Source organism: Malus domestica, chromosome 05 (genome assembly GCF_042453785.1).
Source record: "Malus domestica chromosome 05, GDT2T_hap1".
In the NCBI taxonomy this organism is placed as follows: domain Eukaryota; kingdom Viridiplantae; phylum Streptophyta; class Magnoliopsida; order Rosales; family Rosaceae; genus Malus; species Malus domestica.
The window spans coordinates 16,458,707-16,530,490 of NC_091665.1; the positions used below are offsets into that span (position 1 = coordinate 16,458,707).

At 37.7% G+C, this 71,784-nt stretch overlaps 4 protein-coding genes, 2 long non-coding RNA genes and 1 pseudogene across 6 annotated transcripts; 4 read left to right on the plus strand and 3 right to left on the minus strand.

The window, feature by feature from the left end:
- Positions 1-2,561: 2,561 nt before the first annotated feature.
- On the plus strand, positions 2,562-11,345 carry LOC103436511 (presequence protease 1, chloroplastic/mitochondrial-like). The gene is made up of 19 exons (XM_070822311.1): positions 2,562-2,746; positions 2,858-3,041; positions 3,142-3,316; positions 3,433-3,565; positions 3,692-3,768; positions 4,367-4,450; positions 4,942-5,032; positions 5,518-6,011; positions 6,130-6,294; positions 6,369-6,587; positions 6,701-6,828; positions 7,339-7,528; positions 8,403-8,480; positions 8,583-8,680; positions 9,094-9,361; positions 9,460-9,619; positions 9,691-9,868; positions 10,375-10,449; positions 10,866-11,345. The coding sequence occupies exons 3-19, from the start codon at positions 3,272-3,274 to the stop codon at positions 11,017-11,019; spliced, it is 2,637 nt and encodes an 878-aa protein (XP_070678412.1). The 5' UTR covers positions 2,562-2,746; positions 2,858-3,041; positions 3,142-3,271; the 3' UTR covers positions 11,020-11,345.
- A 3,137-nt stretch (positions 11,346-14,482) lies between these two features.
- Positions 14,483-17,162, minus strand: LOC103436512 (uncharacterized). The gene is made up of 5 exons (XR_011581300.1): positions 16,668-17,162; positions 16,337-16,529; positions 15,440-15,508; positions 14,890-15,129; positions 14,483-14,796 (listed from the first exon to the last, which is right to left on the minus strand). It is a non-coding gene; the product is annotated as an uncharacterized lncRNA (long non-coding RNA).
- A 6,179-nt stretch (positions 17,163-23,341) lies between these two features.
- Positions 23,342-26,155, minus strand: LOC108173443 (uncharacterized). Its single transcript, XR_011580977.1, has 4 exons — positions 25,920-26,155; positions 25,751-25,816; positions 24,296-24,359; positions 23,342-23,542 (listed from the first exon to the last, which is right to left on the minus strand). It is a non-coding gene; the product is annotated as an uncharacterized lncRNA (long non-coding RNA).
- A 544-nt stretch (positions 26,156-26,699) lies between these two features.
- LOC114819225 (presequence protease 1, chloroplastic/mitochondrial-like) lies at positions 26,700-29,083 on the plus strand. The gene is made up of 7 exons (XM_070822310.1): positions 26,700-26,955; positions 27,050-27,224; positions 27,338-27,469; positions 27,638-27,714; positions 28,063-28,146; positions 28,399-28,489; positions 28,992-29,083. Exons 1-4 carry the CDS (start codon positions 26,897-26,899, stop codon positions 27,656-27,658), a joined length of 387 nt encoding a protein of 128 aa, XP_070678411.1. The 5' UTR covers positions 26,700-26,896; the 3' UTR covers positions 27,659-27,714; positions 28,063-28,146; positions 28,399-28,489; positions 28,992-29,083.
- LOC103436530 (presequence protease 1, chloroplastic/mitochondrial-like) lies at positions 27,950-34,676 on the plus strand (annotated as a pseudogene).
- Positions 34,677-41,892: 7,216 nt separating this feature from the next.
- On the minus strand, positions 41,893-44,420 carry LOC114825078 (receptor-like protein 3). The gene is made up of 2 exons (XM_029103416.1): positions 44,184-44,420; positions 41,893-42,957 (listed from the first exon to the last, which is right to left on the minus strand). The coding sequence occupies exons 1-2, from the start codon at positions 44,418-44,420 to the stop codon at positions 41,893-41,895; spliced, it is 1,302 nt and encodes a 433-aa protein (XP_028959249.1).
- Positions 44,421-46,573: 2,153 nt separating this feature from the next.
- Positions 46,574-48,080, plus strand: LOC103409361 (probable carboxylesterase 12). The gene has a single exon (XM_008348168.3). The coding sequence runs from the start codon at positions 46,737-46,739 to the stop codon at positions 47,733-47,735; it is 999 nt and encodes a 332-aa protein (XP_008346390.1). The 5' UTR covers positions 46,574-46,736; the 3' UTR covers positions 47,736-48,080.
- The last annotated feature ends 23,704 nt before the right edge of the window (positions 48,081-71,784 follow it).

Below are 71,784 nucleotides of genomic sequence, written 5' to 3' on the forward strand. Positions count from 1 at the left end.
GACAAATTTAGGCCAGAATTCTCCTGGGTTAGTGAGTTGGTCTATTATAAATGTGTATTTTTTATTAGTTTTATATTTATAAATTTATTGAAGTCAACGGCTAAAATCTAATATGATCAATCTTACGGTAAAATATATATCGGCCCAAATTTAAATGAAACGGTTAAAATAATTAGATTATTATTTTTTTATGTATTTCATATTTTTTTCATAGTGTTTCACGAGTTTTACGATGTCGGTATAGTAATTTTTCAATATTTATCGAAATTAAATTAAGATAGTTTACATAATTTTTTTAAAAGTTACTTTAAGAAAAAAATATTCTAAATTCATTATTTAATAATCTTGGGCTAAAATTTAACCCAGAAGGGTTGAAGTAAACAAATGTTCTGGATTTCTAGAATAAAAATTTTAGGTTTTAACCCAGTGGTTGGAAATGGGTCTGGGTAAACCTTTGAACTGCAAACGGGGGTTGGTTGGGTCAGTCAGTTTGAATACCTCACTCTGCATATTTGATTCTAACTCGCCATCAATGAGGATTGAACATAAACTCTTCATTTACAAGTAAAAATAAATATATCATTAGACCGTTGTAACATCTCATATCGTCCAGGGGAGTGATTCTTATATGTATATTCCCATCCCTACCTAGCACGAGGCCTTTTGGGAGCTCACTGGCTTCGGGTTCCATCGGAACTCCGAAGTTCAGCGAGTAGCGCGCGAGAACAATCCCATGATGAGTGACCCACTGGGAAGTTCTCGTGTGAGTTCCCAAAAACAAAACCGTGAAGGCGTAGTCAGGGCTCAAAGCGTGTGGAGCGGGGCTGGGATGTGGTGGACCCCAGGCCGGGATGTGACAATTTGGTATCAGAGCCTAACCCTGACCGTGGTGTGCCGACGAGGACGTCGGGCTCCTAAGGGGGTGGATTGTAACATCCCACATCGTCCAGGGGAGTGATCCTTATATGTATATTCTCATCCCTACCTAGCACGAGGCCTTTTGGGAGCTCAATGGCTTCGGGTTCCATCGGAACTTCGAAGTTAAGCGAGTAGCGCCCGAGAACAATCCCATGATGGGTGACCCACTAGGAAGTTCTCGTGTGAGTTCCCAAAAACAAAACCGTGAGGGCATAGTCGGGGCTCAAAGCGGACAATATCGTGCTATGGTGGTGGAGCGGGCCTGGGATGTGGTGGACCCTAAGCCGGGATGTGACAACCGTAATATCAAAAGATTTGTAAAAAGAATTTTTAATTGTGATTTAGCAAATGAACGGTCCTGATAATGTTGGCTATACCGTAGGTAAAGATTTGCTGCACCTAATTAGAGTTGAGCCTCTTGGACACGTGGAGCTGATTTAGGGTTTTCTTGGAGCCAAAGTAATATTATTATTTGAATTCTGGTAGCTATCTCTGTCTTTCCGTATTTTCTGTGCGTTTTGGACATCAGACATTTATTTACATGAAAACTTTTTCTCTGTCAATAGTCTGCACTGCACTCTCTTTATATGGAAGAGGATCCTCTTCGGAACCATTTTGTAAGGATTTTAAAGATCTCTACATTCTAATCGTTTATTGTAAAACGTGCTATTAGTTTTCGTCAGATGCTATTTATATTTACTGGAGTAATTACTCATTTTTTTGTATTTTATATTTTGTTTAACCCTTTGGAAAAATTAAAACATACAAAGTTCATTTTTCATATTTAATTTAGTTAGTTATCAGTCACTTAATAATACGGTCTAGTGGTATTTCTCATCATATATAAGTGAGAGTTGAACTACATTATTATGGCTAGCTTATTATAATACTTAGCCCACTTCCACCTACTTAGTATAGATAATATCACTCGTCCAAAAAACAAAAAATTAGTTAGCTATCACATAATCATTTACACTTGCCGCAGCTCAAGTATCAAGGACGAAGGCATCCTATTGTAAATTGATATTATATAATTATAGTTAGTTAGGTTCGCTTGTTAGAGTTTTAAGTCAACCGAAATGTTATACGCTGATATGGATTCACTATGTTGTCTTTTTTAATAGTTTAAGGCTTGAGCGTCATATGTTTTTAATTTATTTTTTAATATATGGATCTCACTACCAATCCATAGGATGAAAATTAAAGTCATTTAGTTATTTATCGATAGTTTTTTTTTAAATTTTTTTGCCCAGTTATTTATTGATAGTTAATGTAACATGAGATGCAATATATTATAAAATAAATATTTGACACATTTAGTGGATGAGAAGAAGATTTAATGTTCATATTCAATTGCTACATCCACCATCAAATTAAATTTTGACAATAATTATTCTCTTATTATTATTTCAATTAAAAAAAAATTAATTGAACTTGATTAAGCACCATGATTACTCGGCGGCTTGAGTTGGCTTGGCTTGTTTTGGTTCGGCTTCTTCCTACTAGGAGTTGTAATTATTTCCCTCCCAAAGCACCGCCCCACTAATACGCTAAACTTGGCCGTACGGTCAGCTCTGCAATCAAAGTACGGTCAGCCGGTCACGCTTCCCCATAAACCCTCTCTCTCTCTCTCCACTTCATTTACCTCTTTCATCATATTTTCTCACATATTTTTCCTCTCCATTTCAACTTCTCCTCTGAGAAATTGAACCACCGTCGCCACCGCAACTGTCCCATTTCCCAGTCCCACCGCGCCTCCTCTCTCCGCCGTCTCTCTTCTCAAGTGCCGTCGGCATGTCCTCGGCTCAGTTACATCTCCCAACCGACAGTTACATCTGCCTCTCAAAACCCCAATCCAAGCTCTACTCTTTTTGTAAGTTTTCCATTTATGAAGTATTTTTTTCTTCATTATTTCCTTTGTTGGTGTGTGTCTGTGCAGAGCTTCCTGGTGTGCCAGACGACGTTGCGGAGAAGCTCGGTTTCGAGAAGATATCCGAAGAATTCATCGGAGACTGCGACTCCAACGCTGTGCTCTTCCGGCACAAAAAGACCGGCGCCCAAGTCATGTCTCTGTCCAATGGCGCCAGGCAAAAGGTCTTCGGCATTGCTTTTCAAACGATACCGTGAGTTGTCTTCCAAAAATCTCTGCCTTTTCATGTAATGCATTTGCCCTTTTCGGCTTTTCGCCTATTTGTTTGTTAATTTATTCAACTGTTGATGAAGGACCGATTCGACTGGAGTCGCCAGCATACTGCATCACAGTGTGTTATGTGGGTCGAGATAGTACCCGGTGAAAAAACCATTTGATGAGTTGGAAAATGGGAGCTTCAGTACTATTCTGGATTCACAAGCAATGGCTGATAAGACCTACTACTCTGGTGCTTGCACAACTACAAAGGTGAATATGAGAGGCGAAACTGGAAAAGAAATTACAATGTGGGTCTATTCTATGTTGTTTGTATCTAGCTAATCTGTATTAATTCCAAACTTGCATGGTTTTTGTGATTGAACCAGGAATTGTATAATCTCATTGATGTAATCCTGGATGCCGTCTTCTTTCCTAAATGTGTGGAGGACGTCCAGATTTTCCAGGAGCAGGGTTGGCATTACGAGCTCAACGACCCTTCTGGAGATATATCTTATCAAGGTTGGACATTTGATACATATGCCCAGTTCTCTTGTGTTTCTGTAAATTGGTTATAAGTTTCATTGTTTCCAAGTATGAAACTAATGTGCCATTTCCTCTTAAAATGTTTATTGTTCATAATTTCAGGCGTTGTCTTCAATAAGATGAAAGAGTTCTATTCTCGGCCTGGGCCTGATAATGTACTGAGGCAGGCTGCTTGGCAGGCAAGTCTTGTCTAATTGTACATTCTGTATGTTTGTGACATTTTTGCTGGTTTGCATATAACTTTATCCAATCTCTCTCAATTCATTTCCGTGGGAAGTCTTATTGTTTAGTACACCCCAAATGATTATGATTTGAGCCCCCAAATAGTCTTCCGCAATTGTGATTTTCTCTTTGCTGATGGATATCATACCAAGCATTTCCGTCTCTCCCCGCTCCCTCCCTCCCCCCCCTTCCCTACATCATCTCCTTATTCATAGAAATCATTACCTTATGCATAACTACATAATATTAGGCTAAAGGTTTAAAAATGAGTTGTATACCTACTTTACTAAACATAATAGCTTCTGGCAATATATCAGATACTCGTGTGCTTACTACAATGGTAGAGTTTTCTGAGGTCATTTGTTCTGTTTATATACCTGCAATCCCTTTTTCTCACGTATTAAGCTACACAGTCATCTGTTATCAACTGACCGTTGCTGACTAGAGAGCTACCAGTTTGGTTATTAATATTATGCTTGCTTACTGTCATATTTTCTGTTTTTAATTTCTTTCAGTATATTTCTAATATCATACATCTGGTTTCCATTTCTACAGGGCCTTTTTCCAGACAGTACCTACGGGTTTGACTGTGCAGGGGATCCAAACATTATTCCCCAACTGACATTTGAGAACTTCAAGGTTTGCTGTGATCACTGAAGAGGAAGATTAGTTCTTTGTTATATCAGATACCATGATAAACTTTAAAACTGTGGTTGTTCGTGTGTTATGAGTCTTTTGGCGTTAGGATGTATTTTTTTATGGTTTGGTCATCGGTCCAATAGACTTTTTGTTTCCTTCATTTTCAGAAGGATAACTTCTTTTTGTTAGACTTCAGAATCTAATTTTTTGAGGAATGCCCTGGAGAATCCTCTGCATGTTGCCTTCAAAGGCAGCCGAACACTCATCTGAATTTCTGAACCATTTGTAGTAGCATAATAGTATTAAAAATTCTTTTTGATATCTAATAGCCTGATTAATTTCTTTCTATGGGACCATCTTCTGTCAAATTATCTAACTCTGAATTCACACATGCACGTGCACACACACATATATGCGAATTGTTCCTTAAATACTATTTTAGTGCTATAGTGCTTTTCTTTCTGAAATCTGAATTGAGAATAAAATTACAGGAGTTCCACTGGAAAAACTACCATCCGAGCAACGCAAAGATATGGTTTTATGGAGATGACGATCCAACTGAACGCCTGCACATTTTAAGTGGTATTTAAACAAATCTATTTCTGTGTACATACATGTGAATGAATTGTGTTTTCCTGGAAACTTCTTTTGTTGCATGACTATTTGGTCTTTTCTCTAAAATAGTGGGCGAATTCCCAAAAGAAAATCGATGAGAAGCTGTAGTTCAAGAAAGAAACTATTGAGGATACTAATCTGGCATTTAAAAGCATGAATAGAAAATGCCTCTTACACTATCTATTACGACATTTTTTCCCTTTTAGTGACGTACTTTGAACAGTTGTATATTATACAAGTTTGTCATGTCCATCATTTCAGTTTATACCCAATTTGTTTTGCAGAATTAAAATAAACGTTATCTAAAAATAAGAAAACCAATGCGCAGCTGTTAGAGCAATAATTGGTCACTAACATCTTGATTTATGTAATTGTTTTTCCCTTTATTGATTGTGAAGGACAATATAATTTTAAAACTAATCTCTCTCTCTCTCTCTCTCTCTCTCTCTCAGAGTACTTAGACATGTATGATGCAAGTTCAGCTCCAAATGTATCAAGGGTTAAACCACAAAGGCTATTTTCAGAGTCAGTTAGGATTTTAAAGAACTATCCTTCTGATAAATCCGGTGATTTAGAGAAGGAAAATGTGGTATGCCTCAGTTGGATGCTCTGTGATAAGCCCTTAGACACAGAAACTGAGCAAACAATTGATGTTTTGGTTTATTTCATGATGGGAAACTTGACACGAATCTTGCAGGAATATGGTTATCATGTTTATATCGAGATTGTTCATCTCCTTCAACCTGTATTTCGCATTGCGGTGTTTAATGTTTCTTGCGATGACATTTTAAAGGTAGAACTATTTGTCACAAGTATACTTGTAGTATTTGTCGAGGAAGGCTTTGATACACATTATGTAGAAGCATCCATAACTGCAATGGAGTTGTTCATTCTCAGAGGAGGCCTTAAAAAATCTCGAGGCTTGACCTTAATGCTTCTGTCCCTAGTAAGATAAACCCCTCTTTAATTTGTTTTTTCTTTGTTTTTGTTTTCTTTCATAAAACTTTCCGGGCATTATAGCCGTTTATTATTGATCATGATCTTAATATATTAATTTTCTATAGGATAAATGGATACATGAGATGAAACCCTTTGAGCCTTTGAAGTTTGGAAAATCTTTAATGGAACTGAATGCCAGAATACAAAAGGAAGGATCTAAGGCTGTCCTCTCTCCTGTAATTGAGAAATTCATATTGAAGAATCCTCATAAAGTTGTGGTAGCAATGCGGGTAATCAATCGAATAATTTTGTGCCAAACTTTGTGGCACTGTTTATTACTCCTAACATTTAACTTCTTTTGCAGCCTGATCCACAAAAGGTTTCTTCTGATGAAAAAGCTGAGAAAGAAATATTGAGGAAAGTTAAAGGTGGTATGAGAGAAGAAGATCTTGCTGAGCTGGCACGTGCTACCCAGGAGCTGCAACTGAAGCAGAAAACTCCTGACCCACCAGAAGCTTTGAGAAGTGTTCCAAGCCTATCTCTGCTAGACCTTCCAAAGGAACCTATTCATGTTCCCACAGAGGTTATAATCACCTTAAATTTCTGATTTGTTGTGTTTATGATTAATACGAGTTTATTTATGGTGTAGTTCCTGCAAGAACAAATAATAACAAGCTTTCTATCTGTTGTATGTAGGTTGCGTATGTCAATGGAGTTAAAGTATTGCAGCATGAACTCTTCACGAATGATGTCCTTTACACTGAAATTGTGTTCAATATGGGTTCACTAAAGCAAGAGCTTCTTCCTTTGGTACCTATTTTCTGGTAAGATGTTTTAAACCCTACCATGAATTATGAAATTAAGAAGGTTGAGTTTCATCCTCATAAATGACCACCTCCCTCAGATTACTTGATATGAAACTTAAAAAAAAAAAACAGATTATTTGATATGCGAGAGCCCCTTTTTGATTGAATATTTTTATGTTTTCTCTAACTTTGAGAAATCTATGCTCAGGTCAGCCTTAAACGCAATTTTGTAATATTTGTAGAACCCCCGAGTTTCATTGATAACTTTCTTGTCCGATACTTATGTACACAAAACATGGTCTCCAATTTCTGACACTCTTGTGGTGACATAGAAAAGGTATCAGCTTCAGTTACTTGGGAACTATGCAGAATTATATAACTGCGGGTATCTTTAAGAAGAAACTTGTGATTAAATTTTTCTTTTAATGAACTGTTTCTTACTTGAAGAACAGTCATTTTTTAAAAACAAAAATTCTTTTAAGCCAAATTTGATCTTAATTTTTTAGTATATTGTGATGCTCTTGACAGTTTCACGTTACTGAAGATGGATACAAAAGACATGAGTTCTGATGAACTTCGTCACTTGATTTCAAGAAAAACGGGAGGACTAACAATCGATCCAATGATTTTGTCGGTACGGTGCAAGAAAGATCCATGCGGCCATGTAGTTGTTGGAGGGAAAGTCATGGCAGGACGTGCTGAAGACCTATTTGAACTGGTATTGTTTTGCTTTTTTTTTCAGAGCCAGCAAATGAGCATTTTCAGTTTACTTTGTTTTTTTTCTGATCAATGGTGAAGGGAAATTCGAACTTGGGTGAACTAGGTTTCACATTCTTGGGTGTGTTTATATAATTTATTTCGCTATGAGTCCTTATCGGTTGCATCTCTTAACAAAGACATGTGATGATTTATTTTTGTGTACTACTTCCTTGCACCAGTTGACAATAGTTTGTCCAGACTTATGCGTATAGGTTACATCAGAGCAATACCTGAGTGCGGAATGAATCCATTTTCCTACACATTATAATCGTTATTTTGTTCATGTAATGAAGCAATTCTATATATTTTTGGCGAAACAATAATTTTAGTGAAAAACAGAAATGAAATGAAGCAGTTCATCCAGCAATCCAAAATATAAAAATAAAAAATTTAAGGAAATTAAATAATCTCTTAGGTTAGGCCATTTGCCAAGTCACAGTGAGACACCTCAGAATCTTTTCTTCGTCTCACGTTACATGTTAGGGCTGTAAAACGTATGGAGTAAATATCTTGATGCATTCTATGGATAACTGGATTTGAAATGTCCCATGCAAAATTGACAATGATTTTCATTAGTAAATTGATATAAGTTTTGAAGTGGTTTGCCTTTCTTTATAAAAGTCCCTTCACTAAGAAACTGATCTTATAATTTGACACTTTCAATTACTTTTGCACAGGGGAAGGTTTCTGGGCATGCACTTGGTGTGCCATTACCCACTAAATTTTTTATCATTTTCTTCTATATTGATTTGAATTTTTTGTTTGTTTCTCAAATAGTTGTTTTGGTAGACAATAAATCAAGGTTTTCATGCATTCATTTCATGTTATTGCAGATCAAGATTGTTCTTCAAGAAGTACAGTTTACAGACAAGAGGCGGTTTAAGAAGATAGTTTCCCAGTTTATAGTGAAGGTATTATTGACTTTATTCAGAAAAGCTCAATGTTAACAACTTAAGATTGCTGATCTTTAACAATTAACTATCTAATCTTGCGTTTATATTATGTCATTTCAGTACGAAGAGACTGCTAATTATCATGAAATTGCTGCTGCGAGGATGGAAGCAAAGCTAAATATTTCTGGGTGGATTCGTGAACAACTTTTTGGTATCAGGTTGGATTAAGCTTTTCAAGTTATTTGTCTTCTGGCCTAATCTATGCATCCTTACTTTTCCTGTGTCTGTTCCTCTTGTGTGAAGTGTATTTTTAGAAAACCTGGAATCATTTATAATTTCCGGTTTGCAATGACATAAAAGTTAACCACTTCTTTCTTGTTGTTTAATATACATCTTACTGAAGGATTTAAAAATTTAGGTCTATTGACGTTGCCATTTTAAATATTTGCACTATCCTGTGCATCCCTCTTTGAGATGAGGAATAACTTGTGTAGGTTCAATATGAATAATCAGAAAGCTTTCAAGTCTTGCACAAATAGTTTCTTTTAGTATGGATAATTCAGCATTGAATTATGAGAAGTAATGGGATTGATGTAGTTTCTCATACAGTTTGTATATTCTCTGTACCTAGTCAATTGGAGTTTCTGCAAGTGCTTGGAGAGAAAGTTGATCAAGATTGGGATGGCATTTCTTCATCCCTAGAGGAGATTCGGAAGTCCATAATTTGTAGAAAAGGTTGCCTCATAAATATGATTTCTGAAAGGAAGAATCTTACCAAATCTGAGAAGTTTATTAAGAAATTTCTGGATTTGCTGCCTCATAAGTCTCCATTTGCAAGAAGAACTACATGGAAAGGTAGACTACCTTCCGAAAATGAGGCCATCATAATGCCTATTAAGGTTCGAATATAATCCTTTTTTCTGCGCGGTTCCTTTTTGTATATGGGCTTTTGGGTTTTGGTTTCATATTAATTGTTCTTAATTCTTGCTTTATACAGGTTAATTATGTTGGAAAGTCTGTTAACATTCATGACACTGGTTATCAGCTTAATGGAAGTACACATGTTATCTCCAAATTTATTGATGATGCATGGTTGTGTGATCGGGTAGGAATTAGCGGTGGAGCATCTGCTTCATGTTACTTTGATATTTACACAGGTAAAAATTTTCCATGTTATAAATTTGCATGGACTTGCTGTTTGAAAACCTCACTGACAATTGTTTTGTAGGAGTATTCTCTTTCTTGTCTGATGGGGACCCCAAGTTGTTAAAGACGCTTGACGTATATGATGGAACTGGAGATCTTCTACGACAACTAGAAATAGATGATAATACTCTTAGAAGGGCCATCATTCAGGCACTCAGAGATGATTCGTGCCCGCTTCGTGATGGAAAAAGTTGTAGTAGGTATGTGGACATCACTTCTTGTTTTGTAAATGATAAACCCTCAATCAACCTTAACTCAAGAAGCCATGAGAGAGAGAGAGAGAGAGAGAGAGAGAAAGACAAAAGGAATTCAGTATTATTCTCAACTGTTTTCTGTTTTCTTACAAACCTCACTATATGGTTTCTGTTCTCTAACTATTCTTATCCAATTACAACTATACCAATAACCTCCTAACAACCTTATTACACTAATACCACTCAATTACTCAATTGATGCCGATCACAACCCCACTTAGCTACTAGTAAATCTCATCAGAATCGTAACAGTAAATAGTGTGAACTGACACCAACGGCTAATTGTTAATATGACTGCTGATGGGAACGACAAAGTGTATGAACCCCATAATTCCACATTTGAATCTAATGCACACAACCTTCCGCAAGAGCTGGGTGATGATCATTTCACAAGTTTTTCTGAGTTTACTCCTAATTTTTCTCCCCATTCCTTTTGTTTTGTTTTGCTGCAGTTTCCTGGAGGACTATTTAATGGGAGTCACAGAAGAAGAAAGGCAAAAGAGACATAAAGAGATATTGTCAACCAGGTAAAGAGGGACAGGATTTGTTTTAGCTGATATTAACTATTGCATTCGAGGGATTTCACTGTACTAAGGCTGTCATCTTTACAAAATTTTTATGAAGTTTTAAGCAGTACTACTGCTATAACTAGATTCGGATGACAAAGAGAAGGGAATTTGAAGCCGTACATGTTGATCTGACATTAGTTGATGAAAATTTACTACTTACATTTGTCCAAGTGAAAGCATCATCATTTTCATTGAATCATTGCAGTTCCATTTCATTTCTGGCGGCCATGGACGGCTCACATGATGCATGTAACAGAAGCTAATATTTGATTCGTATTTAGATTTTCTTACGACAACATAAGGCGCATACATGTTAAGATTTACATTGATGACACAACATGTTTACATTGTTATTCCTTCACCCTTGATCACAGCTTGAAGGATTTCAAGAAATTTGCAGATGCACTCGACGCAGTTAAATATAAGGGGGTTGTGGTTGCAGTGGGATCGCCATTGGATATCAAAGCAGCAGTAAAGAAGCGACCTAAACTCTTCAAACAATTGATAGCACCTCTCTTCACTCGATGAGACCTCTCAGAAAAAGCAGCAAATTAACAGTGGCTATTTTCGGAACACTTGAATTTCACCTTGTTTAGGATATGGGCTTCTTCTGTCATGGAATGCAAATAATTAAACATGTTACTGCAGAGCAGGGGCCGCAAGCAGATATTAGCGTTTACCGTTGTGGATTTCCGTAGCTATGAAGGAACCTTTGACAGTAACTATCTACTGAACAATTCCTGGGTAACCTTTACTTAGGTAAAAGTTTCCTCATGCCTTTTACAACTTTTTGTCTGAAGGGAAACACCTAACTTGTATTTGCAGTTTCCAATATAAAATATTTTGCTAGGAAATTGTTTTCTTCGTACTACCTACAGAAGCGACCTAAACTCTTTGAATTGTTGATGTGGTTGGGCTAGATGACAGAGGCAGTATGCTCGCCCTTCGCACTCAAATCTAAATACTCTCCGTAAATTAGACTAGTTTAGATTTCACACTTTCTAACGACTCGGCCTAGCCTATCATAAACCTAAAGAAGCGACCTAAACCTAAAGTCTTGAAATTAAAGATAGAAATAGAACCCCTCTTCAAGGATAGCACTACACCATAAATTGAAGGACTAGTTCAGAAATTGCTGCAACATTGACTCCCACCTTCTGTCTTGGCTTTCAAGTAACTAGACTTGAAAGCCAATGACATGTATATGCCATATTGTGAAGATTCATTAATTAGTTAGTTTTGATGATGACATGTATATGGTGAAAGTTCGATAATTATTACAGGAGAATTTATCATATATGGCCAAAAGTAGTTGGTCTCTAATTTCACAAATGTCAGTTTTTTTTTTTTACTCCCAAACCCAAATTTTGGGTAGGATTTTAACTGTCTCTTACCTCTTCCTTGCACTATCATCTCTCTGCCTTTTTTTTTCTGATTTTTATTTTTTTATATAATAGACTTGTGTGATGTCGCTTGTATTGTTATATGTGTGCTCATTGTGCTTTTCATCCTCTATTATATATATATATATATATATATATATATATATATATATATATATATATATATAATATATGTGTGTGCTCAGGGTGATTATTGATTAAAAATATTTTTTTAATGTAATATATGTGTACGCTTAGTGTATATATTAAAAAATTTAGGTCCTGTGAGGCTTCGCCTCACGCCTAGGCTGGGCTATCCCTCGGATGCCTCGCCCACGCCTCACGCTTTTAATACATAGGTTTCTGTTGTTTTTTAAGTTTGAGGGTATTTGAGTCTATTCACTTGTGGTTTTGGCTATGTTTGAATTTGTTTTTATAAAAACTACCATTTATGAAATTGGGGATTAAATTTAGGCCATCCATGATAAAAACTCTTAGGTGCACCTCAGTAGAGTCTAGCCGCCTCTTGAACACGAGCTTCTTCAGGACAAGAACTTAGACCATCTCCAACCGAACGAGGGCCAGATGGCTCGTTTTAGCCCTTTGGCCCTCCAAGATATTAATATTTTAATGAACAGTACAGGGCCATATGTGCCTACATCTCCAACCGATGACCAAAGGGTCATAGGGCTCGTTTTAGCCCAGCTACAAAAAACCGTCTCCAACTGAAGGCCAAAGGGCCATAGGGTCAAACATAATTTATTATTTAAATTTAAAAACTACAACAACTTAAATTTAAAAACTACAACAACTTAAATTTGTAGGAAAAAAATGAGAATTCAAAAATGCTGTTTAAGTTTCATGTTGTTAAACGTTTTTTTTTTTTATGTTGTATAATTTTTATGTTGGTTAATGTTATTTAATGTTGTTTCATATTGTTTAATGTTGTATAATGGCTTAGGAAGTTATAGGAAAAAATAGAATTTAAAAAAAAATGAAACAAATGTTGTGAAATAGAAGTTACTAGCAGGAATGCCCGCGCTTTGCTGCGGGTTTTCAAACTATAATCGACAACCTACATCAATAATATCCACACAAAAATTAATTGAAATTGTTGTAGCAATACAATCGAATTCTTAAATGTAGCAATTTAGATAATGCACGTTTTACCTAAGTAATGCTCACAAAACCACAAACAATCCCAGAAAAGATACTAACATAGAATCAATTCAAGTATATTAGGAGCACGTTTGCACTCAATAGAGGGAACCAGTTGAAAGGAAATCCGTAGCTCTTCTAACGTTATTGTTTGGCCTAAAGAGAATTTGTGGGCAATAACCCTTAAAAGATGTCGAACAAAAAATAAAACAAAATTCACAAATTATCAAAATAAAATTCAGCAACAAATTGCAAATAAAAAGCAAACAGTACACAGTTCATAAACAATCAAAATTAAAAGCAGGAAAGAGTGAGAGTAGTGTATCAGGCTGATGTCTGACTCGTTATGGAGAGCTTCAATCACTGATTGTGGCAACTCAGCTGAAAGAGTTTTGAGAGAAAAATAGGCATTATCGTAACTATCTTGAGAAGTGAATTTCACTTCCACAACTGAAATTTCAAAACCCACCACAGAAGAAGCATATGAAAACAACAAAAAAGAAATTTAGTCAAAGTTATTTTCTGATCATTAGTATCCTAACCAAAGCAATTTTCAACTTCAACATTCAAAATGAAAGCGTAGAGATTTATATTAATCACTCAAAGTGATGTTCACATTTTGTACCACTAAAGCACTACTGATTAACCTTTTCGAGGTCCTTATTAACACTTGAAAACTCTTGGGACACATAAAACTGAAAAATGCAAATAAGTAAATTGCTTCAAAACATATATAGGATGATGTTACCTTCCCAATCAAAACCCATTTGCATCTTGCCAAAACTATCGGACTTGAACTTAAAACTTTTTCGAGGTTGTACTGCTAGGAGGACCCAATTGGCCTGATTAAAAAGCACTTCTTTCCCAAAACCTTTGAACTGTTCAGAGTCCTTTTGTTCTGAATCAAGATCACTAATTCCAAAATACAATTTCAAGACCCCTACAGTTGGACATCAAGAAGACCACTAATTCTGAAATACAGATTAAATTTCTCTCCATGTTAAAAAGCAAGTAAGCAGAGAGACAAAGGATGTGGTTTCTATTACCAGCAGGATTAGCTTGTAAAAACTTGTTCACTGTGTTCTGAATATTGGTCTCCATTGTAAAAAGAAATCCATGTTAGAATGTGTTTCTATTTATAACACGTTTAATACTTTTTTAGTGGACCATGATCGAGATTTTAATGTTGTATGTCAATATCTAACATAGAACAAAGCCACTAAAAATATCATATAATTGATAGAGGTATGTACTTTTGGTAGATAATCTGTAATCAGATTGCAAAATATTGGGATGTCTAGTTCCTGCAGGAGTGTGTTATCCTTGACAAAGAGGATACTTTTTGATATTTCGTAATTGCCCAGATGAAATCATGGCTAATGCCTCACACATCTGTCATAAAAAAATAAAAATAAAAATAAAAAATAAAAAAAAAATCTTAAACACAAAGATTCATCATTATAACCTAAATTAACATTGCATTATCATATTGGAACAGACGAACAGACAATGGTACTCAAACTCAAGTGTCCCACATGCTGACATCCAACAAATAAATCAAAGCTACTTAACCAGCCTACTCTTTTCAAATGGAATTTGGTGTCTGAAAAATAAGAAATTCAAAAAATTTGCTGCAGAAATTATAAAAAAAAAAAAACAAAAACAAAAAGAAAAACCAAACACTTATTATGTATTATCACTTTCATTCTAATTGCCACTTCAAGCTCCCTAGCTTTTGACGCATCATGATCATACTCATAAAGCCCTGACCATGAAACCAAAATCATTACTTCGACAAATAAACATAACCAACAACAAAAACAATTAAAATTTTCAAATGGATTATGCCAAAAATTACCAGCCGAGTTACTGAAGACCATGATATTGAGTCGGAAATAACATCGCACAAACCCCAAAAGTTGCACCAATTCCACACAAAAGTGTTAAATTGTACGGAAATTACTACAATCTGAATCACTTACATGGCAGGTGTTCAGCAAGAATAGCATTGCTGCAACCAAAATTGATACCAATAACCCGTATGAATCTTATTGATTATGAGTACCAATTCTCTGGATTGAGCACTACGGGGTAAGATCTGCACTTATGGATAAAATCAAATTCAGTTGTATTTAACCACAGGTGCACCAGAAAATTATAAAACTAAAAAATTATAAAACCCCAAGTTGAGTTTAAGCAAAACTCAGATCAAGATTCTAAGTGGGTTTATGAAGAATAATATTAATCAGAAATTAACACTATAAATAAATAAAAATAAAAAATTTGAAATTTTCATACCTTTAAGTTTCAAGGTTTTTACTCTGGAATCCAAGCAAACTCATAATAATTTAATCAGAAATTAACACTGAAAATAAATAAAAAACACAAAAAAAATGAAATTTTCGTACCTCTAAATTTCTTGGTGTTTACCGTGAATCCAATTGAGAACTAAGGGCGCAAAATGAAGAGATTCATCCCTGAGAAAACATCAAAAACCAAAATTAAATGCCAAAGAAGTCAATCACTGGGAAAACAGCAAAAACCAAAATCAGACGCCAAAAATCCATAAATTAAAATAAAAAGTGAAAATATGGGTAAACATTTAAAAAACCAAATGCCAGTTATTGGAAATCTAACTAACCAACAGTCTTTAAAAACAATAATATTGGGCAGTTAGTGTATCATACTCGTTTATTATGCTAAAGGATGCAGACACCAAGCTGTATTTCCACATAAACTTCCACGATATGAAGTTGTGTTTAATTAAGAATCAAACTTAAGCGTCAACATGTAAGTGCTCATTAATCAACTCCTCTTTCTTGAACTCTGCAATCCATCCTTAGTGTGTTGTATAAACTTAAAGATCAATAACAGCAAAATGATCAAACTCCTGGAGACAGAATCTACCAACCAGTTCTAGTGTAAAGTAAATCTCCTGTTCCGTCAAACAAAAAGATGGATGTTTATCCCAATGGTTCATCATGCTTATTTAACCATTGATAACCATCTAAAAACAAAGTACTAAAAAGAGAATTCGATCCCGCTTACCAGTCTATTAGTAACAAATTTTTCGATGTACTCTAAACAACGTAAATCCCGAAACAAAATCCAAACAATCATCACAATCTCCAGGCCACCAAACAAAACTTCAACCAAAATCATTCAAATTCTGAAACCCCCTGAAATTTAAACTGCATAGAATCCAATCCATCACTAACAAATACCGCATACACTGCGAACAAAATCAAACAATTGAAATACAAATCAACTCTCACATCAAGATTAAACTCAGCAAGCGAACTTGCCTGGAGAGTTCGGGTGGCGAACTCGACTCCGATGATGGATTTGGACTCCAAGCAGAACTCATTCCTGGTAAATCTAGAGAGAATGTTAGATTTGCCCACACCAGAGTCATGATCAACACGATCTTGAACAGGTAGTCGTTTTCGTGGTCTACTCTACTCGCCATGCCGCCGTCTCTCCTCTCCGATCTCCAACCTATACAAATATATACACACACAAATTCAAATCCATTAAAAATCACACAAATACACAAACAAATATATATATATATATATATCTCTCCCACTGTAACCTATACATACACAAACAGTTATATCTACAGATCTCGCTTACCCGGAGGTGAATCGACCGAGGAGAGAACGTGATCGGAGCGTTCGATCCGAATGCGTTGGAGAGGGAAGCACAGTGGCGGGTTTTGGGGAAGGAGAAAATGGGAAGAAATCTGAGTTCATCTTCCAATCTCTTCATGTACCCATCGAGCTTTGAAGACCTCTGAGAGCCATCTTTAATCCAGGTTTGTGCGGTTTTGGTTTTCGGAAGCAGGAGCCAACGGCGACGCTATTGCAGAGATCAGGGAGTTGGTGTTGTGGCTGCTAGGGTCTGAGAAAGGGGAAATGAAGTCCAAATGGGTGTGTTTCTGTCTCTCTCCCATCCCTCTCAATCTCTCAATCTCTCAATCTCTCAATCACCGACACCAACCCTTGATTTGAGGAGAAAAATTCAACCCTAACCCCCTTTCATGGCAGCCTTTACTCCTCCCTGTCCCTTTGCCTCCCTGCCATCCCACGCCTATTTCCCTCTCCGTCTCTGCAGCCCATGCCTTTCGAAAATGGCAGATATGTAAATAATGTAAAATCAAGGGCCCATCTCACAACAAGCTGGCAAAATTGTAAATATATTGAAAGCTGTTCAGAGACAATATTACCCTCCTAATTTTATATAATTACCCTTCAACTCAGCCACAGATATGATAGCAGTGGCGTAAATAAAGCAAAATCAAAGGGCAAACTTTTGACTGTAGCTAAGCTACAGTCAAATCCTTCCTCAATTTTAGAATAGATAATAGGAAGTTATAGAAAAAAATAGAATTTAAAAAAAAATGAAGTTATAGGGAAAAAAATTTGTAAAAAAAAAAAAAATTCAAAAATAACGGCTAGTTAAGTGATGATTACGCCGCTCAACAAGAAGTGGCAGCCTCATTGCGATTAATGGCATATCAAAATGCCATTGCTGTGGAAGAAAGGATCCGTAAGCATGAAGAACGGGCCAAACAAATACAAGAGAGATGGATGATAAGAATATGGAAAGGAACACTTCGAATTACACTCCATTGAGTAAGACCTATTTTGATAGGAAACAAAATGATATTATGACCCAACGACAGTTGTTTACCTCTGACTATATCCTACAATGGCGGATGATGAAGATGTGTTGATTATGGATATTAAATTTAAGGTGTTGTAGTTTTTAAATTTAAGTTAATGTTGTTTTTAAATTTAATTTTTAGTTTTAAATATAAGTTGTTGTTGTTTTTAAATTTAAGTTGTAGTTTTTAAATTTAAATAATAAATTATGTTGGGCCCTATGGCCCTTTGGCCCTTGGTTGGAGACGGTTTTTTGTGACAAGGCTAAAACAAGCCCTATGGCCCTTTGGCCCTCGGTTGGAGATGGAGGCAAATATGATCATGTACTGTTCATTAAAATATTAATATCTTGGATGGCCAGAAGGTTAAAATGACCCCTCTGGCCAGCCTTCGGTTTGAGATGACCTTACATGAATTGAGTTTAACATTACTTAACATCTTGGATTAATAATACAATGCTAAGATATTACAATATTGAGTTGTGGTTGCTGTCATGCTACGAGAGCTCTGAAATTTAAGTCTTCCATAATGATCAAGGTGAGTTTTAAAGAGCTACACAATAGCTAGTTGTAATATTGTTAAAAGTTTGTTACAACTGTCCATGTAACTAATACTAGTTTAGTGAGTTAACCAACCTTAATTAGTTACTAAGCTATTTTCCAAAGTGTATATAAACCTGATTGTAATTTCTTATCGACTAAGAAATGAAATACCAAGAGTTATTTCACATATGGTATCAACCGCCTCTCTGCTCACACACTAATCCTAGCTTCCCCTGCAATCTTCGATTTCTTTGATCAAATTTGCCCATTTCTCTGCAAATCTTGATCGACAATGGCGTATTCTCCTTCTTCGTCTTCGAATCTAGAAGTTTTCGCCTCTCATTCCACCCATCTCTCATCAAACTCTGCTCCGATGAACCCTAATCCTTCTAATTTCTCTTCGATCTCTTCGATCTCCATCCAAAATATCAGTTGTTTGGTTCCTACAAAGCTCAAGAGAGACAATTATCTGGCATGGAAAGCTCATTTTGCTCTAATTTTCCGTCGATACAAACTCACTGGTATCATCGATGGATTGGAAAAATGTCCACCACCATTCATTCTTGATCAATCTGGTGTACTGGAATTCCTAACCCTAATTTCAAGATATGGTATGAGAAGGACCAAAATATCTTGATCTGGTTGAATTCAACTCTACCTAATTCTGTTCACCGTTGGTGTAACCTCATCTCGAGAGTTATGACAAAATCTTAAGCAACATTTTGGTGAAGTCTCAGCTACTCACATTCATCAGCTTCGATCACGTCTTCATGCGATTCAGAAAGGAGATCTCCTTATATCTGATTATCTATAACATATCAAAGGCATTTCAGATGCTCTTATGGCTGCCGGAGCCCCAATTTCAGAATCGGATCTTATTGTTGTCACTCTCAATGGTCTCTTTGATGATTACAAATCCTTCATTTATTCAATCATGCTTTAGATTTCATCTACTTCATTAGATGAACTTCATGGATTACTCTTAAACAAAGAACTTTTCATGCATTAGAAGAAGAAATCCCCTTCCTCTTCTGTTACAAAACCCTTCCAAGCTTTTGCTGCTCAAGCTCCGCCACCACATCAAGGTCTTCTACCCACGCCCTCTCTCTCCCAAGCATATGTTGTTCAACACTCTAACTACAATAATCGCACCAATTTTTAGCGAAACAATCGTAGCAAAGGTAATTTTCAGAAAAAACAATAGAGGAAGAGGCAATTATCGTGGCAACTACAACAATTATGGCAATGACTATGGTAATTACAATGGTAATATTGGCAACTACAGTTGAAATTCTGGTGGTTCTAGTCGTAATTCTGGCAACCGATCTCCCTGTCAAATTTGCAACTCCTTTAATCATAAGGCCATTGACTGCTATGCTCGAATGAACCATGCTTTTGCTGGTAAAATACCACCTGCTCAACTTGCCATGATGTGTGTCAATACGACATCTTCTTCTCAGCCTTAACGGTTTCTAGATTCTGGAGCCACTTCACATGTTACTAATGATATCTCAGCAATCTTTTCTCCTATCTCAGACTCTGGTGAAGACAAAGTTTATGTTGGTAATGGAAAAGGTATGAAAACCCATCACACTGGTTCATCTGTTCTTAATACCCCATATGCTGCCTTTCGCTTAACTAATGTTCTTCATGTCCCAATAATGCAATTTAATTTGCTCTTTGCGTATCAATTTTTAAAGGACAATTATTGCTTTTTAACTCTTGATTCTGATGGTTCTGTCATCAAGGACCGTTCCACTGGGAAGATGCTTTTTCGAGGCTCAGTCAAGAATGGTTTCTATCCCTTCCAAGGTCAGCCACTCAAAGCTTCACACTCTGCTCTTGTCAGCACCAAAGCTTCTTTACAACAATGGCACAACAGGCTTGGTCACCCTTCCACATCCATTCTAAGAAGGATTCTACATACTCATAAACTTGTTAAAGATAGTTATGCTTCTGTTAAGTTTTTTTTTTTGTGAAGATTGTGCAATAGGTAAAAACCACAAGTTGCCCTTTTCATATAGTTCCACTACTGTTTCTCATAGCTTGGAATTAGTTCACTGTGATGTTTGAGGTCTATCTGTCAGTGGCTATAAGTGCTATGTACTCTTTGTGGATGAGTTTATCAAATACAACTGGTTATTCCCTTTAAAAGCAAAGTCTGAAATATTCTCCATCTTTGTAATTTTCAAAACCTATGTTGAAAATCTACTTGGAAATAAAATCAAGACTTTCAGAACTGATTCAGGGGGTGAATTTTCAAGTTCTACATTTACTAATTTCTTACTCCAGCATGGTATTTCTCATTAATTCAGCTGTCCACACACACCTGAGCAAAATGGGTGTGTTGAACGTAAGCACATACATCTCACTGAAACTGCAAGGACTATTCTTGTTTGTTCTGAGGTTCCACACAGATTTTGGGTAGAAGCCTTTTCTACTACAGTATATCTTATCAATAGGCTACCTATTTCTGGTTCCTACAAGTCTCAATGGGAGATTTTTTTCAAAAAAAAAAAACCCCTAACTATTCCAAGTTGAAGATATTTGGTTGCAGTTGCTATCCTTGGCTCAAACCTTATGTGACATCTAAGTTGGATGGTAAAAGTAAACACTGTATTTTTCTGGGATATAGTCTTCAACATAAAGGCTATAGGTGTTTAGATGTGCTCTCTAATAAGGTATGTATCTCACAACATGTGCTCTTTAATGAAGAACATATTCCATTTCAAGATCTCTCTTCACTCACAACTTGTTTTTCTCAGTGGTCTTCTTCTGTTACACCAACTACAACAACTGAGTTTCTATTGCCATTCCCTTATTTACACACACCTGCAACACCAAGATCAATCTTATCTTCGAGACAGAGTCCATGTTTCTCCAGAGACACTTCTTTAACACAATTAGTGTCTTCTCAACAGCAACCTTATGAACCTACTACATCTCAGGAGCATCATACTTCTCCTTGTTTAGGGCCAGTCTCAAATCCAACAAATACTCATCCCATGATAACAAGGTCCAAAGCTGGAATTTTCAAGCCTAAGGTGTTAGCAGCTACCAAACATCTGATTGATCCAAGTTCATTTTTGCCTACAACTCATTTACAAGCCTCCAAACATGCTCACTGGACTCAAGCAATGCTTGAAGAGTTTCAGGCTCTTCAATCCACAAACACCTGGACTCTTGTGCCCTCTTCTCCACATCAAAATTTGGTAGACTGCAAATAGGTGTTTCAGATCAAAGGAAACCTAATGGTTCCATTGATAGATAAAAAGCCCGCCTTGTTGCTAAAGGCTTTCATCAACATGAAGGCATTGATTTCAAAGATACCTTCAGTCATGTTGCCAAACCTGTTACCATTTGCATACTTCTCACTCTTGCTGTGCAATATGATTGGTTTTAAAACCAACTTGACATTAGCAATGCCTTTGTTCATGGCAACCTTCAAGAATAAGTTTTTATGCAACAACCCCTCAGTTTCATTGATTCCTCCAACCCTTCCTATGTTTGCAAACTCAACAAATCGCTCAATGGCTTAAAGCAAGCCCCTAGGGCATGGTATGACAAGCTATTTCAAACTATGGTCTCTCTTGGTTTTACAAATTCACAGTCTGATTGCTCTCTATTTGTGAAACTTCAACCATTTCTTGTGATAGTTCTTGTCTATGTGGATGATATTTTGGTAACCGATCCTAATACCTCTCTGTGTCAAAAATTCATTTAGCAGCTTAGTTCTTTATTTCCAGTTAAGGATTTAGGTACCCTACATTACTTTCTTGGCTTAGAGGTTCACATATCCCCTGAAGGCATTTTTCTTTCTCAAAGTAAGTATACTTTAGATCTCTTAGTCAAGACCCACATGGACAGATGTAAACCATGTATTACTCCTTTAGGAACTCAAAAGCTTGATCATGTTAGTGTCCCTTTGGCTGATCCAACAGAGTACATATCCTTAGTAGGGGCCTTACAATATCTTACTTGGATAAGACCTGATCTTTCCTTTGCAGTGAATTAGGTCTGCCAATTCCTTCATTATCCATGAGATTCACACTTTCAAGCTGTCAAAAGGATATTGAGGTTTTTAAAGGCACGTTTGATCAAGGTATGTGGTTCATGAAAAGTCCCTTGCATCTTACAGCCTTCTCTGATGTAGATTGGGCAAGCTGTGTGTTTGATCGACGATCCACCAGTGGATATTGCATCTACTTGGGCATAAATTTGATTAGTTGGAGTGCCAAAAAGCAACATACTATTGCTCGTTCATCCATCGGGGCTGAATATAAATATCTTGCACATACTGCAGCTGAATTAACTTGGGTGTGTAAGATTTTCAGAGATGTGGCCTTCCAACTATCTACTATTCCTAAAATCTGTTGTGACAATGTTTATGCAATATCTCTAGCCTCCAATCCAGTCTTCCATGCTCACACAAAGCATGTGGAAATTAATTATCACTACATTCGTGAACTCGTTCTTGCCAAATTGCTTAGAATACAATATATTAATACTCAGCACGAAGTTGCTGATATACGTACCAAGTCTCTTCCTAAAGCTCGATTTCAATATCTTCAGTCCAAGCTTTCCCTCGATCCTCCTTCGTTCATCTTGAGGGGGTGTAAAGAGCTACATAATAGCTAGTTGTAATATTGTTAAAAGTTTGTTACAATTGTCCATGTAACTAATACTAGTTTAGTAAGTTAACCAAGCTGAATTAGTTACTAAGCTATTTTCCAAAGTGTATATAAACCTGATTGTAATTTCTTATTGAGTAAGAAATGAAATACCAAGAGTTATTTCACATAAGTTTAACATTTATATATAATAATCAAACTCAATTTTGGGCCACTGTGGAAAGCCTTAAAGTTTGGTGCGTAAAAGAAACAAAGTAAGCCTAAGCATTAGTCGATTACAAGCTGATAGGTGCATGATGATTGATTTCATAGTGTCAATAACATATTTAATTAAAATAGTCAAGTTATAATTGAGTCTTAAACCTCGAATGTAACACGCCCCGACCCGATATTCCCCGAACATCAGGATAGGTACGTGCTGGCTGACACTCGAGGTGACGAAAGCTATTTATTGAATACAAGAGTAAAGATTAGGAGAAAGTATAAATATAATTCTCAGAAGGTCTAAAGGAAATAAACAGTGCTTAAGAAAGTGACTAGAGTGCACAGAGCATGTTCTAATTCGAGATTTCAAAAAGAAAGACTATTACAGATTTCACACAAAGAAAATAGACGCAGCTACTGGTAGGGGAATGCCTCGTATATTGCGTTGTAGTCCTCGTCCCTAAGACCTGAATGGAGGCGCAAAAAAAAGGTGAGTGGACCAAGTTTATATACATACATAATACAAAAACAATTATAAACATACTAACCCCCACAGTTAAGATAATGAAAACTACTAAATAATAAGTGATAGGTTTCTCAAAACCTCTAGCATGCCATAAAAATAATTCATATATCTCTCTGCAAATCAATCTCAGAAAATCATATCAGAAATCATATCAGGAAGCATAACACAAGTTGTGCTGCTAGTGAGTGCACTGAATAACAATACTCCCAGCCCAATGCCTGCACCTCAGTCTCTGTGCCCGTAGCCAGAGATATCTCCCTCCCGACTCAATGCCTGTCTCCGTGTCCCTCAGCCTTTCGCTAGGGATTATTTCTCCCGGCCGCAATGCCAACACCAGATCCTCGCCCCAGGCGGCATAGTGTTCACTAGATACGCACAAAACATAATTCATCTCTAAAATACAACTTCGTAGCATAAATTCATCGATCCTCTATATTACGAAGAGGTGTTCAAAAATCATTTGAAACAACATTCTTAGCATCCTATCGTCATCGATTAGATAGTCTACCAGAATGAGGGTTCTATAGAAAATACGATATAATGAAAATAATTGAAAACATATATATAATCACGTATAATCAAATCATCATGCTTCCTGTAAAGCATTCCTCAAATCAATCAATCTGCAAGGCATGCTATTAAATTATACAATTCTATCAATAAAACATGCAATTTTTGAAGGTGGTCCACTCACAGATACTCCGAAGCAGCAGAATTGTGCGGAAAAAGATTAAGGAAGTCTTCACTAGCAACTTCACCTAAGCACGAAAATGTACAATTTAATAAACTACCCAAAAGATGGAATTTTAGGAAATGGAAATGGGTTTTGGGTTGAGTGGGTTAGGGACAAGAGGTGTTTTGGGCTTAAGCCCAAACCCATGCTCACCAACAAACACACACACACACACACACATGCAAAGCATGCACTGCTCACACACACCTGCATATACATATACATATATAAACACACACACACACACACAGAGCATGCATTAGCATGCGCTGCACCCACACATGCATATATATATATATATACATATATATATATATACATATACATATATAAACACATACACACGCACGCAGCATGCATAAGCATGCGCTGCACACACACATGCATATATATATATACATATATAAACACATACACACGCAGCATGCATAAGCATGCACTGCACACACACATGCATATATATATGGAGTAATTAGGTTTTCATCCTTATTTTTACTACTCTATTGATTAAAACCTTATTACTTTTCCATTTTTGATCAAGGTCCTTTGTATTAATAATATCATTAATTATTTCAATAATAAAATATTTTTTATTTATAAATATATTCATTTAATATTAAAAATGTTACAATTAGTATATTTATATTTATGGCTAAATTTTTTATCATATATTTTTATTTTTAGTTTGTACCCATTTTTAATTTGCAACCCTTTTTTAATTTGTACCAATTTTCCTTTCAATTTTAATTTGTACCCATATATTAATTTCTTTTTGTGCCCATATTTTTTAAAGTTTTATTTGTATTGTACCCATAATTTTTTATTTATTTGTACCCATTTTTATTTTTGCTAAATGTACCCATTTTGAAGAATGTACCCATGTTTTGATACAATAATTTTTTGGTTATTTTTTATGAATGTACCCATGTTTACACACACACACACAATAGTATATTTATATTTTAATATTTTTAATCCCACAAATTATGTTTTTTATTTAAAATCTCATTAATATAAACAACTATAAATTTTAATTTTTAATTTAAAAAATATAGTAACGTACATAGAAATAAATTATCAATTAATTTTAGGGACTTGGATCAAAAATTGAAAACCAACAAAGTTTCAGTCAAAGATTGTTCATAACTAGGGACCGCATCCAAAGTCTCCATATATATATACATATATAAACACACACACACGCAGCATGCATACACGGCATGCACAGCATGCTCACACACACACACACGGTTCACGCACACACACACCACACACGCCTGCACCACGTACACACACACACACCCACGAACTCGCCGGAGTTCGTCGTCGGAACCGGACATGCATGCACAAAGGATGGCAAGAGTTAGGGCTTGAATAAAGGGTTCTAAAACTTCACAAATATACATAAGAACTTACCCAGATGCACTGCAGCAGGTTTTGGGAAGAGATGGACCTCGAACTCGTCGGAGTTCGTCGTCGGAGCTAGATTATTGGCACAGAGAAAAAATAAGGTCGAAACCCTCGAGTTTTGTCATAAAACCAACATGAATAACCCATAAATTTGAAGAAGGAACACACTTCTCACCTGGGTTCGAGTTTTAGAGCTTTGAAGCTCTCGGCTTCAATGGCAGAAAACTCCACGATGCTCTGATGGCGCATGCAAGGGTACCATTGAGCTCGTTAAGTCTCAAGGATTCCAAATATATGATTTTGGGGTTTGATTTGTGAAGGAAAGGGCACTGGTGGTGTCTGGTTTCTTTCTCGGCGCCGGAGAGAAAGGAAAGAAAAGGTACAGGGAAATATAAGAGGAAAAGAGAACTGAGAGGGAGAGATAGGAGACTTGGGGACAACAATTCAGGAGTGGGCCCTACGGCTCACCATTTAAAATTTAAAAACCATTTTTTATTTTTTTTATATTTTTTAAGTATAAAGTAGGTGGGGTGTTACAGAATGAGACCATGATCAAAGAAAAAATAATTCAGTGGTGTAGTTTGAATAGTTTCCAAAATATTCAACAAATCTTCTATTATTTATGAACTAGCCGTTTAAGAGAAGGGAACCCCTCTTTTATAAAAATAGAGATTAGTTGTACATTTGATGAACTCACTCTCTATCAAACTTCAATGATTCTAATCATTTATCTGTAAATCTTGATTTATAGATTATTCTTACAAAACTTCAATTCAATTCGAAACCATTTGCCTATTTAATTGTTACGATGAAATCTTAATGTTTCTTAAAACATAGAATTCATCAATTTATTTAATCTCAATTAAATACTTCAAATATTTTTTATTTGCTAATATTTTGTAATAATAATCTAAACTAAACAGTTCAGATAATTGAAGTTAAAGCCTCACAAGCTACCATTTTTGTAAATTTGAGATTAATCGACCATTATTTTCTCTGTTTCTTTTCTGGGTGTGCTTAGAGCTTCCTGTTCCTGGTGTGCAAGATGACGTTGCGGAGAAGCTCGGTTTCGAGAAGGTCTCCGAAGAGTTCATCGGATACTGCAACGCCAACGCTGTGCTTTTCCGGCACAAAAAGACGGGTGCCCAAATCATGTCTCTGTCCAACACCTCCAAGAAAAGGGTCTTCGGCATTACTTTCCAAACGATACAGTGAGTTCTCTTCCAAAAATCTCTGCCTTTTCATGTAATGCAGTTGTGGATTTCGCGCTTTTGTTCATATATTTGTTGAACTGTCGAGATGCAGGAACGATTCGACTGGAGTGGCCAACATATTGCAGCAGAGTGTGATATGTGGGTCAAGAAAGTACCCATTGAAAAGACCATTTGACGTGTTGGTTTTAAAGAGCTTCAGTACTTATATGTATTGTAAAGTCATGGCTGATAGGACCTATTACTCTGGTAATTGCACAACTACAAAGGTAAATACGGGTTGGAAAACTGGAAACGAAACTACAATGTGGGTCTAATTTGTGTTGTTTGTATCTGATTAATCTGTATTCCTAAAATTATATGGTTTTCATAACTGCTTCAGGAATTGCATAATTTCGTTGATCTACTCCCGATGCTGTCTTCTTTCCTAATTGTGTGGAGGACATCCAGATTTTCTGGCAACAGGGTTTGCGTTATGAGCTTAACGACCCATCCGAAGATTTATCTTATCAAGGTTGGACATTTGATGCATGTGCCCGGTTCTCTTGTGTTTTGTTTTCTTTGGTTTTGCATTATGCTGGCAAAATTTTATGTTTCTTAATTAATTATGAGTTTCATTAATTTCCAAGCACGAAATTAATGTGCCATTTCATCGTAAAATGAATTTTGTTCATAATTTCAGGACTTGTCTTCAATCAGATGAAGAAATTCCAATTTTGGCCACTGGCGAGAGATGTACTGAAGCTTACTGCTCGACAGGCAATTTTTCTCTGTACTTTTTATTCATATTGTATAGGTTTTCGTACAACGTCATCTTTACTAACTGTGATTAGGTTCCATAAACATGATAGCTTGTGGCTGTATAATCACAATCACATACTTGTGTGCTTACTACAGTGGTAACATTCAGATTTGTTGAGGTCATTTGTTGTGTTTATATACCACCCGTCGCTTTTTCTGACATATTAAGCTACACAATCATTTGTTACCACTGATGACTACAGAGCTACAAGTTTGGTTATTTTGCTTGCCTAGTGTTCATATTTTTTTTTCCTAATTTGTTTAGTATATCTCTAATATCATACATCTGCTTCTCATTTTCTACAGGCCGCTTTTCTGGACAGTACCTACAATTTTGACCATGCTGGGGATCCACAAATTATGCCCCAATTGACATTTGAGGACTTCAAGGTTTGTTGTGTTCACTAAACAGGATGATTATTTCTTTGATATATCAGATACCATGATAAACTTTAAAACTGTGCATGTGTTATGAGTCTTGTGACGTTAATTAAGATGTATTTTTTATGGTTTGGTCATCGATCCAACAGACTTACATTTTTCTTTCATATTCGGAAGGATAAATTTTTATGAATTATTCCTTAAATATTGTTTTAGTGCTACAGTGCTTTTCTTTCTGAATTTCTGAGAATAAAATTACAGGAGTTCCACTGGAATAACTACCATCGCAGTAACGCAAGGATATGGTTTTATGGAAATGATGATCCAACTAAGCGTCTGCACATTTTGAGTGGTATTGAAACAAATCTGTGTTTTACGTACATACAAGTGAATAACTTATGTTTACCTACTATATAACTTGCAAGACTATTTTCGCCATTTCTATAATAAAATAGTGGGCGAATTTTCTGAAAATAAACTCGATGAGAATCTATAGTTAAAAAAAGAGCGTATTGAGGATATTAATCTGGCCATTTAAAATCATGAATATATAATGCCTCTTACAGGATTTGTTACTACATTTTATCCCTTCTAGTCACTTACTTTAATAGATTTCCTTTACAAGGCTGTCAAGTCTGTAAATCGCAAATGTCCCATTATTTCAGTTTTATATCCAATTTGTTTTGAAGAATTAAATCAGAGGTTAATTGAAAAAAGAAACAAATTAGAAGCTGTTAGAGAAATATAGACATGTTTGATGCAAGTTCCAGCACCAAATTTATCAAGGATCAAACCACACAGACCATTTTCAGAGTCAGTCAGGATTCTTAAGAACTATCCTTTTGGTAATTCAGGTGACTTAGAGAAGAAAAACATGGTATGCCTCAGTTGGTTGCTCTGTGGAGACTGAGCGAACAATTGACGTTTTTGTTCATCTCATTTCGACAATTATTCTTTCTCCATTGAGGAGAATGTTGCTGGAATATGGCTATGGAGATATTTTTATTGAGGTTAATTTTCATCTCCTTCAACCTCTATTGAGTATATTGGTGATGAATGTTTCTCGCGATGGCATTTCAAAGGTAGAGCTAGTAGTCACGAGTACACTTATACTATTTGCGGAGAAAGGCTTTGATACAGATGCTGTAGAAGCATCCATGAATACAATGGAGTTCATTTGCGGGGAACATAATAAGAAAATACTTCCTGAAGGCTTGTTCTTAATGCTCCAGTCCATTGTAAGATATACTCGTCTTTGTTTTCTTTTACGTTCATAATATACATTCTTTATTAATAGCCATTTATTCTTAATCATGAACTTAATATATTAAATCTCTATAGGATAAATGGATAAATGGTATGGATCCCTTTGATCCACTGAAGCATGGCAATTTTTTAAAGGAACTGAATGCCAGAATAAAAAAGGAAGGCTCTAAAGCTGTTTTCTCTCCTCTGATAAAGAAATTCATTTTGAACAATGAACAATCCTCATAAAGTTGTGGTAGCAATGCAGGTAATTGTTCAAAGAATTTTTCGCCAAACTTTGTTTGTTTATTACTCCTAACATTCGACTTCTTGGACAGCCTGATCCACAAAAGTTTTCTGGTGATAAAAAAGATGAGGAAGAAATCTTGGGGAAAGTTAAAGCCGGTATGACAGAAAATGATCTCGCTGAACTGGTACATGCTACCCGAGAGCTGCGACTGAAGCAGATAAATCCTGACCCACCAGAAGCTTTGAGAAGTGTTCCAAGCCTCTCTCTGCAAGACATTCCAAAACCTATTCATGTTCCCCCAAGGGTCTTAATCACCCTAAAAATCTGATTTATTGTGTTTCAGTTTGTACACGTTTTCTTTATGGATTAGTTCCTTCAAGAATAAAGAATGAAACAAATAAAAATCTTCTATCTGTTGTATGCAGGTTGTGTGTTTAAATGGAGTTAAAGTCTTGCAACATGATTTCTTCACGAATGATGTCCTTTCTGTTGACATTGTGTTCCATATGGGTTCACTAAAGCAAGAGCTTCTTCCCTTGGTCCCTATTTTCTGGTAAGATGTTATCTCAATGAGTGACCTGACGAGTCAGACTATGCCATTGGCACCATGATATGCTGAGCCATACTACGTCATTGAGCTAGTTTTAATTCCCTGTCATTAATTAAGAAACTAAGAAGGCTGAGCATTAAATCATATCAGCCACCTTTCTCAGATTACTCAATAATCATATGACCCATACTTTGACTCTATTTTGGTTTTCTAGGCAGTTTGTCATTGGTGAACCTAGGTACAAAGACATGACTTTTGCTGAACTTCATCAATTGATTGCAAGAAAAACGGGAGGAATATCAGTTAATCCAGTTACGTCATCTGTACGGTGAAAGAAAGATCCATGTGCTCATATAATTATTCAAGGGAAAGTCATGGCAGGACGTGCAGAAGACCTATTTAAAGTGGTATTATTTTCCTTTTCTTTTCAGAGTCAGCTGATGAGTATCTTCAGTTTCCTTTGTATATTTTACTGATCAATCAGGGAGGGGTATTCTAATCTGGATGAAGGGGGTTTCACGTTCTCGGGTGTGTTTATACAATTTGATATGCTATTGGTACTTAATGGTCTTAGCTCAAAACATTTTTGGTTGCACAGAGTTGCAAGTTTATAGTCTTTGCATGTGATGCTTTATTTATGTGTACTACGTCCTTGCACCAGTTGACCATAGTTTGTCTGGTAAGGACATAGGCTTATGCATATAGGTTTACATCAGGCCAATACCTGAATGCTGATGGAATCCATTGTCCTACACATATAGTTGTTATTTTGTCGACTTAACTATATTTTCATGTGAAAAAATAATTTTAGTGAAAAACAGAAATGAATTGCAAAAGTTGATGGCCTCACACACAAGCAGTTCAGTGAGCAGATCTCCTGCCCAATCCAAAAATAAACAAATTTGAAGGCAAATAAATAATCCCTTAGGTTCAACCATTTGCCAAGTCATACTGAGACACTCGGAATCTTTTCTCTGTCGTCTACGTTATATGTTTGGCTGCAAAAGTATGCGCTAAACATCTTGCACCATTCTAAATACGAATAACTGGATTAAAAATATGTCATGCAAAATATGGAGTAAATCTTCTTTAATCAATAGAATAAGTTGTTAAGTGGTTACCCTTTCTTTATAAAAGTTCCCTTCACTAAGAAGCCTATCTTATACTTTTTTGATTGCTTTTGTTTGTACCATATTGGAACAGGGAGAAGTTTCTAGGCATGCACAATTAGTGTGCCATTGCTCACTAATTTTTTTAATCCTTTCCTTCCATTTTTTGCAAGTTTTTTTATTATTATTTATTTTTGGTTCTGAACGAGTGGTTTGGTAGATAGTAGATCAAGGTTTTAATGCATTCATTTCATGTTATTGCAGATCTACTATGTTCTTCAAGAAGTCCAGTTTACAGACAAGATGTGGTTTAAAGAGACAGTTTCCCAGTTTATAGGGGAGGTATTGTTAACTTTATTAAAATAAGCTCAATGTTAACAGTGACAATCCTTCACAATTAACTATCAAAGCTTGAGTTTATATAATGTCATTTTCAGTTCCAAAAGAGTGATAATCATCACGAAATTGCTGCTGTAAGGACGGATGCAAAGCTAAATGTTTTTGGGTGGAATCGTGAACAGCTTTTTGGTATCAGGTTGGAGTAAGCTTTTCAAGTTATTTGTCTTGTGCCCTGATCTTTGCATATGCTTACTTGACCTGTGTTCGTTTCTCTCTCCGAGAAGTGTATTTTCCAGAAACATGGAAATATCGTTTATAAATTCAATGTGCAACAGTGTATTAAAAGCGTGAGGCATGGGCGAGGCGTCCGAGGGGAAGCCCGGCCTAGGCGTGAGGCGAAGCCTCACGGGACCTAAATTTTTTAATATATACACTGAGCGTACACATATATTATATTAAAAATAAGAAGATTATTAATCAATAATCACCCTGAGCACACACATATATTATAAATATATATATACACATATATATACATATATTATATTATATATGCATAAAACAGAGGATGAAAAGTACAATGAGCACATATATAACAATGCATGCAAACAACACACACATCCATTATATAAAAAATAAAAATCAGAAAAAAGGCATAGAGACAAAAGTGCAAGGAAGAGGTATGAAGCAGTTAAAATCCTAGCCAAAATTTGGGTTTGGGAGTAAAGAAAAAAAAAGAAAAAAAAAACCCACTAAGGCGCGCCTAGGCGTCTCCGGCAAAGCCTTTCGCCCACTCCAGCAAAACTGAGGCGTTAGCCATGGCGCCCAGCCTCAAGGGCGCCCTAGGCGCGCCTCGAGGCGAGTTTTTTAAAACATTGATGTGCAATGACATAAAATTTAACCATTTTTTTTCCTGTTGTTTAATGTAATCTTATTAAATGTTTAAAGATTAGGTTTGTTCCAGGACCTTGGCATTTTAAACCTTTTTCAAAATTATCATACGCATCTCTCTTTGAGATTATTTATGCAGGTTGACATCCTAGCTAATATGAATAATCATAAAGCTTTAAAGTTCTGTGCAGTTATTTTGTCTTGGTATGGAAAATTCAGCACTGACTTAGAAAAGTAATGGGACAGATACAATTTCTCATACTGTTTGTATATTCTCTATAATTAGTCAATTGGAGTTTCTGCAAGCACTTGAAAGGAAAGTTGATCAAGATTGGGACGGCATTTCTTCATCTCTAGAGGAGATCCACAAGTCCGTAGTTTGTAAGAAAGGTTGCTTCATAAATATGACTGCTGAAGGGAAGAGTCTTACCAAATCTGAGAAGTTTGTTAGCAAATTTCTGGACTTGCTGCCTAGTAAGTCTCCCTTTGCAAGAAAAACTACTTGGAAAGCTAGACTACCGTCTGAAAATGAGGTCATTGTAATGCCTATTAAGGTTAGCATATAAAGTTTGTTTTGTGCACGGTTCCTTTTTTTATACCAGCTTTCTTGTTTGGTGGGGAATGATTATTCTTGATTCTTACCTTCAACAGGTTAATAATGTTGCAAAATCTGTTAACATCCATGACACTGGTTATCGGGTTAATGGAATTACACACGTTGTCTCCCAATTTATTACTAATACATGGTCGTGTAATCAGGCGGGACCTAATGATGCAGCTTATGGTGGTTACTTTGATATTTACACAGGTAAAAATTTGCTGTGTTACAAATTTGCTGTTTGAGAAGCTCGCTGACAATCTTTTTTTTTTTTTTTTTTTTTTTTGTAGGAGTATTCTCTTTCTTGTCTTAAAGATGCTTGACCTATATGATGGAACTGGAGATTTTCTACGAGAATTAGAAATAGATGAGGACACTCTTAGAAAGGCCATTATTCGGGCACTTCAGAGAGGATTTTGCCATGCCTCCTGATTCCAAAGGTTGTCAGTTTAGGTATGTGGACATGACTTCTTGTTTTGTTAAAGAGGTGAGATTTAAAAGCGTCTGTGATAGTGTGATACTAATACAAAAGGGGATAAGGAAAAAGAAAGAACAGGTTAGAATGTCAATATGGCCGTTGATGGGAACTACAAAGTGTACGAACCCTTTACTTCACATTTAAATCTAGCACACAACCTGCTGCAAAAGCCCGGTGGTGATCACGTCACAAGTGTTTCTGAGTTTACTTCTTATTTTTAGCATCGTTATGTACTCTTTCCCGTCATTTTTGTTATGCAGTTTTCTGATGGACTATTTAATGGGAGTCGCATCAGAAGATAGGAAAAAGACACAAAGACATATTGTCAACCAGGTAAAGTGGACTACTTTTTTTCGGATGATTTTAGCTGATGTTATAGCTATATTGCATTCCAGGAATTGCACAGTACTAAGTCTGTTATCTTCATAAAATTATGACGTTTTAAGCGATATTACTCTAAACAAGTGACAGCATCATCATCTTTATTGAAGTTCCATTTCATTTGTGTGAAGATAGTACCCCTCTTCATGCCATGAGAAGGGAATTTGAACATCCAAGTTTACTATTTATGCACAACTCATGATGCATACCATTTAGGTTCTTTTATGACAACACTGCATTGACTAAGGCACATACCTGTGACGATTTAACATTAATGTTACAACTTGTTTACGTTATCTCTCTTTGATCCTGTGCGCAGTGTGCAGGACTTCAAGAAATTTGCAGATGCAATCGACTCAGTTAAAAACAAAGGGGTTGTGGTTGCAGTGGGATCGCCATTGGATGTCACCGAAGCAATAGGGAAGCGACCTAAACTCTTCAAACCAAAGTTGGTACGCCGCTATGCTACATGAGACGGTCTCAGAAAATGCTGCAAATGAACACTTGCTTTTGTGTGACACTGAATTTCACCTGGATTCGGATACACGCTTCTTCTGTCTTGAGATTCAAGTAACTAATTAGACTTGTATTATTATTATTATTTTTTGTTGAGAACTAATTAGACTTGTATTAGCTGTTAGGAAAATATTTTCTTTATAATTTTTATTTAAAAAAAACTTAATATCAAGCAGCAAAAAGCAAGCCTCACCCTAGTTCCAACGTGAATCATTCCACATTGCGCTCAATTTTTCTGGCAAGTTGGTTCGGCAGTGGGCTATTAGAAGAAATGTACAATTTTTCTGGCTTAATTCGTACGCATTAATATTTCTTCGTCTTCGGGGCAGGCAGCTTTAACTGGAACATTGAAGAGAGGTGGCTTGGAGTTGTCGGGGACCATGAGAGATTCGTCGTTGCTTGCATATTCGGAACAATTTGTACTCATAGCACCACTATCCAGTTTGCTGCTTTTAACTTCGGCCGGTTTGTTTGGTTCTTGGACTTGGCCTTCGATTTTCCTGTTAATAACAAGGACAAGAATTAAACATCTGTTTGGACCCGAATTTACATCATCGGCCCGAGCAATTGAGGCCGTTGAATAAGCAGATATTAAACCGTTGGATAATAAAGTGGTTGAGAGGATTTTTAGTTATTATTGAGAAGTAATATTATTTTAATCATAATATTATCTCTTAATATTAACTGGGATAGTTAAAACCTAATTTTTGATATATCCAGTTGGTTGTTTTGGAAAAATGATCTAATCTATCTTCAAAGGATTGCGCGGAGACATTTAAATTGTCTTATCATAACAGATTCCAAGTGTATGTAGTCTCCTATGTGTCTTGTTTCTGATATAGGAGTGGGTGGTGCAGTTCAAATGGACCTTGAATTCATGGACAGGGTCAAGGCACGTGGTTTTTTGGGATATGATGATGAATTTCATCAATTGTTTTTTAGAGTTTAAGATGATGAAGGAATCATCATGCATGTGGTCTTCGTGAAGGGAGATATACATGATGGATTTGATTGGTGAAGTGATTGCATGGATATAAACTTGTTTATTTTATGGAAATAAACTTGTTTATTTGTGGTGATGTGATACCAAGCCTAAAAAGGGGGATAGGCCTTAACCTATGGCACGGATCAGCTGCACTAGTTTGAATTGTAGATGAACTCTACTTAATTATTAGGCCGTGCAGAGGTAAAGATGTTCTATAAATACAGAAACATGAGCAGCGCATAGAGGACCTCCAATTCAACACACAACTGCCCTGCGCAAATTCGCTGACACATCTTCCGTTGGCATCAACAGCACTGTGGAAGCAACCGGTGATATCTTAAGTCGGCATAGATAGCTCTATCACCGTAGAATCAGCTGATCCCGCAGCATCTTCCGTTGGCATCAACAGCACTACGGCGAGGACGGTTGATTACCTATCCAAGTCTCGGTCGAGAAGGATTTTTGAATCCTTATTGGTCGAGGTCATCTCATCAGCCTTCTCGGCGAAGTGAGGTGTTACAAGTGATCACATTCGGCACGTTGAAAGCCGAATTTGATATTGGACTTCATAAAAATAGTAACCTTGTCTTCAGGTTCGAGAGCCCAAGAGGCCGAGACGTGTTCCTTTCTCGGCCGCAATCGCAAGACGCAGAAGTCAGCCGCGCGCCCAACGCAACATCAAAAAATTTACTCCTCGGCCGAGCTCGGCCGACAAGTTGGCACGCCCCGCAATCACCGAATGACGTAGTTAGCCTTTAGATTACTCGGCCTGCGCGCCACGTAGGCTTTGTAGTTTCTAGGGTCAACAACATCACAAACCAAATCGAAAAAGAAAATTAAAAAAGAGTCTACCTTCTTCTAAGCCTTCTCCACATCAGATAGAACTTGAATTGAACATTGTCTAGGGATTGGAAATATGCATATCTCCATGTCCTCTTGAGAAGCAAAGGGCAACGGAATCCCAAGAACCCTACAACGAAACCAAGCACCACAGATAACACAACCCATAGATTTTGATCCTCATCGTCGTCTGGATCCTGGTTCTTCTTATTCTTACTTCACAAGCACTGGTTTGGAAGTGGGGCACCGTAAAGTTTTGGATTCCCGTCAAATGCAGACATACTGAAGCCTTGGAGCTGAGTGCCGCCTGGTATTGATCCTTCGAGATTATTGTATGCAACAGTAGACGTAGACAAGAAATGGAGACTTGATAGTGATGATGGGATTTCGCCTGACAGACGGTTACAATTGAGTTCTAATCTCTCCAAATTTGTGAGGTTGGATATTTGGTCTGGAATGTTGCCAGAGAAGTTGTTGATGCTTAGATCCAGTTGTTGAAGAAACTGCAATTGGCCGATCTCAAAGAGTATGCTGCCACTTAAATTGTTGTTCCTGAGGGAGATTACTCTGGGCATGTAGGCCACATACTTGTACTGTGAAGCCACCACAGATGCATTATTACGGCGTTGGAAGTAGACGGGCAACTCAAGAGAACAATCGTTCACAGCCTTTTGCGATTCTAACGCTTGTAGTCTGCAAAGCTCCTTCGGAAATTCACCCGAATTCAAGTTGTCATTCAACAACAAATAGAAAAGTCTCGGAAGAGTCCCCAACCAACCAGGTATTGTGCCAGTGAGTCTGTTAAAAGACAAATCCAGGACTTCCAGTTTCCTTAGCTTTGAAATCCATGCAGGTATGTGACCTGTCATATGACTGTCAAAGAAATTGAAAACACAGATTTTGTAACCCGGAATCGACAGTTATTGTTAAGAAAGAGATATCTGATTGATTCTGATTGATTGGTCAAATATTGTAAATTAATATTAGTTATTCACTTTCTTATTTAGCTCCCTGTTAACCTTGATTGTGGGCAATAGAGTAAGATTGTACCATGCAATATGTGTATAAAAGTGTAACCCTAGTTTTGTGAATAAATGAGAAAAGACAATTCCATTATACTACTATTCTTTAGATGGTACCAGAGCACTGATCTGGGAAAACACACAACACAAACTTAACCCTAGCTAACACGGCATGGGTGACAAGTCAGAATCAAAGTCAACCACTTCAGGCATGACTTCCCACTCACAATGGGAAAATCCCAACCATCCACTTTTCCTTCATCATTCGGACCAACCTGGTGCAATTCTTGTACCACAACCATTGATGGAAGATAATTATAGCACATGGGTTCAACTATTCCATGTAGAGAATGAAATCCATGATTGCATACAAGGTAACATGAGTGTAAGTTCTTATTTCACAAAACTTAAAAGCTTGTGGGATGAACGTGATGTCTTATGTTTAATCCCAGCATGCAATTGTGGAACAAAGAAAGAAATCACATCATATGTTGAAACTCAGAAAACAATGAAGTTTCTTATGGGACTGAATGAATCATATGCTACTGTTCGAAGCAATACTCTTCTTCTCAACCCACTGCCCACGGTGAATAAGGCCTATGCATTAGTCCTTCGACATGAACGACAGGCAGAAGTTTCCAGCAGGAAGAACATTCAACCAGAAGCTGTTGTTTTTACGGTGAAAAACCCCAACCGAGAACCTGAATCAGACGACAATGGGACTCGATGTGGTAAGTGTAACAAAACTAACCATACCACCAAGAACTGTCGTGCACAACTCAAGTGCACTTTATGTGGGTGGAAAGGTCATACCTTCGAGTTCTGTCGAAAGAGAAAGGTCGCTGCTGAGACCAAGTCAAATCGTTACTTTTCTTCAAAAGGAAATCAAGTCACAACATAGGCAAAGATGGATACACCCAATTTTCCATTTTCCCAGGAGGATTGCAAGCAAATCCTTCAAATGCTCAACAAGAACAAGTCATCATTTGTCAATCAAGTTGGTAATTCTTCTACTCATGAAGAACTTTCAAGTAAAGCCTTCTCTTTCACACATAATGGCATGAAAAACATATGGATCCTGGACAGTGGTGCTACGGACCACATTGTTTGTATCCCCAATCTTCTTACAAATTCAAAACCTGTTGAAAACCACACTGTTGAACTACCAAATGGGTCATTTGCCAAAGTCACTCATATTGGACAAATAGTGTTCTCTCCCAATCTCATCCTTGATAATGTCTTGTGTGTGCCACCTTTTAGGTTGAATTTGATATCCATCAGTAAACTAGCCTACAATTCCCTATATGTCACAATTTTTCTAAAACATTTTTGTGTCATACATGACCTAGTCTCGGGGAAGATGATTGGGATGGGAATTGAACGGGAGGGGCTCTACTACCTCGATCCACCAAAGAAAAGAATATGCAACATTGTTCACATCATGTCTCCAAACCTTTGGCACCAACGTCTTGGACATCCATCTCATAAAGTGTCTTTGTTATTCCCTTTTTTCATAATAAGTCTTGTGTTACCAACAATTGTTTAATTTGTCCTTTGGCTAAACAAACAAGATCACCATTTCCTTCCAGTTCCATTTCTAGTAAATCAGCTTTTGAATTACTTCATATTGATATCTGGGGTCGTTATAAAGTTACTTCTCTTTCAGGTGCCAAATATTTCCTTACTATTGTCGATGATCATACTAGGACCACATGGGCCTATTTGATGAAGCATAAATCTGACACAAAAGATCTCTTAGTCAAATTTATCCATATGGTTGAAACTTAATTTAATACTAAGGTCAAAATAATCAGAAGTGACAATGGTCCTGAATTTAAACTTGAGATTTTTTATGCTCTCAAAGGGATTATTCATCAGTCTAGTTGTGTTAACACACCACAACAAAATGGTGTCGCTGAATGCAAGCATCGACATTTGCTCAACGTAACTAAGGCGCTACTTTTTCAAGCCTCTCTGCCAAAACATTTTTGGAGGGATGCTATACTTGCTTCAGCTTACCTCATCAATCGTACACCAACTCCACTTCTCCAAGGTAAAACACCTTATGAAAAATTATTTCATAAAGAACCTACCTATTCCCATTTAAGAGTTTTTGGCAGTTTGTGTTTTGCCTCCACACACACACACAGACCTTCTAAATTTGACCCCCGTGCAACACGTTGTGTTTTTCTTGGATATCCTTATGGAAAAAAGGGTTATCGACTATTTAATCTCACTCTGAAGAAAGTCTTTGTTTCACGGGATGTTGTGTTCTTTGAGGACCAATTTCCCTATCAAAATAATCAAACTTCCGCTGCCCAACACCACATCTTGCCACCTACTATCATTTCACTGTTACCATCCCATATGGCCTCCTTTAATGAGTCCCCAACTTTAGCCAACACATCAGGGGACCTCCCTCCTGATTTTTCCCCTCAACTTGCTGATTCTACTCCACCACTTAATGCACCTACCCCACCCTCATCAAACACACACCATTCCCCTATTTTGACTCCTATTTCACCACCCTCCATCATAAACCCCTCATCACCTACTTCAACACTTCCCGCTTCACCCATCCCATCCCCTTTACCGTCATCTCCTCCCCGTGTCCCCACCCTCCTCGTCGCAGCACACATCCCACTAAACCCTCCACCTTTTTGCAGGATTTTCACATAGAAGCAACTCTCTTCTCTCACGTTGTTCCCAACTCTTCCACGAGCATGGTTCAATCATCAGGTACGTCTCATTCTCTCTCTCGTTATTTATCCTATGACCACCTCTCTCATAAACACAAAACCTTCACCACTAATCTCACCCTTATCAAGGAACCTACTAGTTTTTCACAGGCTGTTCAAGACTCCAGATGGCATGATGCCATGCAACATGAGATTGCAGCACTCCAGGCAAATCATACCTAGACTCTTGTGCCCTTACCATCTCATAAACGTCCTATTAGTTGCAAATGGGTGTACAAAGTGAAGCTCAAACCTGATGGGAGTGTCGAGCGCTACAACGCTCGACTTGTTGCAAAAGGTTACAATCAAATAGAGGGGATTGATTATCGGGAAACTTTTGCTCTTGTTGCCAAGCTCACCACTGTCCGTGTCCTTCTGAGCGTTGCTGCACTCCGTGGTTGGCATCTCCACCAACTCGACGTGAATAATGCATTCTTGAATGATGATTTGTACGACGATGTCCATATGACCTTGCCTCCTGGGTTCGGACGAAAGGGGGAAACTCGTGTATGCAAACTAAACAAATCACTTTATGGTTTAAAACAGACTTCGAGACAATGGTTTATCAAGCTATCCAATGCCCTCAAAGCCGCTGGTTTCCATCAATCGTGGTCTGATTACTCACTGTTTGTCCGAAGTCGTCAAGGTAGTTTTATGGCATTACTAGTCTATGTTGATGATGTAATACTTGCAGGAAATAACCTACAAGAGATTGAAGAGACTAAACACTTTCTTTCCCAACATTTCAAACTAAAGGATTTGGGACAGCTCAAATATTTCCTGGGAATAGAAGTTGCAAGATCAAGCAAAGGAATTACTTTATGTCAACGCAAGTATACGTTGGAAATATTAGACGATGCTGGTTTCCTTGGATCAAAGACTTCATGGTTTCCTATGGAACAAAATTTGTCCCTCACGCAAACAAGTGGGACACTATTGAGTAATCCATCTTCATATAGACGGCTTGTGGGCAGGTTAATTTATTTAACAATTACAAGATCGGACCTAACCTATGTGGTTCATGTGTTGAGCCAATTCATGGATAAACCACGACAACCACACCTTGAAGCAGCACATAAAGTCCTCAGATACATTAAACAGGCTCCTGGACAGGGAATTTTTCTACCTACTACAGGTCCGTTGCAATTACGCTTTTTGTGACGCTGACTGGGCTCGATGTAAAGACATAAGAAGATCAGTAACTAGTTATTGTATCTTTCTTGGACAAGCACCTATCTCTTGGAAGACAAAGAAACAAAGCACTGTATCTCGTTCTAGTGCAGAGGCAGAATATTACTCCATGGCCACTACCTGTTGCGAAGTCACATGGCTCAAGAATATTTTGAAGGACTTACGATTGAATCATGCACAACCTGTTACATTATTCTATGACAATCAAGCCGCCATGCACATTGCTTCAAACCCAGTATTTCATGAACGAACGAAGCATATAGAAATAGACTGTCACCTAGTACGCGAGAAAATTCAAGAAGGGATGGTGCGAACAGCCTATATACGAACATAAAATCAACCAACAGATTTATTCACCAAGCCATTGAGTTCAACACAGTTTGAGACCTTACTTGGCAAGTTGGGTGTCATTAACATACACTCCAACTTGAGGGGGAGTGTTAAGAAAGAGATCTCTGATTGATTGGTCAAATATTGTAAATTAATATTAGTTATTCACCTTCTTATTTAGCTCCCTGTTAGCCTTGATTGTAGGCAATATAATAGGATCGTACTATGCAATATGTGTATAAAAGTGTAACCCTAGTTCTGTGGATAAATGAGCAAAGACAATTCCATCATACTACTGTTCTTTAATTAGAGTTATATCCCCGTCTGGCATTTCTTCACCTGCAAAAACTTTTGAAAGGAGCACCTTGAGACTTTTTAAGCTCGTCAATATATTCATTGCCCCCGTGACATTGGTGAGTCTGTTGTTAGAAAGCGAGAGGAAGGTCAAGTTTTTCAATTGAAGAATCTCAGGTTGGATTTGTCCCTCGAAATAATTTGCAGCCAATTGAAGTGCTTTGAGGGACTTGCATGAGTAAAGGCTTATTGGCAAGATACCAGTGAACATATTATTTATAAAATCTAGTTTACTAAGTTGAGTAAGTTTAGAGAAATCAAGCGCGGAGATATTCCCACTAAAACGGTTGAATCTGAGTTTTATTTCAACAAGATTTGTGCAATTCATCAAAGATGGGGGCAGATGACCTTCTAGATTGTTGTAATGAAGATGCATGAGCTTTAATTTGGAGAGCTTCCCAACATTCTCACCGATGGGTCCGAAAAGGCTATTAGTAGATAATGAAATTTCTTGAAGTGCTTGAGCTTTGTAGATATCAGCAGGAAGGGACCTTGAGAGAGTATTGTCACCAGCACGAAAGACCTCCAATTCGGAACAGTTTCCTAGTCCTAGAGGAATTGAGCCACTGAAATTATTGTGGGAGAAATCCAAGACTCTAAGTGAAGAGAAACGGAGACAGATAAGGGATGGTATTTGGCTTGTAAAATGATTATTGCTGACATTAAAACTGCTCAAATTCCAGGAATGCTGGAGGAATGAAGATGGAATTGTTCCGTTGAATTGATTGCTCGAAAGATCAACCGTTTGGATGTAACTTGATGATAAAGACAATGCTACTTCTCCGGAGAAAAGATTATAGCTCAAATCAAGGATCTCAAGGTGACTCAAGGACAAAGACATCCCGGCTTCAAGAGAGCCGGAAAGTAGATTGTGGGAGAGGTTGAGGTGCGAAAGAAGCTTAAGGTTTCCAAGTGATGAAGGAAAAATACCTCCTTTGAGTCCCTTGGATGGCAACCGCAGTTGGATGATCCAACCATTCTGATTACATGTGATGCCTTCCCACTGGCATCAATCAACTGAAGCAGTCCAGTTCAATGTAGGGGACGACAGAGTGCTCATGAAGGACGTGAGAGCACTGCGTTTGGTTAGATCGCATGTATGTATTGTAAATATAATGGAAGAAAATAAGAGGATGAGAAGGAAGCCATGAGAGAATGAATGATCCATCTCAGATTTAGATTACTTACAGGTTTTATGAATTATTCATCTCATATTTAGATTACTTACAGGTTTTCTTCTACACGAGTATATATGTATGAAGGTTGCAGCTTATATATGGTGAAGTGCTGATTTAGTCTTGAACTATCAACTCAGTGAAAATTAGAACCCGAATTATTATTTTTTTGTAAAATAAGGCCCTAAATTCATTAAAAATTGCTAATTTCATCTCTATTATTATATTCAAAGTTATTTTATCCAATTTTTCGTCAACTTACCTCACTTGACACACTTTAAAGTGTAATACTGTTATTTTCTCACTTGTAAGCCCTTAATAGTTTATATATTTGTGAATCTAACTTCTAGTTTACCCTCCAAAGTTAACTCTATACACTATTTCTTTATGAAAAATTATCATTCTACCACATGAAAGTAACGTGACTTAAATTGATGGAAAATTGAATATAGTAGCTTCAAATCTAATATTAGGGATGTAATTGGCAAATTTTATAATTCAAGGACTGATTTTTCTGAAAAAAATAGTTTAGGGATTTAACTTTTACTCGGACGATAATTCAGAGACTAAATTAGCAGTTCACTATATATATATATATATATTGTGTACAATAAGCTAACGACTTCAAAGTCGTTGAAAGATTCCTAGTCTTTGGTTTGACCTTAGCTGAAGATAGCAAACAAAATATTACAATTTCTTAGATATAAAGGAAGCACCAGAAAAAGAAAAGACGATTTTCTTTTCTTTTAGGCGTTCTATTTCTGTTTGTTTCTGCATAATTCAGCAAGCGAAATCCGTGAAATTTCATGTCGATATAAATTTCCTGGTTTTGTTTTTGAAAAATAAAAAACCAGAAAATTTAGGAGCGAGATTTGAACTTTTTTCAGTATGTATAGGTAAGTGCCCTACCACTTGAGTAATAAGTCCCGCAATTTATTTTTTATTTTTTAATATTTGCTTCCTGTTTTCCGGAGAAATGGAAAACTGTGATGTGAAATAACGGTAGATTACTTATACATCAAGGTACAAATACCAAAAGACCAGTAAAATTTACCGTTTTCGTGTACACCTTCCATGTTGTTAGTTGTATTATCACTTGTACTAATTTGGAAGCGGGGAACTGCGTAATCTCAAGGGCAGTGCATTGAAGATAAGAAACGAAGACTAGATGCGAGGCTAGAATTCCGTCTGACGGATGATTTCTAGAAGATGTCTGAATTCTCTCCAAGTATGTGAGGCTGGAAATCTGGTGTGGAATGTTGCCATAGAAGTCGTCGACGCTAACATCCATTACATTGAAAAGAAATTAAGTGTACAAATTAAACAGTTCTTGGAGAATTAGCAACACAGGAGGGTCCATACAGTTATTGAATGATGTGAAAAGTCTCACATCGGTATCTTACAAAATAAATTACAACTTATATAAAATGGTTACGCTTCTAATTATATTGATCATTTTTGTGACAAAACCTTACACTTGTTTGAAATTGCTTCTTCAAAACACTTTTTTTCATAAGCACCTTTAGTAAAAACGCTTTAATTAGAAGCACGTTTAAATTTTTAATAAAAATTTAAGTTATCGTCATCTTTTTTTTTTTTTGGACAGCACTTCAACTACTTATTTGAACAAAAAACACTTATAACTTTTTCTGTCAAACATGATAGAAAGTATTTTTAAAGAATCGAAAGCGCTTTCAATTATTTTAAAAATATTTCCAACAATTGCACAAATTTAGTATAATTAGTAGTGGGTTATTGACCCATCAGTCTAATTTAGTCCGACACGGAAGAGGAGGATTGCTAATGACCTCGCTGACGCTGCCCAGAAACCTTCAAGCGGAGTGGCTGCCTTCTCGTGAACCTCTAACCTCGAGTAACCTTCCCCACTGACCACTCTCGTCCTCCGTTATTGTTTTCCTTTCCATTCTCGCCCTCCGTTGCTTTAGTCCGGCGCTTTACTAAACGTTTGACAGTTCTTATAATATTTAGTCCAAGTTAGGCTACTCTAGCAAGTCCCTCGATTCAATCCAATCCTAGTTAAGAAGGTGAAACAAATGGGCCTTAGGGAAAAAGGACAGTGGGTATAACTTCATGCCTACAATATTTGAATTTTGAAGTGTTTGCTTTCCACTCGTAAAGAAAACAAACGATATACGAATTATGAAATGTAGACTATGAAAAATCAGTAGTAGTCCAGGTTTCAATACCATGACAACTAATGTTCATTACTTCCCACTTAATTAGACAATATTTAGATGCAATCAAGTTAAGAAAAGTCGATTAAAACGTAATTAAGAAAAAGATTTTTGAGATCGAAGAAGATAATTTACGAGATTTATGAACTACCAGGTGACAACAACTATTTTAACTAGATTAGTCGACTCAGATTATAATTAATCGTAAAATCATGCATAGTAGATAGCAACAACTATTTCATCCGACATTTACGTACTATAGGATGCATGGCCTACCATATAATTTGTTTCACAATTATATGTAGTTTTTTCTTGACTTTATTAGCCAAGTTATAGTAATTAACTAGAAGAATGTCGAGGCATTATCTTAAGGACTGAAGATTCAAACGTATAGAATCTTATCTATATTTATTTATTTTTTCTGTGCATATTGAATTTAAAGGTTTACTAAAGTCTCGATTGAAAGCCTTCTACAATTTTGGAACACATGTCACAGTAACATCACGTGACATATATTACTAATAAGAGGATATCCACCCGGTTACATGTTAAAATGTAACGTTGATACATTCTGTAAATCCATGCCATAAACACTAATGATTTAGTTATGCAGAAAATGGAAGTTAATTATTTGAATTTCTTACAACTCTTCCTGATCTTCGAGAGCGTTGGGTAATCTTTTTTTTTTTTTGAAAGGAGGGTTGAGTTTGGTTGATAAGATCTTCAATTTCAGAGCACATGCATCGTTCAGTTTGAGCCTTTTTAGTCGAATCCTAATTTTAGTCAAATATAACCTCATGTAGTCAGCTAACAAACGTCACCAACATTTTCAGTTTGAAGGGACGAATATGATCTCCCAGGTGAGATTCACATGTGCCTTTTTAATGGAAGAGTAACAAAAGTTGAGGTTTGGACCTCAATTGCTAACGGGAACGACCACATTGGTTTGTTTAACAATAGGATTTTGTTCGTAGCATTTTTACATTTACCAAAAAACGGACGACGACCACCCGGGTGAACCATGACCACCTAGTTTATTAGACAACCGCCAACAAACCACAAGCACCGAGTTACCCAACATCACTAATCACCAACTGCAACTGCTCTCAGCCACATACCTTCCCGCATAACTGCCTTGCCCCGTCGTGGCACACATTAAGTGGAATGATATTAATACTACGTCATAATTAAGGGTTGTGGGTAAAATTAGCTTTTAATACGTAAAATGGTATATTTAACAAGTATTTGCCCTCATTGAAGCCAACATATGCATGACTTGCATAACAAGAAACGCAAATTGTTGGAATGATCACCAACCGGATCGTTAATAGAATCTAAAGGGGGTCCCGTAGAATCCACCACGTCCACCCACCAACATATTTCAACTGTCTCCACAACCACAAGAAAGAAAAATGCCTACAATCTCCATACTCGTATTAATTTTTCTCTTCTCTTTTGTAACGCCGAGCATGAACGATGAAATAGCATATGATTTCTTCCCTTTCATGAGAATATACAAAAATGGTACAATTGAGCGTTTCATGGGTAAACTAAAGGTTCCTCCATCGCTCGATCCCAAAACTGGCGTGCAATCAAAAGACGTCGTGATCTCACATAAGGAAAACATATCTGCGAGGCTTTACCTCCCCAGTTCCACCGCCAACTCAGCCCGCAAGCTCCCTCTTCTTGTCTACTTTCATGGAGGCGGCTTCTGTGTCGAAAGTGCCTTTTCTCCGGTTTATCACAACTACGTCAACTCTTTAGTTGCCATGGCCAATGTGGTTGCTGTCTCTGTTGAATATAGGCTTGCCCCGGAGCACCCTCTGCCTATTGCTTATAAAGATTCATGGACCACTCTCAAATGGGTTGCTTCACATTTTGATGGAAACAGCTCCGAAGAGTGGCTGAAGAGATATGCAGATCCAACGCGTGTGTTTTTCTCCGGCGACAGCGCTGGGGCTAACATAGCACACCACATGGCTTTAAAAGTGGGCACAGAGGGCTTGGCTGGGTTCAAGCTCAATGGGATAGTCTTGGTGCATCCATTTTTCTGGGGGACAGAACTTAGTGGGGCAGAGTTAAAAATGCCACCAATTGTAAGACTATATATGGCCGGCCTGTGGCGTTTTTTGAACCCGTTGAGTAGTGGAACCGATGATCCGCTTTTCAACCCGATTAAGGATCCAAAACTGAGGGACTTGGGGTGTCAGAAGGTGCTGGTTTTTGTTGCTGAGAAAGATTCGTTGTATGATAGGGGAAGGTATTATAGTATGGCACTGAGAAGGAGTGGATGGAAAGGAGTTGTGAAGGTATGGAAAACAAAGGAGGAGAACCATGTATTCCATTTGCTCCAACCCACTAATGAAAAAGCTGTAGCCATGATGAAAAGGATCGTTTTGTTCTTCAATTAGGTTTTCTTGCCATGGCTTCTAAAGCGAAAAAAACTTTAGCTACAACCGGTATATACAATCATGTGTCGCTCTAGTGTGATAAGAGAGAAACACTCATGGTTGTATACAATTGGTGATAGGGTAAGAAAAAAGCTTTCGTTGTCTTTCTCTCGGTATTGTGCAAGTACCCTTACTATGTAAATAGTGTTGCACTACAGAGCGTTTAGCATTCTGTAAGTTTGGTAGGTCCCAAGAGTCACTTCATATGTAAATACAGAGTTTTTAACTTTATGTAAGAAAATAAGCATGTAACATAATTTGTGTTGATTTCATAATTTTTTTGCAATGTAGAGTCTGATTGATCAACTGCATTTGTAGGCGCATGCTGATTCCGTTCCAGTTATATTTGGACCAAAATTTTAGTTTTGGGACTAATTTCAACGCATGTTTTTTTTTTTTCGATATGTACATTTCTGACTATTAAATCGAATAAAGTAAAATTCAACGGACAAAATGAACAAAGTATGCACATGAAAAAAAAAGGGTGTACAAATGATTTCCCTTTAGTTTTATGTTGTGCCTCAGAGTACATACGACTTGTATGAGAATTCTTGTAAGAAGTGAGTTAATGTTAAGAGTTAAATGAAAAATATCATAGAAAAAACTCGATATACCATAGCCAACCCTTCTAATCTTGGAGACCAAGAAGTACACGTACGAAGGCTAGAACTCGTCCATTGAAGATGCAACCCTAGCTAGTGGCTACCCTTTTGTAGATTTCAGATTAATCGACCATCTTTTTCTCTCTGTTTCTTTTCTGGGAGTGCTTAGCCTAGTGTGGTGTGCAAGATGATTGCGGAGTCGGTTTCGAAAAGTTCTCCGAATAGTTCATCAGAGAATCCAACTGAAAAGCTGTGCTTTTCCAGCACAAAAAGACTGGTGGTCAAACAATGGCGGATCCATAAAAAATTATTTGAAGGGCTGCATGTAAAAGTTCACAAATATTTTTTAGACATAATAATCTTAAAACTTAAACCATAGTTCAATCATTCATAATTTACAAAACAAATAACCATATAAGTTACAATTGTTTATACGCGTTTTCATAAGTTCAAAATGATGCATTATAGCTTCATTATCAACAGAAGAAGAAAACAATGCTGTCAACATCACATTTTTCTTCATCTCCATTGTCACCATCACGCAATGGTGTTTTCACTATCTTCATAGCAGAAAAAGCTCTCTCCACCGAAGTGATTGGAACCGGTAAGGCCAAAACCAATGTAAGAAGCTTATACAGACTTGTAGCTTGCACACCGCTCGGTCTTCACCAACTCCTTTGCAAGATCACTAATTCCTTTCAATGATGAAAACTCACTATGCATCTTCATATGATGATTGTATTTGTCAAATTAAATTGGAAGATTCATAAGGTCCATACAATCTAAATCTTGAGGATAAAATTGGGCTAAACGAACAATTTTTTGTTGATCAAAAAATGAAAAATATTCAATGGACCCAAACATGCCATACAAAGAAGCAATTTGGTGTTCACCTCATTAAAGCGATCATTCAATTTTTCTAGTTGCATATCAAGGACTTGAAAATAGAGGTTCACACGATAGTAATGGAAGTTTACGAGTCTTGGAGCTTAGCGCTTTGATTTTCCAACTATGAAATGCAAATCATATTAGATAATATCATTTTCCTCACAAAACTTTTGTACATCATGAAACAAGTCCCCAAAATCATTATCTCATAAGGATTGTAGTCTTTACTTGCATACTTCCATTAACGTCATTGCATTCATAATATCTTGATCTTGCATACATCCTCCTTCGACGATGACGATCCCGAAGCGTTCGGACCTCGTTTCGATGGGAAATCATGCTCCAAGATAAATGCGGAATCTTTCAAAACTCTACCTCTACTGGATAATGATGCTCTGCCTCCTGCTATGATGCCGACGACAATTCTTATGTCGGCAAGAGTAAGAACCATTGCTGTTTCAACTATGAAATCGAGGTCTGGGAAAGATTGGGAATCTTTGGAAAATGTCATGAGAGCACAATCGAAATTGAGGTCGAATAAATTTAAAGAAATGCTGCATAGAGAAATGATGACGGCGCCAGCGTGGATTCAGAAAGACGTCGTGCTGTTAATAATTGGCTCAGCGACAGTGGAGGAGTCGTGGGAAAGACTCAACATGTCAAGGGCATACCGATGCCAGTGGGCACTCTTCAGCTGTAGCATATATATGACTATGTTTTTTATTTTTTGTATCTTTTAATTTTAATTTTCATAATTTCATTATTATATATGTATGTTCAATTGTGTGTATAATGTTACCAAGAATAATTTAAAATTATGATAATTCTAAGCCTGTTGATAAGCTATGGGTTTTGAAACAATAGAAACCTTTTTGCTCTCAAATTAGAGCATAAGGCAAATATTTAATGTTCAATAGAAACGACCAAGATTTTAGGGGGATTTACAACTATGCAATTGCTCTGGTGTCCCCTATAATTAGATCGGAATCTTTGGCCGTTGGATGATTGGTCAAGGATTCAATGACCAATGTATCAGATACATCGAAACATACCAATGTATCAGATACATCGAAACATACTAGAATTTTTTAGGGATTTTAATTTGAAAAGTGCATTAGGACTTTTATAGAAAAATGTCTTTATTAATTTTGGATAGGGAAAATACTAGGTAGACCATCTTTTGTAAACCACATGATATGGCGGATGATGGTTGTACTCCTTTTTAATTTTAAAGAAGTCCAATTATCAACTATCACCTCATGTAGTTTACAAAAATGTGTTTCATTCGGATTCTTATTTGAAAATATGGGTCATTGATTTGTATTTAATGTTCAATAGATATGACCATGATTTAGGGGGATTTACAACTATGCAATTGCTCTGGTGTTCCCTATGATTAGATCGGAATCTTTGGCCGCTGGATGATTGGTCAAGGATTCAATGATCAATGTATCAGATACATCGAAACATACCAATGTATCAGATACATCGAAACATACTAGAATTTTCGAGGGATTTTAATTTGAAAAGTGCATTAAGAATTTTATAGAAAAATGTCTTTATTAATTTTGGATAGGGAAAATACTAGGTAGACCATCTTTTGTAAACCACATGATATGGCGGATGATGGTCGTACTCCTTTTTAATGATTTAAAGAAGAAGTCCAATATCAACTATCACCTCATGTAGTTTACAAAAAAATGTGTTTCAGTCGGATTCTTATTTGAAAATATGGGTCATTGATTTGTATTTAATGTTAAATAGAAATGACCAAGATTTTAGGGGGATTTACAACTATGCAATTGCTTTGGTGGCCCCTATGATTAGATCAGAATCTTTGGCCGCTGGATGATTGATCAAGGATTCAATGACCAATGTATCAGATACATCAAAACATACCAATGTATCAGATACATCGAAACATACTAGAATTTTCGAGGGATTTTAATTTGAAAAGTGGATTAGGACTTTTATAGAAAAATGTCTTTATTAATTTTGGATAGGGAAAATACTAGGTGGACCATCTTTTGTAAACCACATGATATGGCGGATGATGGTTGTACTCCTTTTTAATGATTTAAAGAAGTCCAATCTCAACTATCACCTCATGTAGTTTACAAAAAATGTGTTTCATTCGGATTCTTATTTGAAAATATGGGTCATTGATTTGTATTTAATGTTCAATAGAAATGACCAAGATTTTAGGGGGATTTACAACTATGCAATTGCTCTGGTGTTCCCTATGATTAGATCAAAATCTTTGGCCGCTAGATGATTGGTCAAGGATTCAATGACCAATGTATCAGATACATCGAAACATACTAGAATTTTCGAGGGATTTTAATTTGAAAAGTGCATTAAAACTTTTATAAAAAAATGTCTTTATTAATTTTGGATAGGGAAAATACTAGGTAGACCAACTTTTGTAAACCACATGATATGGCGGATGATGGTTGTACTCCTTTTTAATGATTTAAAGAAGAAGTCCAATCATCAACTATCACCTCATGTTGTTTACAAAAGATGTGTTTCATTCGGATTCTTATTTGAAAATATGGGTCATTGATTTGTATTTAATGTTCAATAGAAATGACCATGATTTTAGGGGGATTTACAACTATGCAATTGCTCTGGTGTCCCTTATGATTAGATCAGAATCTTTGGTCAAGGATTCAATGACCAATGTATGAGATACATCGAAACATACTAGAATTTTCGAGGGATTTTAATTTGAAAAGTTCATTAAAACATTTATAAAAAAAATGTCTTTATTAATTTTGGATAGGGAAAATACTAGGTAGACCATCTTTTGTAAACCACATGATATAGTGGATGATGGTTGTACTCCTTTTTAATGATTTAAAGAAGAAGTCCAATCATCAACTTAAAGAAGAAGTCCAATCATCAACTATCACCTTATGTAGTTTACAAAAACTGTGTTTCATTCGGATTCTTATTTGAAAATATGGGTCATTGATTTGTATTGCATATTTACTTATCCTATGATTAAAACTAAAAGTAACTCACTGTATGATATACATCCTAGGTTATTGCCTCTCTTTTTGGAGAGATCTTAGTATAGGCCCAAAGCCAAATCATAGTATAACAACTTTTATCTCCAATAAACGAACAAATAAGATTAGTGAGAAGGAAGAGGTAGACGAGGAAAAAGAAGGTGAAATAGATGAGGAGGAAGAAGAACGTGAAGCATATGAGGAAGCATAAGGTGAAACAAATGAGAAAGGAAAAGGTGATGGTGATGATGAAGAGGAAGAAAAAGGTGATGGTGACGATAAGGGGAAGAAAAATATGATGGTGACGATGGGGACGGAGAAAAATGTGATGTTTACATTAAAAAAAGATAGTTACTTCGACTTCTTACGACTAAGGGCCAAGTATTTTATTCAGCTTCTCACAATTGGTAGAGTTTGAACTTGATGTTATTAGAAAATTGCTTCCTCCCTGTTTGCAAACCACATTCTCACACTACTTGTGTATAAAAGACTCGGAGAAAATACAGAAAACTGTTTCCTCCATGTCAAGTAACAGCAAGGAAGTTGTAGGACACCACAAAATAACAGAACATATCACAACTCAACAAGAAGTTATCATGTAGCATTATCAGATTGACGAATACCAAAGTTGTACAAGTAGGAGGGTTTTATTCTGCTCATCATATTAAAACTATCGATGACAAAGTTTTTGTTTTCAAAGATGATTACCAGTAGCCCCACATTAATTCCTAATCATAAATCAACTCTCTTGGAGTGAGAGATCACCAGCACACCAGACTCCACTTTCTTTCACTTTTCTCAAAGAAGCTACAGAAAAAACAACAAAAGAAAATAAGTGGAACCTGGCAGGCCTTACTCTAACCCTCATCTGCATTTTCCAATATGACCAGATTCAGCAAATTATGCATCTCTTTCCACAGTAACTCGTCGTCCAAATGCTCTTCAACTCCGTCTTCTAGGATTGTGCAATACCTGAATTGATGCATTACAGAAATCTACCATCCCCTTCTTCCAAGGAATCCACATCTCATTGCCATCTTGCCATGCATAATATTCCAGATCCCTATCCTTCACTGCAACCACCTCTCGAACTAAATGACTGAACAACTCCCAATCAGTCTCTAAACTCAACTCCATCTCTTCTCCATCCAAAATCTCATTTCTATCTTAAAGTTTAGTGTAGTAGACAATAGTATATGTGTCTTCATCCTCATCAGCATGTTGTATGAAATAATCCCCACCATTTCGTCTAATATTTCCACATTATCACCACAACTTGACACTGGAATACCTTTCCAACCTACCAATTGATTTACCTCAGCTCTCAGGTAAACATTCAATACAAGTCTGCCATCACACACAGCAACCTGATGAACAATTTCGCGAAAGAACCCCTAATCCATCTCCTTACTATCAAGCCTCTCAAATTATTCGTCGCCTAGTTGTTGGAGATAGAAGATGGAGTAATATTCGACAATACGATCTAGGACATCCTCATGAAAATCATTTGAGTTTGCATAATTTTCAATTTGGAGTGATGTCAAATAATGGGATAATTCATCCTCTAGTGTTATTCTATAGACTGCCAACGACAACTATTCCTCATCCTCAACAACAACAACAACAACAAAGCCTTTTCCCACTAAGTGGGGTCGGCTATATGAATCCTAGAACGCCATTGCGCTCGGTTTTGTGTCATGTCCTCCGTTAGATCCAAGTACTCTAAGTCTTTTCTTAGAGTCTCTTCCAAAGTTTTCCTAGGTCTTCCTCTACCCCTTCGGCCCTGAACCTCTGTCCCGTAGTCACATCTTCGAACCGGAGCGTCAGTCGGCCTTCTTTGCACATGTCCAAATCACCGGAGCCGATTTTCTCTCATCTTTCCTACAATTTCGGCTACTCCTACTTTACCTCGGATATCCTCATTCCCAATCTTATCCTTTCTCGTGTGCCCACACATCCCACGAAGCATCCTCATCTCCGCTACACCCATTTTGTGTACGTGTTGATGCTTCACCACCCAACATTCTGTGCCATACAACATCGCTGGCCTTATTGCCGTCCTATAAAATTTTCCCTTGAGCTTCAGTGGCCTACGACGGTCACACAACACGCCGGATGCACTCTTTCCATCCAGCTCGTATTCTATGGTTGAGATCTCCATCTAATTCTCCGTTCTCTTGCAAGATAGATCCTAGGTAGCGAAAACGGTCGCTTTTTGTGATCTTCGCTAGATTGCTCCGATCATTAGTGTGGATAAGTATATAAATGGATAGAGATAGGAAAGCAAACACAAGATGTACGTGGTTCACCCAGATTGGCTACGTCCACGGAATAGAAGAGTTCTCATTAATTGTGAAGGGTTTACACAAGTACATAGGTTCAAGCTCTCCTTTAGTGAGTACAAGTGAATGATTTAGTACAAATGACATTAGGAAATATTGTGGGAGAATGATCTCGTAATCACGAAACTTCTAAGTATCGGAGTGTGGTGTCGTCTTGACTTGCCTTATCCGTCTCATAGGTAGATGTGGCATCTTCTCTGGAAGTACTCTTCCTCCATCCAGGGGTGGTATCTTTAACTGGTGGAGATGCACAAGGTAATGTATCAATTTCACTTGAAGCTTACTTGTAGTTTCAGGCTTGGTCAAGCGCGATACAAACCATGTAGTAGGAGTCCCCCAAGTCGCCGAGCTAGGGGGTCTGCTGAAAGAGGTGACAGACAAGGTAAGCAATCAGAGCTCCGACTGATTGTTCACCTTCTCCCCATCTTGCAGCAGCATGAAGGATAAAGAGAAGAAAAATGAGAAGAGATGATATGAGATACTTTTGCTTTTGAAGAAGTAACTTTCCACAGGCTTATTCTTGAACTGAGCTGGAGGGTTTTCTGGTTTCCTCCAGAGTATAAGGCCGACTGAAGAATTTGAGGGTCAAAACAAGTCCATCAAATCTAGAGTACGTTCCACCCTGCTGATATGGGATACTTTTGCTTTTGACAGAGTAATGGATGTATCGGCACGTGTGCTGTTACGCTTGTCTCCACATGCTTCCTTGTATCCTTCGCACTTGCCCTATCTGTTCCTCAAGCAGATGCGGAATCTTCCCTGGAAACATAAGATGTTGAAGATGAGTACTCGAGAGCAATGCCAGGTAAGTAATCAGGTAAGGGGTTCCAGGCAGTCAGTTCCTGGCTGAAAGCTTGATTCCAAGTGCTGACTGATTGCTCTCTTTCTCCTTGTCTTGCAGGTAAAAACAAGGCCAAAAGAAAAGACAAGGAAAAAGCATGATATGGGATACTCTTGCTTTTAACCCTGATGATATGAGATATTCTTGCTCTAGTATAGCTTGTTTGCAGAGGTATTATCGGGGGGAAAGAAAGCTGAATATTTCGAAAGGCTTCGTTGGGAGTGCCCTCTCAGATATGATGAAGGGTTGAGCATTTTTGCAGGTCTGCCTGTCCGTTGGGGATGGAGGTCGACATATATAGGAGTCTCCCTAACAACAAGTAGTAATGCTATTCCTTTACCCTGCTTGGTCATAGCACGGTAGTGGGAGCTGCCAGTTTCACATGTTTTAACTCTGTCAGAGCACTTTGAAAAAGTGGTCTGTGGTATCTGGCTCTCGAGATTCGGAGAACGATGCCTCTTCGATTTTTGAGAAAGCAATCATGCTAGGGGTCTGACTCTCGAGATTCGGAGAGCAGTGTCTCTTCGATTTTTGAGGAAGTAATCATGTTGGGAGTCTGGCTCTCGAGATTCGGAGGGCGGTGCCTCTTCGATTTTGGAGCAAGCAATCTTGTTGGGAGTGTTGTCTCGAATGTGAGTAAAGGTTGGGCATGTTTGCTAGTCTACCTTGCCACGAAGCACAAAGGTTGACACACAGGGACTTTCCAATTATCCAGCAATGGTACTGTTCCTTTACCCTCTCTTCGATTTTGAGAAAGTAGTCATGTTGGGAGTCTGGCTCTCGAGATTCGGAGGACGGTGCCTCTTCGATTTTGGAGCAAGCAATCTTGTTGGGAGTGTTTTCTCGAATGTGAGTAAAGGTTGGGCATGTTTGCTAGTCTACCTTGCCACGAAGCACAGAGGTTGACACACAGGGACTTTTCAATTATCCAGCAGTGGTACTGTTCCTTTACCCTTGTGGGTAATAATATGGTAGCTAGACCTTCAAAATTTATGTGTCTAAACTTTGTTAGTGCTGTTTCTTTACTATTCTTTTACCTTTCTTGGTCAGAGCAATGTAGTGGGAGCTGCAAGCTTCACGTGCTCAACTTTGGCAGAGAACTTTGGCAAAGTTATCTGTGGTACCCATGAGCTATTGTTGCGTGTGGGAAGTGGGTGATTGAACAGTAAGATTCATGTGCTTTCTACTTCACCAGAAGTCTTCGACAGAATGCCCATAATTTCTGCAAAGCTGAGTGTGCGTGTGACAGGTGCTGACAAGGCTAGAAAAGTAGGTACCTCTTCGATTTCTGAGATCGGCCCTCGTGGTCTCTGAGCAGCCCAGCTTTTGAGAAAGCGAGCGCCTCTTCGATTGATTCGGAGAACGATGCCTCATCGATTTTTGAGAAAGTAATCATGCTGGGGGTCTGGCTCTCGAGATTCGAGGAGCAGTGTCTCTTCTATTTTTTAGAAAGTAATCATGTTGGGAGTCTGGCTCTCGAGATTCGGAGGGCGGTGCCTCTTCGATTTTGGAGCAAGCAATCTTGTTGGGAGTGTTAAAATTGCTATTCTTTTACCCTTCTTGGTCAGAGCGATGTAGTGGGAGCTGCAAGCTTCACGTGCTCAACTTTGGCAGAGAACTTTGGCAAAGTTATCTGTGGTACCCATGAGTTATTGTTGCGTGTGGGAAGTGGGTGATTGAACAGTAAGATTCATGTGTTTTCTACTTCCCCAGAAATCTTTGACAGAATGCCCATAATTTCCGCAAAGCTGAGTGTGCGTGTGACAGGTGCTGACAAGGCTGAAAAAGTAGGTGCCTCTTCGATTTCTGAGATCGGCTCTCGTGGTCTCTGGGGAGCCCAGCTTTTGAGAAAGCGAGCGCCTCTTCGATTTCTGAGATCGGCCTTCGTGGTCTTTGAGCAGCCCAACTTTTGAGAAAGCAAACGCCTCTTCGATTTCTGAGATCAACCCTCGTGATCTCTAAGCAGCCCAGCTTTTGAGAAAGCAAACGCCTCTTCGATTTCTGAGCAGGCTCCTCTTCGATTTCTGAAGCTCCGTCGAGTGCAGATTTTTATAGGGGCTGGCATTAAGTTCCAAAGCACACTTGAATCTCCACCAGTAGAAGCTTCATTCTTGCACTTCTAAGATCTTGATTTGTCCGACCTCTTCTCTCTTCAACACCTTTGAAAATGTCTGGCCCCTCCGACCGTCGTTTTGACTTGAACCTTGTTGAAGAGGCAGCCCCGCCTTCTCCAGACAACATATGGCGCCCATCCTTCGTCTCCCCTACTGGTCCTTTTACCGTTGGGGATTCCGTGATGAAGAATGATATGACCGCTGCGGTGGTGGCCAGGAACCTTCTCACTCCCAAAGATAACAGACTACTTTCCAAACGGTCTGATGAGTTAGCTGTTAAGGATTCGCTGGCTCTCAGTGTTCAGTGTGCAGGTTCTGTGTCTAATATGGCCCAACGCCTATTTGCTCGAACCCGCCAAGTTGAATCATTGGCGGCTGAAGTGATGAGTCTCAAACAGGAGATTAGGGGGCTCAAGCATGAGAATAAACAGTTGCACCGGCTCGCACATGACTATGCTACAAACATGAAAAGGAAGCTTGACCAGATGAAGGAAACTGATGGTCAGGTTTTACTTGATCATCAGAGATTTGTGGGTTTGTTCCAAAGGCATTTATTGCCTTCGTCTTCTGGGGCTGTACCGCGTAATGAAGCTCCAAATGATCAACCTCTAATGCCTCCTCCTTCTAGGGTTCTGTCCAGTACTGAGGCTCCAAATGATCCCCCTCCGGTGCCTTCTCTTTCTGGGGCTCTACCGACTGCTGAGACTTCTCCTAAGCAACCTTTGTGAAGGCTCCCTCTTGTGTGTTTATTTTGACTCATGTATATGTACATATTTGTAGCTTATCGGGGATATCAATAAATAAGCTTTCCTTCATTTCAACGTATTGTGTTAAATACACCAAAGCCTTCTTCGCTAAGTTCTTTGAATTTTCTTTTGTTGAAGCTTGTAAGTTGAAGCTTTCTGAGTGGAGCATGTAGGTTGGGGTAGTGTTCCCTTAATTTCCCGAGTGAGGAAAACTTCTCGGTTGGAGACTTGGAAAATCCAAGTCACTGAGTGGGATCGGCTATATGAATCTTAGAACGCCATTGTGCTCGATCCTGTGTCATGTCCTTCGTTAGATCCAAGTACTCTAAGTCTTTTCTTAGAGTCTCTTCCAAAGTTTTCCTAGGTCTTCCTCTACCCCTTCGGCCCTGAACCTCTGTCCCATAGTCGCATCTTCTAATCGGAGCGTCAGTAGGCCTTCTTTGCACATGTCCAAACCACCGTAACCGATTTTCTCTCATCTTTCCTTCAATTTCGGCTACTCCTACTTTACCCCGGATATCCTCATTCCTAATCTTATCCTTTCTCGTGTGCCCACACATCCAACGAAGCATCCTCATCTCCGCTACACCCATTTTGTGTAAGTGTTGATGTTTCACCGCCCAACATTCTGTGCCATACAGCATCGCCGGCCTTATTGCCGTCCTATAAAATTTTCCCTTGAGCTTCAGTGGCATACGGCGGTCACACAACACGCCGGATGCACTCTTCCACTTCATCCATCCAGCTTATATTCTATGGTTGAGATTTCCATCTAATTCTCCGTTCTTTTACAAGATAGATCCTAGGTAACGAAAACGGTCGCTCTTTGGTATTTCTTGATCTCCGATCCTCACCCCTAACTCGTTTTGGCCTCCATTTGCACTGAACTTGCACTCCATATATTCTGTCTTTGATCGGCTTAGGCGAAGACATTTAGATTCCAACACTTCTCTCCAAAGGTTAAGCTTTGCATTTACCCCTTCCTGAGTTTCATCTATCAACACTATATCGTCTGCGAAAAGCATACACCAAGGAATATCATATTGAATATGTCCTGTTAACTCATCCATTACCAACGCAAAAAGGTAAGGACTTAAGGATGAGCCTTGATGTAATCCTACAGTTATGGGAAAGCTTTCGGTTTGTCCTTCATGAGTTCTTACGGCAGTCTTTGCTCCTTCATACATATCCTTTATAGCTTGGATATATGCTACTCGTACTCCTTTCTTCTCTAAAATCCTCCAAAGAATGTCTCTTGGGACCCTATCATACGATTTTTCCAAATCTATAAAGACCATGTGTAAATCCTTTTTCCCATCTCTATATCTTTCCATCAATCTTCGTAAGAGATAGATTGCCTCCATGGTTGAGCGCCCTGGCATGAACCCGAATTGGTTGTCCGAAACCCGTGTCTCTTGCCTCAATCTATGCTCAATGACTCTCTCCCAGAGCTTCATTGTATGACTCATTAGCTTAATACCCCTATAGTTCATGCAATTTTGTACGTCGCCCTTATTCTTGTAGATAGGCACCAAAGTGCTCGTTCGCCACTCATTTGGCATCTTCTTTGTTTTCAAAATCCTATTGAAAAGGTCAGTGAGCCATGTTATACCTGTCTCTCCCAAAAGTTTCCACACTTCGATTGGTATATCGTCTGGGCCTATTGCTTTTTTATGCTTCATCTTCTTCAAAGCTACAACCACTTCTTCCTTCCGGATTCGACGATAAAAAGAGTAGTTTCTACACTCTTCTGAGTTACTCAACTCCCCTAAAGAAGCACTCATTTCATGTCCTTCATTGAAAAGATTATGAAAATAACCTCTCAATCTGTCTTTAACAGCGTTCTCTGTAGCAAGAACCTTTCCATCCTCATCCTTGATGCACCTCACTTGGTTTAGGTCCCTTGTCTTCTTTTCCCTTGCTCTAGATAGTTTATAGATATCCAACTCTCCTTCTTTGGTATCTAGTCGTTTATACATATCGTCGTAAGCCGCTAACTTAGCTTCTCTGACAGCTTTCTTCGCCTCTTGCTTCGCTTTTCTATACCTTTCACCATTTTCATCGGTCCTCTCCTTGTATAAGGCTTTACAACATTCCTTCTTAGCCTTCACCTTTGTTTGTACCTCCTCATTCCACCACCAAGATTCCTTTTGGTGTGGGGCAAAGCCCTTGGACTCTCCTAATACCTCTTTTGCTACTTTTCGGATACAACTAGCCATGGAATCCCACATTTGGCTAGCTTCCCCCTCTCTATCCCACACACATTGGGTGATTACCTTCTCTTTGAAAATGGCTTGTTTTTCTTCTTTTAGATTCCACCATCTAGTCCTTGGGCACTTCCAAGTCTTGTTCTTTTGTCTTACTCTTTTGATATGTACATCCATCACCAACAAGCGATGTTGATTAGCCACGCTCTCTCCTGGTATAACTTTGCAATCCTTACAAGTTATACGATCCCCTTTCCTCATTAGAAGAAAATCTATTTGTGTTTTTGACGACCCACTCTTGTAGGTGATCACATGTTCTTCTCTCTTCTTAAAGAAGGTGTTGGCTAAGAAGAGATCATATGCCATTGCAAAATCCAAGATAGCTTCCCCATCCTCGTTTCTCTCCCCAAAACCATGACCACCATGAAAACCTCCATAGTTGCCTGTCTCCCTGCCCACGTGTCCATTTAAATCTCCTCCTATAAATAACTTCTCCGTCTGAGCAATTCCTTGCACCAAGTCTCCAAGATCTTCCCAAAATTTCTCCTTCGAACTCGTATCCAACCCTACTTGAGGTGCGTACGCACTAATCACATTGATAAGTTCTTGTCCTATTACAATCTTGATTGCCATGATTCTATCTCCTACCCTCTTGACATCTACAACATCTTGTACCAAGGTCTTGTCCACGATGATGCCAACACCGTTTCTCGTTCTATTTGTGCCCGAATACCAAAGTTTAAACCCTGAATTTTCTAGATCCTTTGCCTTACTACCAACCCACTTAGTTTCTTGTAGGCACATAATATTTATCCGTCTCCTCACCATAACTTCCACTACTTCCATAGATTTTCCCGTTAAGGTTCCTATATTCCACGTTCCTAAACGCATTTTGCTCTCTTGAACTCTACCCTTTTGTCCTAGCTTCTTCACCCTCCCCCGTCTAATAAGATCAAAGTACTTCTTTTGTGTGTTCCGGGTAAAGTTGATAGGAGCATATGCTCCCAAACAACTTTGAGTGGAGTCGTTCGAAAAGAAGTTTCTATGGCCCCCTTGCTCATTTAACACTGCATCCGGGTGCCGATGGAGATACAGCGACCCTTGCTCACTTATCACTGTGCTCGGGCCACACAGCGTGCCACTTACGGGTGACGCCCTAGCTTTAGCGCGATTTTGTTCTGGATTCATTTTCATAAGGATTCGACGTGATCATGGAGTGCCGGCTGTCGACTACCTGACGCCCTCCCCCTCCTCCTTTATCCTTCATCTTCATCTTCATCCCCTTCATCTGCATCCCCTTCATCTCCATTCTCATCGTCATCGTCTTCTTCCTCCTCATCACCTTGTTCTTCCTCATATGCTTTTCCTACTTCACCTTTTGCTTCCTCATCATCCGCTTCGTCTTCTACTTCCTTATCTACCTCTTCCTCCCCTTCCTCCTCATTGCTCTCATCTACTTGTTTATTGGAGATACAAGTTGACACCCAAGGTTTTGGCTTTGGGCCTGTACCCAAATCTGTCCAGAGAGAGGCAAGAACCTGGAGGTATATACTATACAATTAAATTAGCTTTCTTTTAATGAATTCAAGAGCTATAGCCTATAATATTAATCACAGGAAATACAAATAATGAAACACATTTTCAAATGAGAGTTCTAAAACAACTACACAAATTAATTAACACATTTTTCGATAATAATGCAACTACACCACTATTCAAAATTAATAAACACATTTTTCTTTTAAAATCTCATTGCAATTATCCAAATTAAGGTTGAAAAGATAAAATCAAAGATAGCTTCTCCCCTAATTCCTCGAAATTTAGGTGTATACAATTCCTTGATCAATCATTTAGTGGCCCAATATTCCAATGTATACATAAGAGACACGGATCTATGGTAAATCCACTAAAATCTTTCATTTCTATTGAACTTTGCTCTAATATGAGAGAAAGGGGTTTCTCTAAAACCCCAAATTATCACAGTTTTAAAATATTCTTGCATAACATAAAACATTCAATTCTGTTTACTACATTGTATATGAAGAATTGGTACAGAGGAAGAGGAAGATGATAGAGAGATTCTAGAGAAAGAGTTTAGAGGGAGAAATATGATTTGTATTAACTAACTAAATGAAGATTACACACACTGTTTTATAAGAGAAATCCTAACTTCTTTAACCAAATACTAACAACCTTACTAACTATATTACTAACTGTATTTCTAACTGTATTACATTTGTACCCTTAATACTCCCCCTCAACCCCAGTTGAGATTGGAAGAACATATCTGCAATTACTGCTACGAAAACAGAACACAGTTGAACAAGTCGCAGTCTTGCAATCACTTGAAACTTCAAAAGCTGCTTTTAATGGAATCACTTCTCAGTTAGGCATCAGACCCATCAACAAAAATCAACAGATCGACTACTTCTCTTCTTTCAATTCTATATTCTTCCACAAACCATAAGTCCTTCAATCTCCACCATACATTCAATGCCACAATGCATCATCTATTTTTCTTCCTGTATGTCCACAAACCATAAAACAGAACACAATTGCAGTAATGTGAGTATAAAATAGATCGTTGAATCATGCAATTTGAGACATTTGTTTGATCTTCATAGCTGCAATGATATAGAAAAGCTAGAACATATACTACAACAACTTGCCAAAACACAAAAGAGAAATCTGGAAGGAAGTTCAAAATACTTCCAATGGACCAAAGGACCTGCAACCTGCCAAAGACCCGACGTATAAATTTTTCTGCTAGACTTGCACCAAAATTCGATGAATTTGGACCAAACTATGGATGAACTTCTTGCTAATATTGTACAAAATACTTCCAATGGGCAGCAGCAACTTGTAGAAACATAGGACAGCAGTAGCAACAATATCTTTTCCTTTCTCATTTTTGTGTCTTGATTCACCAACCTATAGTTTTCCTTCAAAATATCTTACTACCTCTAACAACAAAAAACCTTATTGCCTCTAACATGAGCTTCAATCAAAGAACAACCTCTTATAAAGTTGTAACACATCCTCACACCGGTTATAACAATTTCTTGCGGGTTACCCTTCGTGGGATTTACCGTCAACAATCTCATTCAACTTGGCTTCGGCCTTTAATATTTATAAAAACAGAAAGGGGTAATTATACAAAATGGTCTCTGAGATTGTCTACCATCTATGATTTTGGTCCTTCCGTGATAAACTCTTTGGGCAATTTTCAAAGCTTCGTAACTCAATCAATTTTCAACCAAATTCGACCCATAATATATCAAAATGAATATAAGAAAGTGTAGAACAAGATTATACCTATCTAGACGCCCAATGATTGCCGGAGATGGCCAGAAAATAACCTGAAATGTGACTGATTCGCAGGAAAACTGGAAAACTCGCCGGAAACTAGGTAAACTTTAAACGTTCATAACTTCTCCAATACTCAACCAAATTGAGTGATTCAAAAATGAAAATCATACTTCTCGACAAGGTGAAGATAATGGTATCTTTCTTGACTGCTAACTCGCCGTGGTTTGTCCGAAAAACTGCTCGAAAGAGGCTAACTCGAAAATGGTTAGCCACTTTCGAGCCGTTGTCCGACCAAACCACGGTGCGTTAGCCTTCAAAAAAGGTATCATTCTCTTCTTCTCATCAAGAAGTATGATTTTTGTTTTTGAATCGCTCGATTTGGTTGAGTATTGAAGAAGTTATGAATGTTTAAAGTTTACCCAGTTTCTGGCGAGTTTTCCAGTTTTCCCACGGACCAGTCACCTTTCAGGCTATTTTCCAGCCATCTTCGGCAACCATTGGGCTTCCAAATAGATATAATCTTATTCTACACTTTCCTATCTTCATTTTGATATATTATGGGTCGAATTTGGTTAAGAAACGATTGAGTTACAAAGTTTTGAAAATTGCCCAAAGAGTGTTTAACAGAAGACCAAAATCATGGATGGTGGACAATCTCATGGACCATTTCTATTGATTTTAAATCTCATGGACCATTTCTATTGATCATGCAAATCTCATGAACCATTTTGTATAATAACCCAACAAAAAATTAACAAACTATGGTGTGGCATCGACCTTAACTATAGCACCACGGGACTGCCCTTTGTGGATTTTACCAAAAACAACTTCTTTGAACAATAGCATCGGCCTTCACAATTTGAACAACAGAAAATCAACATCTATGTAGGATTACCCTTCGTGGGATTTACCACTAAAAAACTTCTTCTACCCTTCGTGGGTTTTACCTATTCACATCACTGGATTACCCTTCGTGGGATTTACCGTTAACAACTTCTTCATACTTCATCATATAACTGGACTTACTATAGATTCATGCTAACAACTAAGTTGGTTAGACTCGACATTATAGGCTGTAATAAGGAAAATATTGCATCACTCAGTTAAACAAACACATTGAGCCCTACACGAAGCTAACAAGAATACTGTAAAACTCATTGGGAAGCAATGCCAAGATAGCCATTATTTGCACACTGAGCCTTGCACGAAGTCATGTTTAGCAATCGAAAAGCACTCTTCTTTGCAAGTTATGCGAAAGAGGTGACTACTAATGGAAAGGTCAATGTAGTAAGATCAGATATGGCGTTGGTAAAGCAACTTCAGAAAGAATTATGAATAGAGGCAAAATCAATATTGGGGATCTTGGAGTTGCGAATAAAATATGATCCAGTCAACTGTCCCCATCTCCCCCTTTCAGAGATGGGGGTTCAATTTTCAGTATTAGCAGCGATTACAACAGCAAACGAAGCAAGTGCAGTCATAACACCGAGCCAAATATCCCAAATATCATAAATATTGATCTTGAAATGAAGAATCTTGAAAGAAAATATCACAACCAACTGGAAGAACCCAGAAAATGAATGACTCTATATCAACTGAATGACTCCACGTATTAACAATTTTTATAGGCAAGAAACATATATGGCTTTGTGCCCAAATTTTAACCTCAAGAACTGATCAATTTTACTGAGAATCGAAAAGAAATAACTTGATTTCACGATTGTCTACAACTTCCAAACGCATAGCCATTGCTTTAAGAAAGAACATCTTAGGGGAAAGAAAATAGGGCAATTCGTCAAACACCTAGACGACAGCAAACAAGAAGCATAAGAAATCCATTTATCGAAGTTGAAATCGAGACCAAGAAATGGGAAGCAACAAGAAGACTGGTCTGCACTGATTGACATCACCAACGATTCTCCGATAGTTGGACTTGCAATAGGAAGCTTAGAGACTCCATTGTCGGCCATACTCAAACAGAGAAGCTGCAGAGCCAAGAACACACTTGGGTCCGGATAGGCCTTGCTGAAAGGTCAAGTCAAGACCCTTTTGCAGTAAGTTGAAAATGAGGTTGAGCTCTCAAAGATATCGCTCGAAAGCCGCCCTATTTGCCTTATTCAAGGCCTTATCGCCAACTCTCCGATGGGACTCCTGGCGCTAACTCCATATGACAGCAATCCAACAAACAAACAATACAAAATCATGATGATAGTTTTCTGGTTTGCCTCTAAGAACTAAAGCTCTTCACCGTCGTCCATCTTCGGGGTACCCATTTGATTCAAACCCAACACCAAGAAAGACAACCCAACAATTGCAACAATCGCGATCCCAACAATCGTAGAAAAACAACCTAAGCTCGCAGAAGCACCAAAAATCTAATGGAAATTTGGAAAGAAACTAAGCTAGAAACATATGAAAAATAATGAGAAATGGAACCACCAGAATCAATGGCATGAGCCTGGTGGCTCTGATACCATGTTAACTACATTGTAAAAGAAGAAGAATTGGTACAGAGGAAGAAAAAGATGATAGAGAGAAACAAGAGAGATTTTAGAGAGGGAGTTTAGAGAGAGAAATATGATTTGTATTAACTAACTAAATGAAGACTACACACACTGTTTTTATAAGAGAAATTCTAACTACTTTAACCAAATACTAACAATCTTACTAACTGTATTTCTAACTATATTACATTTGTACCCTTAATAAATTCAACATACATATATAATAATGAATTTATAAAAATAAAAATAAAACTAAAAAGATACAATAAATAAAAACAGAGTATGCTATACCTGAGTGCCTGGCATGTGCATGCACTTGACACGTCGAGCTTTTCCCACGGTTCTTCTATCATCGCTTGAGCTGTTTATAAACACCACGACATCCTTCCGATTTGGTGTCGGCGCCGGCACCTTCAACATACTATGCACCATTTATTTCAAAGATTATGTATCTATCTCGAACCTCGATTGTCGATTGGAACGGCTACGAGTCTTACCCTTGGTGACTTACGAATTGTCGCCGGCATCGCAGCCAGGATGAGGAGAATCATTCGGCGGTAGAAGTAGGGTTTTGAAAGATTCTGCATCCATGTTAAAGCAAGATTTCCTCATCGAAACTACAATTCTTTCTCTTCCTGACCTGTTCGAACACTTCAGAATGTTCGTCGTCCTCAGAGGCAGAGAATCTTTTGCGAGTTGAGCTAGGGTTTTAAGAGATTCAGGATCTATCTTGGAGCTCGAATTCTCCATTGTACCAATAAACGATTCTTTCTATTCTCGACCTGTTCTACGACTTCCAAATTGTCGGTGGTCTCTTCGTCGAACGGGAAGCAGAGCCGCCTGGAGTTAGGGTTTTAAGTCGGAGAAAGTGAGAGGTCAATTTAGAATTCAGATGATCAGGAAATGCTGTTAGAGAGGAGGGAATTGTGATTGGATTTTTCATTTGCGTTTTGGCGCTCAAAAACGAAATGTAACAATTTATATTTTATGTTCTTTTTCTTTTTCTTTTTTTTTTTGGTGAGGTGTGGGGACCACAATTTGCTGCATTATACTACATCATCGAAGAATTTTTTTAGGGCAAATTACATAATACCTCCTCATGTTTGAGGTCTATTACAATCCCATATAACATCTTTAAAATATTTCATTTTCATACCTCACGTACTATTTTATTTTAAAATAATACCTCCGTTACATTTTCCATCTATTGGTCTGTTAAATGCTGACGTGGCATTAGTGGACCTCGTTACACATCAGCCCACTCCTTCCAAAACTTGCACATGTGGATATCCATCTGCCACGTCATGCCAACTCAACAAAAAGTGCCACGTGGCCAAAATTTCAAATTTAAAAAATTTCCCGCCATTTTTTTAATTCCTATTTCTTTATGGGTTTTGGCGGCTAAATTATGAACAATTGCATCAGATGCAATCCAAAATGTAGAAATGCATATTTCCACATAATTGAACCTAGTAATCAATGAATAGGCAAAAATGTAATCCAATATCCAAATAGGCAACTAAAGTAGCAATATATTTCACTTTCTTGGTAACCAAATAACAAGCATGTTCCATATATTAGCAACCAAAGCTAACATCTAGGAGTTCAACTGGAAATAACAATTTTGAACCCTAACAAGCTAGCATGTTCCCAAAAGGATATCTAGCCAGTAGCAAAATAACAGTTCCTAATAAGCTACAAATCCAATTGGGAGCAAAATAACAGTTCCTAGCTAAGCAAAAAAGCAGTTCTTAGCCGCTACCAACATTCACAAAAAATTCCAGCCACTAGCAAAAAATTCCAACATAAAAAAACCTAGTTTGTTTTTGTATGGCAACACTTTTCACTTTCCTGGTTGCCTTGTCTTTCTCTTCTTCACTCCTCCATCTGTTTGAACCTCTGAATTACCTCATCCAGCTATGTTTGATGCCTACATCCAATGTTTAGTACAACAATATCCAAATCAATAACAATATAGGCCACAAGTTATCACAAAAGAATATCCACATCCAATGCATACAAAGGAATCCCTAAGTTATTACAATATAGGCCACAAATTCATTTACAAACCCTAACTAAATAAAACAAGTGAAACAGTGCTTACCTTGGGTTTCCTTCCCTCTTCCTTGGTACACCACCTGGATTACTAGATGCTCCATGTGCAAAACTTGATGCCTAAAACAAATTAAAGGATTTCAGGATTAATAAAGTCTTAAATCAACTTAGAAATCATATAACTTTGTACAAGGTTATATGCCACCTCTTTCTTGTAGGACGATGCCTATGATGAGTCCTGGTATTGTGGCCCTTTTTTTTACATATTCCACATTTGACGGTCCCTTGGCCTTTCCTTGAAAGCTGTTGTGGCTGTGAAATATCTCCACTTCTGTTAGTGGCCTCATTTTGTGTAGGATTAGCTTCTTTCTCCTTTCCTGCAACCTTTTTGTTTCTCTTCTTCTTGGGTCTTCCAGGTTGTCTAGTATGTAGAGGAAGCTGGATAGGTGGATTTTCAGTGACCTCCCACATTGACATCTCATTCATTGGCTAGATCAAGTGTCCATATATTTCCAAGTACATGACCTTGGAATAACAAACATCCACATAGTTTTTTGGCTTCTCCTTCTTGTAATTAATGGCAATAATGGCATGGCTGCATGGAAGACCAGTGAGGTCAAATCCTCGACATGAATATGTATGTTCAGTCAAGTCAACAACAAATTGGTCACGTCTTCCAGCATCCACTTGGAAATTTAGTCCCACCATACCATTGAGCAATGCATCGACCACTCTCTATTTTTGCAACCTCCAACTTCTTCTTAATCTTGGGGCACAAATCTCCAGGTTGTCTCACCATAATGTCTCTTCTAATTTGAATCCTTATCATCAACATGGTATGAATAATCTGAAGCATGGTTACAATTTGTTTCGACCTTGCCTTCACTATCACGGCATTGAAACTTTCACACAAGTTGTTCAACAACATTTCACACTTGGTATGCGTTTGAAAATGGGACCTACTCCAATGAATGGTAGGTCTCTTCATAAGTTAATTATATGCATCTTCACTCAATAATCTAAGCTCCTCCATGGCTCTTCTAAAGTGCGGAATTGTAGTGGTCTTGGAAACAACCCATAAAGCATCCTTCAATGCCTTACCCTTAAACTGTTCTCTATAGTTTGTGTACAAATGCCGCACACAAAACCTATGGTGACAATAAAAAATAACCGCCAAGAATGCAGAAATTAAACCCTTCTGCTTGTCACTAATGAATGTCCAACGATGCTGATTTATAATCCCAATATCCTCGGCCAAAATCTCCAAGAACCAAATCCAGGAATATTTGTTCTCCATCTCGACAACTGCATAAGCTATCACCTAAGTTTCATCATTGGGATCCATTCCTACAGCAACCAACAATTAACCCCCATGCTGAGACTTCAAATGACAACCATCTAAACCAATCAAGGGTCTGCAACCATGCTTGAAACCTTCCTTGCATGTACCCAAACACCTATACATCCTTTGAAACCTTCATTCATCCAACTTTATCTTCTCCCCGAGTTTGTCTTTTTAATTTCCTCAGCGAAAACCCACAATCTTGTGTATTGCTCAGCATGCTTACCCTCTATATTCTTCATAGCAGCAGCCATAACCCTATAAGCTTTCATCTTAAAGCAACCGTGTTTCCATTCAGCTTCAATAGTGTCCATAAAAGACTCAACAGGCCATGTTAGATTAAGTTAGGTCTTTTCCAAGTACTGCTCAATAAGCCAAGACTGTTTCATATTCCTATTCATCCATAATCTACCACATGTGTGGTGATCCAAAATCTTCTTTATCTGCATGTTGTTTGAATTGCACATCTTCCATACTTGACAAGCCACGAACAACCTTCTTTGCACGCTGTATCAACCTTGAACTTCTCATTTCGTGGAAAATGGACATCCTCATACCCATTTATCATAGAATGCATAACTACTGCCTTTCTAAATTATGTGACATCCCTAAATATCAACCCTAAGGACAAGTATGGGTTCTTCATGTCAGTATTCTCATTAAACTCAGGATAATGCTCATTGTTGCTTTGACCACCATCTTCATCTTCATGCACACTATGAAGGCCATCTGAATTGTAATCCAGCTCACCAACAATATCTACATCAATCTCTTCTTCAAATTCTTCCCTTTGTTGTCGAGATCCATCCCCAGATTGTGGGTTATTTTGTTCCCTAATGCTAGCCAACATTGCATCCTCCTGTTTATCCACATGATCATCTATGAACTTCATAAACTGTAAGCGATCTTCATCAGCAGGAAATTCTTCTTCTATAAAGGCACTGTCATTCTTATTTTCTTCTTCCGCTCCTTCATCACCCACATCAGCCATTCCTTCATCCTCCACCCCTTCATCAACTACCCTTTCATCAGGCACTCGTTCACTTACTACTACATCACCCATTTCATCAAGCACTTCTTCAACAGCTTCAGTCACACATTGGGAAGGCACACTACATTCACCACCAAGGTCACTAACTGGATATTCTATAGCTAGCTTGGCCTTTCCTCTATTCACTTGCACTAGCCTTTCCTCTGTCAAATTGCACTCATCATCCTCATCGCCATCAAGTTCTTTAATAACCACCTTACTCTGAGCAATCGGTTCAAAGGACTTCATAAACTTCATCTCTTGAGAGACACATTCTTTAGGTGTTATCTTCTCAATAAATACATCAATCAGAGGGTGGTTTGGCACAAATTTGCACATGTTGATAACATTTGAATCTGTCATCAAAAGCTTCAACCCATTTCGAATTTCCATCCTTGGGATCCTATACAAGTAACTCTGAAGACATTCCCATATTCCAGTTCCTCAACCACAATAGTCAAAGAAATCCACCTTCCCTCCAACATATAAGTTTTCACTAAGTTGTCCACCGTGATACATTTTGATTGTGAATAGTTCATTGTTCCCTGAAATTGCAGTATAAAAAACCCTATTATAAATTGATGAAACCCCAATTTCTGCATAAAATATTCCTATTTTAAAGTGATGAAACCTAAAATTCAAGACCCAGGACCACAAAACAATTCACAAATAAAGACACACCACAAATGACAATGTGGTGTCCCAGATAAAGGCATAGCTAAAGGCATAAATAAAGTATCATACACACAAGGCACAAATAAAGGTATAAACAAAGCACTGCCAAACATACATAACCCAGAAGCTTTTTTCCAACATGATTAAACAAAGACAAAAGTCCTCCATTAACTGACAACACCAAACAATTTTTAATTCCCCACCATTTTCGAACAAAGCAATTTAAAATTAGGAAATATAGATCCAAAATTACAAAGTATATACAATTTTAGATCCCCAACATTTTTGAACAGTCCAACCATTTTAGAACAATACAAAATAAAGAAACCAAAAAGCACTAA

Excerpts from the sequence above, each read along its gene's own strand:
- LOC114819225 (XM_070822310.1), top strand. The coding sequence starts at position 26,897 with ATGTCTCTGTCCAACACCTCCAAGAAAAGGGTCTTCGGCATTACTTTC. Across the intron at positions 27,225-27,337 it reads GTAATTGCACAACTACAAAG|GAATTGCATAATTTCGTTGA; the intron begins GTAAATACGGGT and ends TAACTGCTTCAG. Across the intron at positions 27,470-27,637 it reads CGAAGATTTATCTTATCAAG|GACTTGTCTTCAATCAGATG; the intron begins GTTGGACATTTG and ends TCATAATTTCAG.
- LOC114825078 (XM_029103416.1), bottom strand. The coding sequence starts at position 44,420 with ATGGATGTTAGCGTCGACGACTTCTATGGCAACATTCCACACCAGATT. Across the intron at positions 42,958-44,183 it reads GGAAGGTGTACACGAAAACG|TGGGAAGGCATCACATGTAA; the intron begins GTAAATTTTACT and ends GATTGATGCCAG.
- LOC103409361 (XM_008348168.3), top strand. The coding sequence starts at position 46,737 with ATGCCTACAATCTCCATACTCGTATTAATTTTTCTCTTCTCTTTTGTA.
- LOC103436511 (XM_070822311.1), top strand. The coding sequence starts at position 3,272 with ATGGCTGATAAGACCTACTACTCTGGTGCTTGCACAACTACAAAG. Across the intron at positions 5,033-5,517 it reads ACGCCTGCACATTTTAAGTG|AGTACTTAGACATGTATGAT; the intron begins GTATTTAAACAA and ends TCTCTCTCTCAG. Across the intron at positions 6,588-6,700 it reads CTATTCATGTTCCCACAGAG|GTTGCGTATGTCAATGGAGT; the intron begins GTTATAATCACC and ends TGTTGTATGTAG.